The sequence below is a fragment of the Antechinus flavipes genome, chromosome 1 (genome assembly GCF_016432865.1).
Source record: "Antechinus flavipes isolate AdamAnt ecotype Samford, QLD, Australia chromosome 1, AdamAnt_v2, whole genome shotgun sequence".
NCBI lineage: Eukaryota > Metazoa > Chordata > Mammalia > Dasyuromorphia > Dasyuridae > Antechinus > Antechinus flavipes.
The window spans coordinates 91,595,245-91,667,333 of record NC_067398.1 but is presented as its reverse complement, the minus strand read 5'-3'; the positions used below and the strand labels follow the sequence as shown (position 1 = coordinate 91,667,333).

The following is a 72,089-nucleotide window of genomic DNA, read 5'->3' as shown; positions in this document are numbered from 1 at the left end:
TCACTTTCATTTTTTAAAATTTACAGTTCAATTACTGCTCATTGTACTTGGAAAAATTCAAATATTACATGAGTGCATTGTTCACTAAACTATATCAACAAAAACTTCAAGAGTACCTTCTTTTTTAGATACATTAGGACACAACTCTTCAGTGCTTACAATGCAAATGACATACTAAAAACTGCAATAGAGTCCAAAGCACTTGATCTATTATCTTTCTATTTAGGTAAATGATTGTCACATTAGCACATGATGAAATCCAACAGTTGGTTTTTAATGTATTGATGATTCTTCAACTGAAGAATTTTCCTCTTAAAATAAAGAAAAAAGCTTGAAAATCCAATTCAGTTTATTTATTGTGATCCCTTCCCCCACCAGAGGATAACAAATCTCACAGATCTCTTTAGACAATGTCAGAGCATCTGGTAGATGATAGAATTCCTGCTTCTTTGAGTGGCAGCTGGAGAGTAGAAGGTAAAACATTTACACAAGGTTGTGTGTTTGCACATCAACAATGCAGTAGATGACTGCCGTTTTAATATATTATTTTGAAATAAAAAGAAATGGGACATCCAACTGAAATAAGCATAATATATAAGAATAGCCAGGACAAGTGCTGCACTGTATCTTCTTTATTCCAGGATGAAGCTCCTTATCCTACAACGAGGAGAACATAGACTCTTGAGTGATTGGTCCTGCAGTGGGAATGGATTATATTGAACTGACCACACTTTCTAGCTTTGGATCCCTTTCTGCACAAATGGGTTTCTTTGCAAGGAATGATCAAGGTGAGGAACATAGTCTGTGATAGAAGAGCATGGTGTCTGCACTTAGGAATGACAGAATCATGAACAAGTATTGTTTTATATTGGTTGTAAAAATGAAAGTAATCTTAGGCTTGAGCCATGATGACACCAGAGCACATATTTCTCCTCCTATTTATCATTCTTCATAGGGCTTTCTTGGCCAGAATCAACATTTCCTTTCCCCAGAAGAGGGTGGGATGTTGGTGTGCATCATGGTAGTTTCTGGCCTCAAGCCTCAAGCTGGGGTTTGATGGCATGTCTGCATCTGCACATCAGGAGGTCATGGAGAGAGGAGAGAATCTGGGAGGAGAAATGGAAAATTCTGGACAAATCTATGCTAATATCCAGAGATCGTCTTTTGATTGAAACCTTCTGGAAAACAGAATTTTCACTGACTAGGTTATCCACAGAGTAGGAATTTATGGTTTGAAAACGAATACAGGTGTGCCTTGCTTCAAACTGACTTGAAAAATAAAAATGGATATTTACAAAATAGATTTGTTTTTTGAATAGGGAGTGATAATTCATATTATATATGTGTGTGTATGTGTATGTCTCTCTCTGTATATATATATATATATATATAATATATATATATATATTATATATATATATATATATATTATATATATATATATATACACACACACACACATACATATTCACTTTGCCAAAATGATTCTCCAAGGGATTCTTTGAAACAATAATTTTTCAATATAATTTTAAAATATTTGATTTACACATTATTGTGGTTAGTTACACTTCCATTGTTAGTTACTTTCAATACATTGAAATTGGGGTTTACATCTACTAAAATATTCTAGACATTTTGATTTCCTGGGAAGAAGATTTGGGATTAAGGAACAAGGTGACAGAAAAGTCTGTCATGTAAATAGAACGCTGGTCTTGAAGTCAGGAAAACCTGGATTCAAATCTCACCTCAAACATTTACCAGCTGAGTGATCCTGGTCAAGTAACTTAATTTTTCTAAGCCCAAGTTTGCTCGTCTGTCGAATAGCACTTACCTCAAAGAATTGTTGGAGAATCAAATGAAATAATGTATTTAACACACTTTGCAATCTTAAAGAGTATATTTTTTTTGGGACGATTTATGGAAGAGAATTTTTATGGGTCACTTTAATAGAGATTCTTACATGGATATCTCCCATTCTAAATACAAAACAAAATGAAAACCAAACAAAGATACCAAAAAAAAAAAAAAAAAAACAAAAACCCAACAAAAAAACACCAAAAAACCCCAAAACAAACAAAAAAAAAAACCCCTTTTACTAGATCTGACCATTTCCATTAACAAAGTTAATTTTTTCCTCCCCTTTTCAACCAAACTTCTCAAAAAATAAAAGTTATGTACCCTCTATGCTTGTCCACTTTTCTGTCTTTGAAAACCTCTTGAAATTTGACTTTTGATCTCATCACCTAGCTAAAACAGTTCTCTCCAAAGCTATCAGTGATTTAAAAATTGCTATTATTTCACTTCTCTTCCTGACTGATCTATGTTTTCGACTCTATTTCTTATTTGCTATGCCTTTTTCTTTTCAGACACTGATCTATGGGTGCCTAACTTTGTTTTGCCAAAAACACTTGATTCTCGGGTCATTTCCTCCTCTTTACCAGATGCCCCTCCCCCTTTCCTTTTCCCTTTTCTTTTGTCTTTCCTTTTCCTTTCTTCTGATAAACTTTTCCTTTTCTCCTTTGCCTCATTCTGATGTTCTCCTTGTCTCTGTCTTCCTGTCTCTACCTTCTTGTCTCTGTCTCTCTCTGTCTTTTTCTTCTCTTTACTCTTTCCTATCTCAACCCCTCAACCCTTCTCCCCAGGCTGGAGCTATGAATTATAATCAAACCAATTCTGTCATTCATTATTCCTACATGGGAAATGTCAATCTAATAAGATTTACCAACTTTGTGATTGTTCTTGAAGGTGGATGTGGCAATCTAATCAACTTTCTTCCCACTTTATCTTTTGGGTATCTTGTGATCTACTTGTGATCAAAGTATTCTTTCCAGGTCACTAATACTTTTTATCTCTTGTCTCCACCATTAATATGTAAGTTCTTTGAAGGTAGGGACTTTTCCTCCCCCTCCTCCCCCCCTCCCCCCTTTGTGTTTGTATTCTTGAAGCTTAATAGCAGGGTTGGAATATATAAAAATTTAGATTTTCAGTTTATTCATTTGTTATTTCATCCATTCAGATATTGATCTTTGGTTGTATGATCCAAACCTGGAAATTTGATACTGACTCTCTATTGCTGTGTTAATTTGATTTCTGGGTTTAGTGTTCCCTTTGATTATCCCATGATAATGAGAAAAGAGAAAGTCCCACGGTCTTTTTCTCTGCCAATTTTCCTCTTTCCTTTTCCCAACTTCATATAACACATAAAATATTTTGGGGAGTATCTGAGTCGATACCAAAACATAATTGGTTGTATAATGTATGAAGTATTCAAAAGAAGGAAATATGTGAGCTCTTATTCCTCAGCATGCATCATTATGTTCTTGGCATTTCCCTGCATTCCTTTTTAGTTCTAATATTCTATGAATTTTCTATCATAATCTTTTCCCTTAGAATCAATGCCCTTCATAAATGTTAATTCAATAATCTTAATACTATCTATGAGCTGATTCAGAACCTTAGTGTTCTTGTTCTACATTTGGAGGCTGAGGGGAAAAGTGTCACAACTTGTCCAATACCTCCCCAAGAGTTGGTATCAGACCACAAGCAATCTGATTTAGGACATCTCCTCTCCTCCCCATTCTCCATACATACTTAGACCTGCCCTGCTAAATCTCTGAGCCGTGGACCATTTTTTTTTTTTTCAGGGGCAGTATTTCTATTCTATTTTAAAAGGACTTGAAAACATTTCTGTACCAGGTACAAATCTTCAAAATTAGCCATAACAATCAGGGCAAAGAAGCAAATGCCCCTTTAGAGTCTCCTGGATGAATACTGAAAATGAATTCAAAGAGCAGACATGATTGGTGGTAGTAAACATTCATTCAGCAAACAACCTTAGTTGATTTACCAACTATATGTAAGATTCTCCTTTAACAATAAAAAACCGAGGCCCTCTCCCCTCCCCAAACCTCTGAACAACCCCAAATCTGAGATACTTGGAGAAACATCTGGAGGTATAGGGTGGAGGGGGTATTGGGGGCTGTCTTTATTAGAGACACTTTCATCTTCCTGACTCTCTGACATTCCTGTACTTTGATAACCAGATAATTCAAAGACTTTCCCTTGGCCTCTTTTCTTTTCTTTTCTTTTCTTTTTTTATGGCATATTGTGTGCAGTGTATCATTAGGGGCCGCTTTGTTCTGATACTAACATGAAAGCTCATAAAAACCTTGAGTTGAAGGTATAGGTGCCTTGTATGTTCTCCAACAAGCTATAACAGCTTACCCCAGAGTCTGATGTGGCAGATGGTTAGTAGTATATATGAATAAATTGCATGTGATTGTGTAAATATTTAATTCAAAACAAAATTTGCAAATTCCAATATGATTTTTTCAAAAGATTTTTATTAATCTTTATTTTCAGTTTCAAATTTTCTCTGTTCTCTTACCCTCACATTAAGAAGGCAAGAAATATAATGCCCATTATACACATGAAATCATGGAAAACATATTTCCACATTAACCATATTGCCAAAAAAAAAAAAAAAAAAGAAAGAAAGAAAGAAAAGAAAAAAAACAAAGAATGCTTCAATCTGTACTTAGAGTCTATCAGTTTTTTTCTCCAAAGGTGGATAGCATTTTCCATCTTGAGTCCTTTGGAAGTATCATAAAGCTTTGTTAAGTATTCCATAGTTGATTACTGTTACAATTTTGCTGTTACTATGTGCAACATTTTCCAACTTCTGCTCACTTCATGTTGTATTAGTTTATGTAAATCTTTTCAGGATTTTTTTTCTTTCCCCAAACCATCCCTTTTACCATTTTTTTTTAAGAGTACAATGATATTCTATCACAATCATATACCACAGCTTGTTCAGCCATTCCTTAATTGATGAACATCTCCTTGGTTCCTAATTCTTTGCCATCACAAAAAGAATAGCTATAAATTTTTTACACATATGGGTCTTTTTCCCTTCACCCTTTATCATCTTGGGGATATAGACCTAATAGTAACATTGCTGGGTCAAAAGATATGGATAGTTTTGTTGCCCTTTGTGCATGTTCCAAATTGTTCCCTAGAATGGTTGGATTGGTAGGGATATGGAGAAAGGCAAAAGAATCCCTGCCCTCAATCAGTTCAGGTTCTAATTGGGGAAAACAAACAAATAATGTTGTGTCAAAAATTATAGCCAAGATAAATAGAAAAAAAAAATCAATAGAAGGAAAGCACTAGAATTAAGAAAGATTGGGAAAGGTTTCCTGTGGAATTTTTTCTGGGATTTGAGGAAGCCAATAAATCCAGATTGAGATGAAGAGGGATAACATTCCAGGCATGGAGAAAGAATCAGAGAAAATGCAGAGTGGAGTATTAGGGAGATGGAGTGTCTTATATGGGGAAACAGCCAGGAAGTCAGTATCATAGGATTGAAGAATATGCAGCATATATAATAAGTGTAAGAGGTCTAGAAAGATCAGGGCAGAGTGGTTAAGGCATTACCCAATTCATTTCAATTCAAATAACATTTACACCACTGAATCCTATAAAGTGTTATGCTAAACTGTAGGGATACAAAGTTGGAAACAATATAATTTTTACTGTCATGTTTCTTATAAATTAATAGAGAGCTAAACCAGAATACAATAATTATATATATATAAATTATTAAAATTATAACCTCAATTTGAATATATAATTGCAAATCTGAACAATAATTTTATACTCATCATTCAAATAAATATGTGAATTAATTAATTGATTGATTTGTTTCCTCCAACAATGAAGATGATAATTCATTCATGCATGCTCTCTCATATGTCTTCCCAAAGTTCACTAGAGAGGGTTCACTTAATATACCAGAGGTCTTCCTTGATTTTCTTTGAACATTAAAAGTATATCAGTGGAACACTTTGACTATCCTATTCTTGCAGGTAGATAATCCATCTTTACTTTCTTTTATATTTATTTTTGATAATGCCCTTTACTCTTATTCTTTGGATTTCCTCTTTGATTATGTCCTGTGTAGCCTATTGTACCTATAAGCCTTTTCCATTGCTCTCCGTGTGATGTCGTTACTCATCTTTGATATTCTGGAGGCAGTTAATGTTCCTGGTTTTGTTGTTGTAAAAGCAATACTATTAAAATGTTGAGAGATAGAGTTTTGCTTTCTTGGGAAGCTTGGGTTAATAAAAGAACTTTGCCATTTCCTAAAAGCAGCCCAACTTGCTCTCATTATATTTTTCAATTTTGGGCCAAACTCATTATTCATTTGTATGTGTGATCCTAAAACACATACTATTAGATGGGCTTTTTAAGGTACTTTTTATGTTTATTGAAGGGTGAATTTTCAAATACATGTTGAAGTATGGGCAATAGACATTCTTCACCTACTTGGCCTTTCCTGTGTGGATTGATACATAACTTTAAATGATTATAGATCTCTTCCAACATGTTCTGCAATATCCTAGGACTTGATATAATCAGCACTATGTCATTCATAAATGAAAGCATCTGGAAAACCTCAGGATCTATGAGGATTCTTCCTTTAATCTGGAATCTGTATTAAATCTCCTCCTTCATCTTGATCAAAAGTCAACATATTAAGACCTGTGGGCTAAATCCAGCTTGTTGTCTTTTTTTGAAAGGGTGAGCTCAGAATCGTTTTTACATTTTAAAATAAAATTTTATATTTAAATCTGCAAAAAACATTCTTAGCTTATTCACCACGGAAACAGACAGTGGGCTAGATTTGGCTCTCTAAATGTAGAGTGCAAACTCCTGAGTTCTTGATGATGCCTTTTACATATATTTCCTTGTGTTGTGCTTTGCCTAATATTTACCATCAGAGGATCACTGAAGAGCATTTTTTACTTTCTATTTTTCTTTTATATCTTCTAAGGAATCCTGAATGATTTGATGTATAGATAGGAGATACCTTTATATAAAAAAAACTCTCTGCTTTTTCACAATCATCAAATAATAAGTACAATAGGATATTATATTTTCTTTATTTTTTAGTTAATTGCATGGCTAATTTATTGAGTTTTGGCACATAGTTCCAAATTGCTTTCTCGAATGGCTAAACTAATACTTCACAGCTCCAATATTGTATTAGTGTCCCTGTTTTCCCATAACTTTATTAACACTTGGTATTTTCCTTTTTTCATCTTTACAAGTTTGGTGGTTATGAGGTAAAAACCTTAGAGATGGCTTAATTTGTATGTCTCCAGTTATCAATTATTTGGAATATCTTTTCATAAGTTTTTAATAGCTTGGAATTAATTCTTACTTCGAAAACTGTGAGTTTGTATCTGTTGACTATTTAACTCCTAAGGAAATGTTTCATGTTCTTATAAATTTGAATTGGTTCCTTATATATGTTGGATATAATAAGTTTCTTAGAGAAATTTATTGTAAATATTGTCACCTCCACCTCAGTTGTTTTCTTTCTGATTTTAACTGCTTTGTTTTTGTTTTTGCAAAACTTCTTAAACTTTTTATAATAAAAATTGTTTCTTTTATTGTTTTTTAATCCTTTTTATCCCTTGTTTAGTCATGGATTCTTCCCCTATCTGGAGATCTGAAGTACTGTGCCTTCTTTGTTCCTCTAATTTGTCTATCATATGATATAGTTTTTAATAGTTAAATCATCAATCTAAATGGTGAGAGAAGTTGATCTGTACTGATTTAAGCTTTCCCAGCTTTTTTTGTTGATTCCTTCTCTCAGTAACTGGATTTGGATTATTAAATACTAGGTTACTATGTTCATGAGATATGAATGCCTGGATACCAGGACAACTAGATAGTTGGTTAGAGTACTAGGCTGACCTGAACTCAAATCTGAATTCAGATAATGTATGACTATGTGACTTCAGGCAAATCACTAAATCCTGTTTACCTCAGTTTCCTCATCTGTAACATAAGCTAAAGAAAGAATTGGCAAACCACTCCAGTATTCTTGCCAAGAAAATCACAAATGGGCCATAAAAAGTTAGATATGACTCATTGATAAAAATAACTATGCCCATTTGCTTCCTTGTATATTTAATATATCCTCTGATTGACCTATTTTTAGCTAGTACAAAATAGTTTTGAGAATTCAACTGTCATTCTCTCCAAACCCTCACATTTTTTCCAAAACTATTATTGTTGAAGGTTCTACCATTCTTCATATCCTTCACAATTTCAGTGTCAATCTTGATTCCTCTCACTCATCCCATATGTCCAATAAGTTGCCAGATCTTATGATTTCCTTTTTTTTCTGTCTCTCCAATGTGACCTTTTAACTGTGGCCAATTACCACCCTAGTTTGGGTCTTTATCACCTCTTACCTAGACTATTGCAGTAACCTCCTAGTTCAGTTCCCCACCTCAAATCTCTTAATAACCTTGCCCCTTTTTGTAGTTCCAGTAGTTCCACATTACTTCCCTCTATATTCTACAATATAATTATTCTGATCTAGTTGACCTTTCTTTAATATGATGATCCATCTTCCACCTTCTTGTCTTTGTCCTGACTATTCCTTACATCTCTTTCTCAAACTTCATCTCTGGCTTTCTTTTAATATTCAGCTTAAGGATTCCATATATATATATATATATATATATATATATATATATATATATATATATATATATATATATATAGCTTTTTATTTACAAGATATATGCATGGATAATTTTTCAGCATTGACAATTGCAAAACCTTTTGTTCCAATTTTTCCTCTCCTTCCTCCCACCCCCTCCCCAAGATGGCAGGTTGACCAATACATGTTAAATATGTTAAAGTATATCTTAAATACAATATATGTATACATGTCCATACAGTTATAAGCATTTCTTTTTTCAGGAAATCTTGGTCCTTTCTTTCAACTGCTAATGCCATGCCCTCTAAGATTATTTTCCATCTATTCTTCATTTGTACTTTGTATTGCTGATTTACATATTTTTATACATAGTATATTGTAAGTAGTAGAATGTAAATTCCTGGAGGACTGGAACTGTTTTTGCCTTTTCTTTGTATTCTTAGTGGCACAGTGACTGACTAAGTCATTAATAAATGCTTGTTTAATGGTTGATGGTACTGTTTTATTTCTTGGGGGTGGAGATGGGGAAGGGATATGGTATTTTTGCAGTAAGGAAGATGGCAAGCCATCCATGAGGGACAGGTTCTATTTTCCTGGTGGATGGCTAGGCTGAATATGAGTCACAATCTGCAATGAACTCTTTTTCTAGAGTGAGGTTTAATTTTCACTCATTTATCTACCAATCAGGATAGCTCAGACATGAATCCTATGGTGCAAAGTGGAATGGATTAACTTGGTCAGTTAGTCAGAAAGCATTTCTGAAATGCTTAAGATATGCCCATTCTGGGGCTACAATGAGTAGCAAAAGATAATGTCTGTCCTCAAGGAGCTCACAGTTTAATGGGAGAATCAATATGTAAACAACTGTATAAACAAGCTATATATAAGATAAATAGGAAATAATCAACAGAGGGAAGGCACTAGAATTAAGAGGGATTGGGAAAGACTTTTTGTAGGTCTCCCTCTGTAGTCCTTACCTAACCATGAATTTTTACATCACAAATTACAGAGTTTCTTTAAAAAAAATCATGATTTAATGATGTGGATTGTAGTCTCATGCCAAATAGGAAGATCAAGACCTCTTCATGTCTCAGAAAAATGTCTTTCTGAATTGTTACAGCCAAAAGAATTCATCTTCAGGTGGGCTGCCCTCTGGAGATAAGCATTTCCCATTCTTGCTAGGTTGATCATTACACAATCGATCCTCAAACTGATACCAGGAGTATTTAGCTTTAAATAACCTATTAACATATATTTCATTGATATAGGTTCACAGAACTTCAGAATCACCACAAGCATGTTCACAAACATGAAAAGAGGGCTTCAGGAGAGTAATTCAATTTATACCAACAACATCAATTCACAAATATTTATTAGAAGCTATTATATATAAAGCTCTGTGCTAGGCCATATATGCACAAAGATGAAAAATCTTATTCTCTGCCTTCAGAAAGTTGAAATCTACCAGGATGGGGATAAGGCAAGGGCAGACATAAGAAGAATACAGCATAGAATGTGACAGAGGCGAAATTTGAGGATTATTTTTGACTGGGGAAATTAGGGAAAGCTTTGTGAAGATGGCAATGTGGATGAAGAAATGAAATTTCAGCAGGTACTAGCTGGGAAAACTTTTGGGAATATACAGACACAAGAAAGCACGAGGCTCAACTGGTAGTTAAGTTTGACTTAATGTACAGTGTAGGAAGAATCAATGAGAATTGAGGTTGAAAAACAAGGCTTGAGACAGTTTGTAAAGAAACTCAAATGCCAAGATAAGGAATTTGTATTTATCCTAGAGGCAATGGGATCACAGGATCATATATCTGTGGTGTAGAAGGGCCTTTAAAGGTCATTTGGTTCAGGGCTTCTTAAATTTTTCTCACTTGAGATCCCTTTTAACCTGAGAAAATTTTATGTAACCCCAGGAATATAAAATAGGTATAAAAATCAAACATTTGATGATAACAAATCATAATTTCATGGCTCCCACATTTAGTTATAAAACCCCATATAGTGAACCATAGTTTAAGATCTAACTTAAGATCTAACCCCTTTATACAGATGAGAAACTGAGACATAGAATTTTTACATAGGTTACACATGACAGAATCAAGACCAATTCTCTATATTATGTCAAATATTATTGTCATACTTGTGCATTAAGGTCATTTGAGCAGTTTTGATTTTTTTTTTAATCATTTAAACATGTAAAAACCATTCTAAGCTTGAGAGCCATACAAAAACATATAGCCAGTTAGTTTTGACCCACTGGTCAGATTCGACCCACTGGCCCAGATAATTCTGATAATTTAGCTTTTTGATAATCTGACACCTCCTTTTTTTAATATAAGGAAACTGAATCCTATCAAGGTCAGGTGACCTGCTCAAGATTACATAAGAAGTATCAGAGTCAAGATTTCAAATCACACTCAGACTCTTAAGGGAACTCTTCATAACATCACATTTCATGGTGTTTATATATAAGCAAAAGGCCCATCAACTCAAAATTTCTCTGCTTTTTTCTTGAAATGACCAAAAGCAGGGTCCTCTCTTGTGATCCCAAGTAAAAGAAGAGCCATGTTATATACAAACATTAAAATCATTCCATTTTAACTGAAAAAGAATAAAGTCAAGAAGCTTCCAAATATAGAGGCTAGAATAATGGTGTATGCATCAGAAATAAGGATTCATGGTGAGGTTTTTTATTAATTGGGCAGTTAAGCTTGGACAAAGGCTCTCTCAGTTCTTGCCTTCAGTTTGTTTCTCTGTAAAATGAGTGGCTTGGGCCAGATGAACTCAAGATATTCCAGAAACTAACATTCTGTGAGTCAAAGCTTCTATTAAAACAACTGCCAGATTGTTGTTTTGATTATTGTTTATTTGAATGTGTATGTGTGTGTATGTGTGTGTGTGTGTGTGTGTGTGTGTGTGTTAAATACATAGAATATTTGAATGAAGATGGTGGGAATCTTCAAACAAACCAAGAATTTTAAAAAGTGCATATGTTGATTCTCTGTTGTCATTAATAGATAAGCTACTGGTCATCCTGTTTTATATTCCTTTTTTTCTCTTTCAATTAGGTCACTTTCAATTCAGCAGTCACTGAAACGATCAGCTCCAGATAACAGATTCTATACTATTATAAAGTCGCCTGATATTTATGTTTGACTACTCCTTGGCATTTAATATTTTTGTGTGTTTCTGTGGTTTGCCCAAGTTTGTAAATCAAATAATCTGGTCATATCTTAAAAAAAATTTTTTTGGGGGAGATGCTTTTTTCATTGATACTTATGATCAAGTTTGCAGGGTTATAATCTTGAACTCTTTTGCTTTTCAGCATATATTAAAACATTTTCTTTCTTGGTTTCTATAGATACAGAATAATCTTGTGTTAATTAAATTTTTTAAAACTTATATTTGGAGGTCTTTTTCTGAGTTATTTGAAGAATTTGTCACTGGAATTGCTAAATGCAACATTGTATGTCTTGAAATTTGCAGAAACACACACACACACATACACATACATACACATACACACACACACTTCCACTGAAGGTGATATGTGGTTTCTTTTGATTGGTAGTTTTTTGATTGTTAAGAGACCTGTGATTGTTAAGTTTTCTTAAGTTAAGAAACTAACTTGTGTAGCTTGTTTTCAAGATCAATAGATGTGGTTTGTATAGAGATAATGTATTCTTTCAATATAATTGATTGTTGCTTCTCTTTTTCCAGATTATTCTTCAGGTCTATATGCTTGTATTTGCAATCAGGTTTTTTTTTTTTTTTTTTTTTTTTGCTTCTTTTCAGGGAGTCACTACTATGGATTCAAGTTTTTCTATTCTGCCAATTATTTTTGATATTAGGTCATAAATTCTACTTTCATCAATCTTATTTCTCATCTAAACTATTTAGGAATATCCTGCTGTACTTTCATATTCTTTTGGAACTCAGGAGCCTCTGTCTCATCAGAAATTGGTTCAATTTCCTTTCTCTTGCAATATTTATTTAGAGATTTTTAGATTCATTTAGCTATTTTGTGGTCATCTTCCATTTAAATATTTCCCTTGTTGGGTTATTTGCTTGTGTTGAGGATTTTTGTTTGGGCTTTCTTCTTCCTGAAATCATTGTAAATTTCAGCCTTTCTTCCCTTATATTACACTTACACAGAAAATGTTTAACTTTCTGAATTTTCTTGCTTTGATGGCAGATTCCTGAGTACTAGACCTAAATGCTGCTCCCACGCTGGAAAATGCACTGTTTAACAGGCCTTTCAGTCTCTATTCCAAGTGACTTCGGTGGGAACATAACTGGCCCCAGCTAGATGCTGGTCCCCTTTCCTTCCAGCCTGATGCAGTCCCCCTACACCCATTTCCTTTGTTCTTCAGTTTTTTTTTTTTTTTTTTTTAAATGGAGCTGCAGCATCCTGCTTTCCTGGACAGAACAAATTTTCCCTCTCACACTTCCCCCCACCTTCCTTCTCCCCTTTCTCTACAAGAGGAGGACAAAATTGTGGTTTATTTCTTGGTGCTACAAATAACATGAATAGCTGTAAACAAGCTTGGAGTTCTATGTGCATGGGCTGAGGGCAGGACCAGGCTGTGCTAGTTGAGACTAGAGCAGTAGGAAGGCAATTGTTGGGTAGATCCCAGAGCACTAGCCCAGGAATCCCATTGTGCTGTCCTACCATAGTAAGCATGGAGGTTTGTTGGAAAGGGAATGCCGAGTGAATACACTATAAAGACCAGGATTTCCCCTTATGTATCTGATTGTTCCTGTTTTAATCTTCAGGGTGTCTTAACCTGAGGATTCATCGGCAATTGTTGATTTTCTTTTTAATTTGTTGATTTGTTCTTATTTGATGATATTTTGAGAGTTTATGAAAAGAGGTAGAAATATCTAGGTCTCCATCTTTTTGGTTACATGACTTATACTAATAGTTTAAATTAAATTTCTTGAATTTTCTATTTTAATAATTTAAATTTTGTGTAAAAAATATAAAGTTATAGTGAGTGCTTACTTTTTTGGATAGGATTTGGACAGACCAAATGAAAGTGCTTGAGATATTCTACTCCTCATTGCTGCTTCATGACTTCTTGAAGGAAAACCTAACTTCTGAAGCCCCCTCTTTCCTCTCACCAGCGTTTCTTCTCACTAGCCTTTCTTCTGAGATTATCTTCTATTTGCATTGTAAATGCATCCTGTGCTTAGAGTTGTTTACATATTATCTACTCCATCACAATGTGAAGTCTGAGAACAAGGACTGTGATTTTTGCCTTTTTTTTAGTATCCCCAAGGTTTATCACAAGGCCGGGCTGATAGTAGTACTTAATAAATGCTTATTGATCAATTGGCCAATTCCAGTACAAGATTATCCTCAAATAATTATAGATAAGGCTAGGAAATGATGAGACTTAATAAATTTGTGTCCCAGGGGAGAGAGAGTTTAATTCTGAAGTCTAGAGTCATAGGAATGCAGAATCATGGAGCATGGTATGCGAGGGGAAGTTGAAGTTGAGCTTTAGGCTGCATTGATAGGAGCAGAATGACCAGCAAGAAATTGTTCCTACCATTTTCTGTTCTCATCATACCATATTGGGAAGAAGATTCCAGTTTGGGGTACCATATTTTAAGGAAAATGACTAGCTGGAATATGTCCAAAGGATTAGTTTAAGGAATTGGAAATGCGTAATCTAAAATTCTCCTCAGGTATTTGAAATACTGTCTGGAAGAGAGATTAGAAATGAATCTGAAGGCAGAACTTATAAAGGATAAAGGGAAGGAAAAAAAATTACAATGAGTACTGGTCAAAAAACCTGGCTGTCTACAAAGGCAATTTATAGGGAGGCATTTATATCTGCTTGCTATATACCAGGTATTGTGCTACTTGTTTTACAAATATCTTATTACATTCTCAGAACTATGTGAAATAGGTGCTATTACTATTATTTTCTTTTTACTGTTGAAGAAACTGAGACAAACAGAAGGTGCTCAGACTCTCATAGCTAGTAAATAATTGAGACTGAATTGAACTCGGGTCTTTCTGATTCCTGGCTCTATCTACTAAACCACCTAGCCCCCTCTAGGTAGAGAATTTCCCTTCACTGAATGACTACTTTCTTTCTAATGGAGATTCCTATTAAGATAGTCTCTGAGGTCCTTCACAACTTATAGATTTTGGCATTCTCCCAGTTCTCAAATTCTGTGATGTTAAATGCAATGTAATAGTTATATTTGGAAGAAAAAAAAAATAGATGTTCTTCCTTTGCCCTAGTTTGTTCTTTAGTTCCTATATCTTCTGTAGGGAAGTTAGAAAGACTCCTTCAAATGTTTGCACACCCATGAATATATGGGTCCTAGGGGAGCCGTCAGTAGAAGTGATCAGCTTTTAAGCTATATTAGGTACAGTGAGTTTCTGCTGTGGGTTTTCAAGTTATATTTTGTAGGAAATTTGTAATATAGAGTTCTGTCTAAATTATTTTTCTATTAATAAAAAGCTTACTTAATCAGAAAAAGCCACGCTTCTAGATCTCCTATTCTTACCCACTCTGTATATTTTAAATAATTTTTGAGTTGTATATTGCAAAGAACACTTTTTCTGTTTCCTTATCTATAAAATGGAATAATAATACTTGAACTACTGTCTTCACAGAATCTTTAGGGACAAAGCACTTTGTAAATCATAAATACTATAGAACTATAATCTACTAAAATAAGATGTCCAATTTAATGACAGATATAAATAGAAGAATTGGGTTTTAAAGAAATCATAAAAGGGTGGGGGGAGACCTACATATATAAAAATGTAGCAGCCCTTTTTGTATGGCAGAGAATGGGAAATTGAAGGACTGTCCATCAATTGGGGAATGGCTGAACAAATTGTGATATATATAGTAATAGGGAATCCTATTGTTCTATAAGAAATGATGAGCAGGCAAATTTCAGAAAAACCTGGAAAAACTTAGATAAATTGATGTCGAGTGAAGTAAACAGAACCAGGAGAATATTGTACACAGTAACAGCAATATTATATGATGATCAGCTTTGATAGACTTAGCTCTTCTCAGCAACACAATGATCTAAGACAATTCCAAAAGACTCATTATGAAAAATGTTTTCCAGAGAAAGAACTATGGAGTCTGAGTGCAGATTAAAGCATAGTATTTTTACTTGTTTGTTTCTTTCTTTCTCATGGTTTTTGGTCTTTTGTTCTGATTCTTTATTCACATGAGGAAATATGTTTAATATGATTGTACATGTATAACCAGATTGTCATTTTGGGCAGAGGGGAGAGGAAAGAAGGAGGGAGAAAAAAATTGGAAATCAAATCTTATAAAAAGTAAACGTTGAAAATGAAAAAATTAATTGTTAAAAAGACAGGTAAATTCTTGTTTTGTCACTTTCTGCATGACCTGAGGTTCTTTTAAGCTTCACTTTCCTTATTTTCAGAATAAAGTGGTTTATTTAATCCTTTTTTAAAGGTCCTTTCCAGTTAAGCTACTAAAAAATTCTATGCTTCTGAGTTATTTTCTGGACTGGTTGGTTTTGGTTAAGAAAACTTCATTTGGGTTCTTTACTTATTGAAATGAAGATGCTGTGCCTTTCAGCATCATTGAATTTTGGAAATGAGAGATACTTCAGTAACTATCTAGTTCAAATCCTACCTAAGAATGTGCACTGTAATGCTTGACAATTGGTCATCTAGTCTCTGCTCAAATATCTCCAACAAGAAAAAAATACCTCAAGCCTGTGTCTCCTCTCCATCTAAGCATCCTATGTCACTTTTGCTAGCTATATTTAGAAAGTTTTTGTTTTTTCTTGATATTAAACCTATATTTGCCTCTTTCCAACTTCTAACGCATTGCTTCTGGTTCTGTCCTCTGAGAGTACACAGAGTATGTCTATATCTCCTAAATATTCTATTCTTTAGACCAAGCAAGACCATTTTCTTCAATTTATCTTCATGTGACATAAAATCATGGCTTTTTAATATCTTGGTTATGCTCCTCAAAACACTATAGTTTATCAATGATCTTAAAATGAGGCACCTAGAACTAAACACAATGCTCTTAAGTCTAACAAGGACAGAGAATATAGACTACCATTTCCTATTTATTCCTAGATATTCTGCATTTTTTTTTTTTAATAGAGGCACCTAAGCAACTAGTAGATAGAACACTGGCTCTGGGGTAAGGAAGACCTTATTCATTTAGAAGCAGTGTGACCCTGGCCAAGTCACTTAATTTCTCTTTATCTCAGTAAATGGAGAAAATAGCAGCATGTACTTTACAGGGTTGTTGGAAGGATTAAATGATATTTTTAAAGGGCTGAGCCTAATATCTGGTACATATTAGGTGCTATATACATGCTTTCACCTTTTCATTTATAAAATGGGAGGAAAATAGCACCTATTTATGAAGAACTTTAAATTGGTTGTAAGACATAAAAGGCACTGGCACAGGACTGCCCAGCATAGTGTGCCCTCATCAGAGAAGGTGCTATGCTCCATGAGCAAAGCAGAATTGAATTAGCCCAAAAGAAATGCAAAATGAGTAAAGTTAGAGAAGACACCCCAAATGGTCATAGGGACTATTTGTGTCCAACCTGCGGCAGAGCATTCCGAGCTCTGGTCAGCCACAGTTGGACACACTGTAACTTGACTCTAACATAATGATGTCAATAAAGGACAAGAACCAACCACCTCCCAGAGTGGTTTTGAGTATCAAATGAGATAATATTTGCAAAACATTTTGCAAACCTAGAAGTTCCTAATTTAGCTATCTAAATGCTAGCTACTTTTCTACTTTATTTTTTATTTTAATGTGGCTCAAGAATGATTGAGATTTTTTGGCTGCCACAAAATATTGCTGACTCATCTTCAGCTTGCAATCCATTAAAATCCTTTTATCTTTCTCCAAACAAATTATTGTTCACATCCCCCATTTTGAATTTGTAAACTTGATTTTTTAAAATTAACTCAAATGTAACATTTTATATTAATGAAGACAAATAACATTGACCCTAATCTTGACAATAGAACCAGTATCCCAGGCATATTCTTATGAAATTACAAACCTGGTTAGGAGGCAAACTGTTTTCTAATGCAAAATATACATATCTCAGTTGAGAATATAAACACAGAAACTGCAAAATGTTACAACATCCTTGACATTTTTCTTCTATTGCTTAAACTATCCCTCCTTTAAACTCATAAAAATGTAAAGCTAGGCTATATAGAATTGAAACAGTGTTAGAGCAATCTGACTTCATTTCCCCTTGTGTAAACAAGTAAAGTATCTTTGGGCTTATGTGACTGAACTCAGTCCCTGGTTTTTGATACTTCAGAAAGCCATCTTTCAGACCAGTGTTTAAGTCTGTTAAGATTTTTTTGGATTCAAACTGTTAATCAATGTGTTGTTAGCTCCCCTTTGGAGATTTTATGTAATCTGTAGATTTGATAAATATTTCTCTGGTGCCCTTCTCCAAATCTTTGATTTTAAAAAAAAAAAAGTTAAACAGTACAGAACCAGACACAGTCTCTGGGATACCACACTAAAGATCTCCTATCAAACTGATGAGAAACTATTAATAACTCTTCTTCAAGTCCAGCTATTCACTTAGCTCCAGTACTATCTAGTTCTCATCTCTAACTTTTTTGGAGAACATCTAGAGACAGAACTGCAGACTTTCCTTTGGGCTGTGATTCTTGTCCTTATTTCCCTGCAGCCTTCAGGAAGGTCTAGAAGTTGGAATTGAGACCTCTCTCCATTCCTGGAATCCAAGCTACACTGCTGCTTCTTGCTTCTGAATTTGCCTCCTTAGGTAAAGCCCACAAGTTACAACTGCTCCATGTATCACTTTTCCCCCACTCCTTCATATTCTACCCTGGGTAGAGATCTTCTTAAGTTATACCACCTGTAATTTAACATAATATTCTTAATGAGATTTAAGGAGGATGAAGAATAGCTGGACTACCACTTTATTATACCTAGAAGCTATGCCTCTTTTTTTTTTTTTTTTTTTTTTTTTAAAGAAGGAGATTTGTAGTTTAGTGGATAGAGCATTGGGTAAGAGTAAGGAAGATTTGAGTACATTTCTGGCCTCAGATATTTCACTAGCTGTATGATAATGTCTCCAAAGATATTATCAAATGAAATTATCAAATTTTAGCTAAAACCCCAATAAACCACTTCTATAGCATTCCCTATATTTATAGATTAATTTGCAGATTGCAGATCTGTAACCTTGCAAAAAAAAAAAAAAAGAAAAAGAAAAAGAAAAAAAATGGGTAAAAAATAACAAAGATGGCGGAGTAGCAGTACATACAGTGAAATTTCCCAGCTTCTATCCAGTAGCTCCAAACAGATTTAGAGAAGGCACCAGAACAAATTCTCATATGGAAATCCAAGAAAAGTCATAATGACTCTTAGTTACAAATTCCTTTCTTTCTCTCTCATTCCCCCTCCTTGAGAAGACAAGTACTTTGAAATAAATTACCTATGTGCAAAAAAAAGCATATGTTAAAAAAAAAAAGTTCCACCCCCCCAAAACCCAAACCCAAAACAGCCCCAAGAAAGATAAGTTAAAAAAAAAGATGCTTTGACTTTGATCTGCTTTTAGACTCTGTCAGTTCTTTCCCTGGAGATGGCTAGAATTTTTTCATTATAAGTCCTTTGGAATTGTCTTGGATCATTGTATTGATCAGAATAATAAGTCATTCACACAATCCATCATTGTACAATATTACTATCATTGTGTACAATGTTCTGGTTCTGCTCATTTCATTCTGTATTAGTTCATGTAAGTCTTTCCAGATTTTTTATCTTTAATGCCATCTTGCTTGCAGTTTCTTATAGTACAATAAGTATTCCATTATAGTAATAATACTACAACTTGTTCAACAAGTGTTTATTAATCACTTGTTAGGTACCAAGCATTGTACTAAGAATTGTGAATACAAATAAAAGGAAAAATTATAAATAGCTCCTGCTCTCTAGGACATTCTAAGAGAGGCATGGAGAAGCCCAGAGGAGTAAAACTGAGTGAGCTTATCACAGTGCCTGGCCCATAATAGGCACTTGTCTTGATATGTCTGTCTTTGTTTTTAAATATTCCTGGGCCTTACATCATAATTCCAAGCACTTACTAGGTGCTTAATAAATGCTGATAAGAATGCCTTTCTTGTTATCTTGCAAATTTAATCAAAATGACATTAGACTAAAAAACAGTGAGGAGGGAGAAAAACTTGCCAATGTGTATGTATATAACTAGTTGGATAAGTAAATGTGAAAAAGAGAAGTTTGCATTTTATCCCAGAGGTGATAAGAAGATTTGGAAATTTATTGAGAAGGGCAGTTTCAGGGTCATACTGAAACTTTAGGAAAATAAAAAATAGCTAACATTTATATAAGCTCATACTATGTGCCACTTAGGCAACCAGATAGTTCACTAGATAAGAATGTTGGACTTGGAATAAAGAAAACCTGAGTTCAAATGAGACTGTCTTAATTGTGGTCTGAACTAAGTTACACGAATTAAAGGGAGCATATATAAGAGGTATTGTTTAAGTAAAAATACCAATATTTGGCAATTCATTGGATTGATAAGGTTACCTAGAGTGAAGTCTCAAGAATAACATGGAAGTGGGAAAATTGGATGACTAGTAAGATAGAAGTGACTTTTATAGAAGGAGGAAAAGTCAGAAGAGGAGTAGGGTTTTTTGTGGGGAGGAAAGAGGAAGCTTTGTTTTAGACATGCTAAATCTGAGATACTTATCCTGTTCAAAATATCCAGTAAATAATAAAGATTGATTGATTGATTGGATAACAACAAGGTAATCAAAATCTGTTTAGAGTCTTGTTTCTTACTTTATAGTAAGAGACTTGATAATCTCTGGAAATATTTTACATGTAATATAATTGTTTTGTGAATGTCCCTTTTCTCATATTGGTATGTTCCTCCTAGAAACTCTTATTTTGAAAAAAAGTCATAAATCAGCTATTCTTGCTTGATTCTCTGTCCACATACCCTTATGGGGATATCTTCCTTTAATTCCCCTAGTTTTTCAGCTTTTTAGCTTTCTGTTATGTGTGGTCTGTTCTCTTTAGAATGTAAGCTTCTTGAGATAGGGACTGTTTTTAGTTTTGCTTGTATTTATATCCTTAGAGTTTGGCAGTTTGACTTGTAGTAATTACTTAATACATATTGACTTGGCTTCAAATCCTTTCCCATTCCATATTTTAATTTGTTTCTTGCATTTACTATTTATTTTTGGTATATGTGCAAGGCATATGTCACAGGCATGTGTGCAATTATTAGGACCTGGTCACAGAAAGATCTGTGTTAAAAATCCTGATCCTGACACTTATAAGTTGTATGACTATTGACAACTTTCTCAACTTTCTGAAATTCAGACAACTCTAAGATTATCTATCAAAGAGAGGTCATGTAATTTAAATAATAGGTAAAGTGTTGGACTTGAGTCAGGAAAATCTGGATTCTAATCCTGTTTTACATGCTTGTTAAGTGATGAGAATGGCTTATATTGCTACAAAATGACTGAATTTTTCTGAGACTCAATTTTTTCATCTGTAAAAAGAGGAAAATAACATCTACCTCAAAAGGTTGTGAGGTTGAAATAAGATAGACATGTAAAGTATTTTGCCAACACCAAAATGACGTATAAGGGCAATGGGAACCATTTTGTGAAGCATTTCTTGGAGTGGGTTTGTATTCTTGTCCCTGACAATGAACCACATGTTTTTTAGACTGTTGCTGGAAAGCATGAAGGACTATTCCCTCTTGACTGGTCCCTTGGTTCCATTATGGGTGGAGGAAGAAGCTTTGTCAAAGATGTTTGGCCACTGAAGCAGGGAGAACTGCCCACTGGGTGGGCTGAAGGAATAACTGAAGAAAAACTTCTCTCTTTTTTTAAAAGTTACACGTGTACATTCATTTTTTTATATATTTCCATATGAGTCATGTTGGGAGAGAAAAATCAGAACAAAAGGGAAAAAGCACGAAAAGAAAAAAACAGAAAAAAAAAAAGGTGAAAACAGTATGCCTTAATCTGCAGTCTCCATAGTTTTCTCTTTGGATGTGGATGGCATTTTCTATTGACAGTCTATTGGAATTGTCTTAGTTCATTCAATAGTTGAGAAGATCCAAGTCTATCATAGTTGATTATGACACAATCTTGTTGCTGTGTAAAATGTTTTCTGAGCATCGGTTCATGTGAATCTTCCCAGGCTTTTCTAAAATCAGCCTGTTCATTATTAAAAAAAAGTAAACAGCAATATTTCCATTATATTCATATACTATAACTTATTTAGTCATTTCTCAACTGATGAGCATACATTCATTTTTCAATTCTTTGCCACCACAGAGAGAGCTGCTACAAATATTTTTGCACATGTGGATCCATTTCCTTTTTTTATGAACTACGGATATTGCTGGATCAATATTGCACAATTTTATAGCCCTTTGGGCATAATTCCAAATTGCTTTCCAGAATGGTTGGGTCAGTTCACAGCTCTACTAACAATGACTTAGGGTCCCAGTTTTCTCATATTCCCTCCAATGTTTATCATTATCTTTTCCTGTCATTTTAGCCAACCTGATAGATGTGAGGTGGTCCCTCAGAGTTGTTTTAATTTGTATTTCTCTAATCAGTAGTGATTTAGAGAGACTTTTCTTTCTTTTGGTCTCTAAGCAGAAGGGAAAACACAAACAGCTCAGAGAGACAAAGATCTCCTATAGTAGATAGAGCTTGTTTGAGACTTGAGGGAAAGTAGGACTCTAAGACACAGAGTTGAAGAGGAGGAAGAGTTTTCTAGGCCTGGAGAAGGGGTGGTCGTGGAGAACAATCAGTGCAAAAAAAGAGAGGAGAGCTAGAACTTTGGGTAAGAGAAGCAGCAAACAGATCAATATGAATGGACCAGAGTACCTGGAGAGAGCAAAGTAGAAAATTGGAAAGTTGTTAGAAGAGGTTAGGTTGTGAATAGCATCAAATGTCAAACAAAGGCATTTGATCCCAGAAATAATAAAATAAGGGAGCCAGTAGAGTTAATTGAGTAGGGAGATGGATGACATGGTTGGATTTATACATTAGGAAAATTACTTGTAAATGGTACATTGAAGTAGGGAAAGAAATGAGGCAGGGACATTAATAAGAAGGCTATTGCAAAATAAAAATTGCTAAAAGAAAGTGATAAGAGCCTGAACTAGGAATTGTGGACAGAGCTATGATGGTAAATATTTAATAATCAGTTCTCTGTTTAAAAAAATGTGCACTTAATACATTTATAAATTTAAATTACATAATTAACATGTTCTCCATCAGTATTCAAAAATCCAGACAATTAAAGAAAAAAAATAAATCAAGCTCTGATTTGTAGGGCATACAAATTTCTGGGATGTAAATGCTTACACTGAAAATTTTACAACAAGCTCTTGTGAGCTTGTTTGAGAGGCTCCAACACAGATGTGGTTTTTACTATGTAAGCAGATAGGAGTAGATATATGTGAGAGATGTGAAATGAGAAATGGCAAATTTTGGCAACTAATTGGAATATGGAATGTGGAATAAATGAGAGCAAAGAATTGAAGATTTTGAATTTGAGTGATTAGAAGGTGTTCTCCAAAATTTTAAGGAATTAGGAAGAGTAGGAAATTTTGGGAAAAACATCATAAACTCTATATTGGACTCAATGGGTTTGAATTGTCTGTGGGACATCTAGTTTATGTGCACCCTCATATACCCCCACTATATGCACATATATGTATACATACACACTTAACACACACATATATATATATGTGTACACATATATACATATACATACACTATTATTATTATTAAGTCATAAATTGAGATCTGCATTGATGGAAGGGTTTTTCATAGTTCCTGGCTGACACACCATGTAACTGCCACACAGTACTTCACCCTCTGAAATATTTACAATTTTATAGGAATAAGCTAGTGTCTTTTAAATCAGGCTTGATATTGAATTAAAAAGAACTTAATCATACAAGTCCATGAATCCCTCTAAACAAGAAACCAAGAGTGTATCATCACAAGGATAATTCCTTGATGGCTTGTTGTTGATTAGTGTCATAGATCTCCCCCTTTCTGGGTTAGAGAGTGTTATAAATGACAACATGTCCTGTGCTTTGTGGACAGGAAAATTTGTTCAGCTCAGTAGCTGTAAATGCTACTCTTGTGCAGTCATCTTGCAAAAGCATTTTCTTTCCTTAACACAGATTCTGTGCTTATTTGGACAGTTCATAGTCTGCCTTTCTTATGCTGTAAAAAACATTTTACCAACAATTTAGTTTGACAAACTTTTATTTAGCACTTACTATGTACAAGGTCTGTGCTCAACCTTAGGTTACAAAAATGAAAAAAATGACAGTCCCCTACTTCAAGGAGTTTGCCATCCATGGGGGAAGAAGAAGGAGATGTGTCTAAATTTATCTCAGATGTGATTTCAGTCAAACTGGGACCTGTTGAAGACCTTAGCTTATAAGGTCTTCCATTGAATCCAGGGCCATCTCAGTCATCCTGATCTATATCTGGCCACTGGACCCAGATGGCTCCGGAGGGGAAAGTGAGGCAGGTGACTTTGCCCAGACTCCCCTCACTTAAATTCAATTCACTTGCATGTCATGGCATCTCCTCTCAGATGTTATATGTTTCTTCAAGAATGAAGGACAAACAACAACAATAATGATCCTTCCAACTAATATAAATTCTTAAGATTAGGGCCTACACCTTACCTTTCCCCCCCTTTTTCCTACAATGACCCATTGTAGATATTCAAAAAATATTTGCTGTAGGTTGAATGAATATTGTTGGTCATTCATTCATCCAACTAATCAACCATTAGTAATTCCATTGCTCTCATTTATTCCACATTATTATTAATATTATTAAATTAATTTTATTATTATTATTGTAATTTTATTAATATTGGTATTTAGTATCAAATACCAGCTGCTTTTTGGATCTTTTGAACTAAATATACTATATGCAACAATAATTAAAACCACCTCAATCAAAAACCACCTCTTAATTTCCTTATTTCTGCAGATAGATTGTTAACACATAGATTTGAAGATAGAAGGGACCTTGGAAACAATTTAATTCAACCCCATCATCATCCTATAGATGAGGAAACTGAGATCAAGGGCATCTAAATGATTTCCCTAAATTCACACAGGTCATAAGCAGGACAGGTAACGTGAACTCAGGTACTCTAATTAATTTAATATCTTAATAAATGTTTTTTTGAATTAGAAAAAACATTGGACAGGGAACTTTTTTTCCTCTTGTCCATGGAAGTTTAATCATATTCCTTGCTAACTTAGAGCATCAATTAGTGAAGTTCTCATCATAGGTTTTACCATCTCAAGTTCCAAGTATCAGTTGCTTTGCTCTTTCCCTCTGAGATTTGGAAGTTTCCGGGATCCAGCTTCTGCATATTTGCTTTTATTCCCACATTCTCTCTTGTGCCCAGTTCTCAGGAAGATACTATTGATCCTATAGGACTTTACATGGTACTATCACTTATTATACTTCCATAGTTCCTAGCGTGGGCTTGAAATTTCTTTCACTGAGCCTCACGTATTATCCCTGGCTATTTTCCATTCCTGGAATATTCTCTCCTAGATCTGATCACTGATCTTCCTGGCTTCCTTTAATTCCCAACTAAAATGCCAACTCTCTCAACTCTTCTTTCTTCTAGTGCTTTCCCTCTTTCATTGATTACTTTGTTAATATTTTCCTATTTAGCCTTTAAAATGCTGTCTTCCCATATATTTATTTGATTATTGTCTCCCTCAAAAGTTTGTAAGCTCCTTGAAGGCAGGAACTGTCATTTGCCTCTTTTTGTTTCTTCCTTCTATTCTAAGAGGGACTATTCTAAGTCCTCTGCACATGGTAAGAACTTAATAAATGCTTATTGATTGATAATTCTTCAGGCTGTATGGTTGTTTTGCCCAGCTGACTTTAATCCTTTAAACACTCTACCCACAAGCATGTTCTTGTGGTACATATGATCCTAGACTTCCCTCTGGAAGGAACTTCAGAGGTGATCTATGCTTTTATTCTTACAGCTATTTTACAGACTGACAAACTGAGGAGATGGAATTTCTTTTTTTTTTTCTTTATTCTTTTCTGTTTTTTTAAGGGGGAAGAAGAATTAGTTTCCCATGTAGAAAAGAATTCTTATGTAGCTAAAAACAGATGAAATGATGAACCCGAAAAAAAACTTCTGACCTCCCCCCAAAAATGATAAAAAATAAATACTAAAACTGGGAAACACAATATCCACATATGCCCAGCCCTTGAAAATCCAGGGCTGACAATTGGATTAGGGGTTGGGGGGGATGTTAAATCTTTTTTTCTGGCCCAGAACAAAAAGCCTAAGTAAGGTTTGACATTTTAAAAAACATCAGGCCTAAGATTTAGATTATGACATATTTGACAGTTTTCCTAATCAAAAAGCAAGCTACTTTCACAACATGTAAGTGTTTTTCTCTCTCTGTCTCTGTCTCTTGGTTTCACTTTTTGGCTCTAGGCCTTCAGAACCTTTATTGCCTTCTTATTAGAAAAATAAGTGACTTTCATGGAGACTATTTTCTAGACAGTTTAGATTTTTTTTTTTTAATTCAGAGGTATACTGAGGCCAGCTCAAACTGGCTGATGAGAACAGATTATTCAATTTTCAGTGAAATACTTATACCTTTGATGAAAGTGTGAATTCTATTATCAATTGACATTGTCAATTGTTATTGGCAGTTGATACACACTACAAATCAGGGTGTGATTTATTGTTTTGTTGATTTTCAGACTTAAGAAAGTAACAGAGGAAATATTAATAATGCATTGTAAACTTAAAAGTGAAAGCACCCTATGCACAATTCTCACCTCCTCACCGCTCACCCCTGAGAGTCAATTATTGAAATGGCACATTGCTGCTTTAACCCATATATTCTGTTTGTGTGTTGGGTGGCAAGTGTCTTAAGTAGAATGAGGGGTGGGTGGAAATATTAATGAGAAAGACAATCTACATAAATACACTTATTCCAGATCCAGGGAGGGGAAGGGGAGAAGCTCTTTAATATGCTGAATTATATTTATTTTGTAAAAATGTTAACATGTACATTCTGTATTTGTTGCTGTGACCATTTTGCTTTCCCTTAGTACAACGCAAGCTCTCTGAGACCAAAAACTGCTTCCTTTTCATCTTTGTATTTTACTGCTTCTCTGAGAGCCTGAAGACAGTCCACTGGTGTAGTTGCATTGACTTGGGAGTTTTTTTCAACGATATAGGGTATAACTCACCCATATCTGACCATCCTGGGTAACTTCTACTCACTTTCCCCACAAAGTTGACACCCAGGGATCCACTACCCTGTGTACAAGCTTTACATATCAACGTGTGCTAGTAGAACACTGTGGCTGTCAATCTGTCATTTCTTATCCCAATGACTAACTCATCTTCTCTTCTCACAGTTAATTAGTTCCTTGATGACTTACTTCCCTCTTATTCTTCTTGGAGTTTTATAGCTCACACATTCATCTCATTCATATCCCAGACTCTCCATAGTCCTCCTTGAGATACTTATTTTTAGTTCTTTGGAAGCAAGGTGTGGTATTCTATGTCCACTGTTGTGGTTCAATGTTTTCTTTATGACTTCATTTAGGGTTTTTTTCTTGAAGATACTGGAGTGGTTTGCCATTTCCTTGTCAAGCTTATTTTATAGATTAGGAAACTAAGACAAACAGGGTTCAGGGACTTGATGGGGGTCACACAGCTGGTAAATGTCTGAGGCTGGATTTTAACTCAGGTCTTCCTGACTCTATTCACTGAGTGACCTACCAAGGTGAGCATGCTATCCACTATCCAGTAGAACACTCATAAAATATTATCATCCAAAAGTTGGGCTTTTGTGGTGCTTCAGATATATTCTGATAGCAGCACTATCACTTCCTATTTTTTGACATTTTCCCTTGATTAATGCAATCTAAGAGAAAATTATCTTTTTTTTCTTGCTACTATGTCATATAGCTTAGTCCATTAAAATTTGCAAAGCTTTACTTTTTTCCCTACACAAACTGCAATCTAGGCATATCTCTACTTTCATTCATTTGTATTCTTGATTTTTGAAATCCTAGTGCAGATTTTACATTTATCCTTATTGAATTTCATTATAGATATAGCTCATCATTTGTGTGCTACTCTCTTAAAATGATAATCCTTTCATCTATCACATAAAGTAGTCATCATTCTACTCAATTCAATTCAACTAACATTTTAAAACATTATAAAAAAAATGTTAGGTTAACTCTGGGGATACAAAGTTAGAAAAAATATATAGTGTTTGCCCTCGAGTCATATTAAATAGTAGGAAATAAGATATAAACACCATAATTATTATGGCAACTATATATAATAAAACTTAGAATGACCATTCATGCTCAAATCAAATTTGTAACTTCATCAATTTAGGATCTATTCTGTCTTCCTTTGTAACTTTTATCTATAAACTCCAAGTTAACCCCAAAAGGTTCACTCAGTGTTCATTTTTGGCTCTCCACTTAAACTATACTCAGCTCTCTGGAGATGCTTGTACCCCTTTTCTGTCTCCTTGGATGAATTCCTTAAAAGCTGTTATTCTTGGTTTTGAATTTTGGAACATCAACCCATCCCCTCCTAAACCTCCCCCCCCCCCCAACCCACCATGGAAACAGCCTGCTGGTATGTCTGGCTGCTTCTATATCTCCCTACCTCAATACATTTTCCATTCAGTAACCAAAGTGATTATCCTGATGTGTAGGTGAAACTCTTACCTGCCTCAATAAAATTCAGTGGCTCCCTATTACTGCTAGGAGCAAATATAAAATCTTCTATGAGTTGTCCAAAGCCATTCAGAACCTAGCTCCCTCCTACCATTCCAGTCTTCTTCTACCTTAATTCCCTATCGTGTATTCTTAGATCCAGAGACACTGGTCTTGACATTCCAGGAACAACATGTTCCATCTCTATGCTCCAGGTATTTTCTCAGGCTGACCCCCAAGTTTAGAATGCTTTCTCTCCTCATCTTGGTCTCCTGGATTCCCAGACTTCCTTAAAGTCCCAGCTAAAATCCCACCTTCTACAGGAAGTCTTTCATAACCTCTTTTAATTCTGGTGGCTTCCTGGTAAATCACTATTTCCTATTTATTCTTCGTAGTTTGTTTGTACATATTTGTTTCTGGTCTCCTCCCTTAGCTTGGGAATTTCTTTAGGTCAGACTGTCTTTTTCTTCTGCCCCAGCTTAGTACAAAGCCTTGAAAATGCTAAATAAATGATTATTGACTGAGTCTAGGCACAGAGCACTATTCCTAGGAATGCCTAAGTCATCTACACTCACTTCACCCCAATTCTGACTCAATTGTTTTATATTCACCTTAGCCACCTTGCCCCTGCCACAGTGCCCTTCTCTCCCCTACTTCCAGCTCCTTCTTACTTGTTGTTTTTCTCCCATTAAAATGTAAGCTCCTTAAGGGAAGGGACGGTTTCTTTCATTTGTATTTGGACTCTCAACACCCTGCACTGTGCCTAGTGCAGCCTAGTAGCTACTGAATATTTTCTCTTCCTTCTTTCCTCTCCTTTTCTTTCCTGTCCTCTCCCTCTTTTTTTTTCCCTCTCTGTCTGTCTGAGAATAATTTTTCCTCAGATCTTCTTTAATTTCTCTTGACATTTTAAGGGTATTAGTTGATCATTCTGGCCACCACTTGCCAGTCCTCATTCTTGCCATATGATCCGCTCTTTTTCCCTTCCCTGTCATATAATTTCTTGATAACATCTTTTTTTTTTTTTTTTTTGCCTGTTCTCCAGAGTCCCTTTTTATATGTTGTAGCCTATTCGCATCCACTAAGTTCCTTTTCATTGCTATATCATTCTTATTTTGATTTTCTGGAGGCAATAGTGTTCCAAGTTTCATTGGTAAATGTTACTATTGAAAAGGTTGGCTGTGGCTTTTATGGGAAACTTGGGGTCAGCAAATGAGCTCTTCAAAGCAAAACAGCCTCACCCATACTGAGTATAACACACGCACACAAACACACACACACATCTATCTAATATAAAGTTTATTGAGCTAAATACAAAAAAATAGTGTCTATATATATAAATTAATGATTTAAACTGATGGCTTAAACTGAACCAATAATGAAGTAGTAAAAACATCTGGTTTGATTGACAAATAAAATTTTAGAGCTGGAAATATGTTGACAAGCATCTAATCTAACCCCCCAACTTTTCATAGGGGGAAATTGAAGCTTGGAGTGGGATTCGATATGAGTTAGTTTCTTGCATATTGTTACTTTGTGAATAGAAGGAAATTTCCTGGCTTTGCATTATATGAAGCTGTCTCCTACTCTTGGATGAAATATAATTTAAAATATAAATAAATATAAAAAGAAAAGATAACTGTAATAATCACAGTTATTGGTGCTACAGATATTGGAAACCGCATCAATAAGTGAGATTGTAAATAGATTCTTTCTCTCTAATGAATGATTTCTTCTGTGATGACACGATGGATTATTATCTGAAAACTATACTTTTCATTTCAGTCAGAATGTCAGCAATCCTAAAATGATAGGTAGGTTGTATTTAAACATCCCTGCCATTGATAAGGCTGACATAAGGGGGCAAGACCATGTTTGTTGGAGGTTCTAATAAGAAATAAGGCAAAGTTTCTTCTTTTTAAGCTTTTTCTGGTTGGTGGCAGCAGAGGTAGTAGTGGTCAAGATAGGGAGAGCTGTCCTGTCTTACTGTTCTGTGGTTCTGGGAGAGCTTGTAACCTCTCAGGCTGTCAACAAACTGCTTACAGACACTTAGAGGTCAACATAGACTTTAATAAAAAGGAACAAGGTAATAAATTTTGTTCTCATTTGATTGCCACAGTGTAAACTCTTCAGTACTGGACTTTAGCTATAAACTGGGAGTACACCTTCCTGTGACTCAGGAGAAGGTGACTCCTCCAACAGTCTCTCATTCTCTTTAATATCTATGAAGCAGTCAGTCAATCAGCCAACTAGTATTTATTAAGCACCTATGTGCCAAGCATTGTGCTAAGTATAGCAGATACAAAGAAAAATGAATAAATGAATAAATAATAATCCCTGCTTTCAAGGAGTCCACAATCTAATGTAGGAAACTACATGTAAATAACTAAGACCCATGAAGGACAAATGGGGGCTATCTCAAAAAGAGGGTAGCAAGATTAAAGAGTACCCAGAAGGGCTTGTGTAGATAGTGGGAGTTTAGCTGAGGCTTAAAAGAAGCTAAGAGACTAAGAGATGGAGATGAAGAGGGAGAAAGCATTGCAAGCTCGGTGAACAGTCAGTGGAGTGGAGAAGTGCTATGTCCCATAGGTCAATATCACTGAATCAAGAATACAAGAAGGCAATGTGGTGGCAATGAGGACACATTATAGAGAACTTTGAATGCCAAACTTTGATTTTACATTTGATCCTGAGAATAATAGGGAACTACTGGAGTTTGTTAAATAGAATAGTGATAAGATTAGATTTTAAATTTCAGGAAAATTTACTCAGCTGAGTAGAAGATGAACTGGAGTGGAGAGAGACTTGAGTCTGGGAAACTAGCAAGATATATGTAGCAATACTACAGGTGGGAGGTGATGAGGGCTTATACCAGGGTATAAGTGTCGGAGGAGAGAAAGGGACCTATGTAAGAGATATTGTGAAAGTAGAAATGTTAGTATTTGATCACGGTTACTGGGCAATGCTGAAGGAGAGAAGATAAGGAGTCAAAGATAGCATCTAGGTTGTAAGTCTGGGTGACAGGAAGGATGGTGATATCCCTGATAGTAATAAGAAAATTAGGAAGGGGAGAGGGTTTTTTGGGTAAAGATAATGAGTTGGTTTTGAACATGTTGAGTTCAAGACATCTATAGGACATCTAATTTAATGTGTCTAAAAAGGAGTTGGATATGTGAGAGAAGATGGTGATCTATAGAGTGTCAAAGCTGCAGAGAAGATGAGGATTGAGATTGTATTTTCCAAAGTTACCTATGACCTCTCAGTTTTCAAATCTTACAAATTTTATTTATTTTATTTTGAACTTAAAAAATAAGACAAGCATTTCCATAACACAAAACTAATTATCTTTCCCCTTGATCTTCCTATAACTTCCCCATTTCTTTCTTAAATTTCCCAATCTTCCAGGGTCCCAGATTCTTAATTTCAATATTATCCTAAATCCTTCACTCTGCTTCACCTAATATATCTAATAAGTTGCCAAAGATGCTTTCCTTACCTTAACTATATCTCTGACATATGATTCACACAGCTGTCATCTTAAATTAATACAATGTCCAAGAATTCTGATGCTTCTCATTATTTCAGATCTCTCATCCCCACAAAGCAATTTTCCTGATGCAGAAATATGATCATGTGACTCTTCTATTCAACTATCTCCTGTATCTTCCTGTTGTCTCTAGAATAAACTACAAGTTCCTTTGTTAGTTTTTACAATCCTAAATAACCTGGCACCAACCTAACTTTTCAGACTAATTGAACATCGCTCCCCCTTTTGTACTCTGTGTTCCAGTCAAATTAGCCTTCTCTCCTTTCCTTACTGATGGCATTCCATCTCCCATACCTCTAATTTCCCACTGGTTGTCTCCCATGCCTGGAATACACTCTCCTCTTGCCTCTACTTTATAGAGTTCCTTTCTTTTTTTGAAAAGCAACTCAAGTACAATTTTGTGCATAAAAACTTTCCTGATCCTCACACTTTCTACTGCCCTCCCTCCCAGACTCCACTGAATTTAATATAAACATGTATTTATTAAACTTATATTTGTATCATATATTTTATTTGATATGTATTTGTCTCTCCCTTTAGAATATAAATCCATTGAGAGGACAGCTTGTTTCCAGAACTTAGTACAATTCTTGGCATAGAAACATCTCATAATTACTTGCTGATTGACTGAACACATCAACCACGTCTGATAGTACATGCTGTGTTTCTAAGAATGCAAATTTTTTTTAGGGCTGGAATTGTTGTTGTTGTTGTTTTTTTTGTTGTTGTTTTTTTGGTATCCCCAGTGATTTGCATGGTGTCTGGCCTATCATACATTCTTAATTCAGGCTTGTTGATTGATTTATTGTTCCACATTTATAATTCTTAACTTCTACAAAGAAAGGAGGGAAGTTCATTCTCATATCTCTTCATTTAGGCCAAACTTGGTCATTAGAGTTATAAAGTGTTCATTTAAAAAAATTTATTATTGTTTTTTTCCATTTTCATTGTAGTCATTTTGCAAATTGTTTTTCTGGTGCTATATCGGTTCATAAAAATATTCTTGATATTTCTTTTGATAACATTCCATTATAAACATGTCCCACAATTTGAGTTATTTCCCAATCAATAGTTAGCAATTTGTTTTTAGTTCTTTAGTACCACAAAAATACCCCAGATGGTTAATCAATCAGCTAACAAGCATTTTTTTATGTGCCAGGCACTAACATGCTATTCATATTTGGAAGAATTTACATATGACCCTTCTATCTTTGAATTCTTTGGGGTGAGATCGCTAGATCAAAGGATATGGATATTTTAATCATATTCTTGGATGACAAATTATATCTTTTAAAGGTGTTAAGGAGGTAAGCAAGTGGGAACCTCCCCTCATCACTGATACATTTCAGGGAGAAAAAATTAACAACTATTGAGAGGAACTGGGTGATTGCAGCCAAATTATATACTGGGTTCGCCTAACCCAGTAAACCTTCTAATCTGAAGGGAAGTAAGTCACTGCCTTTGCTAAGTAAGGCCAGTGTTCCATTTACCTACACAAATAAACAATAAAATCAAATGAGCTTCAGAAAAAAAAAAGGTTTTCCTAGTTCACTTGGCTCAAGAGGAAAGCATGAGCTTGAGTTACGGTAAAGCTAAAAATAAAACCTTGAAAGAGCCTGTAATGCTTTTACCTTAAATGCACAAAAGTTTTTTTCTTCTACCTGACTTGTTAACAATATAATGTACCAGAAAAATATTGCTAGGCCCACTAATGGTCATAATCCCAAGAATATACCCAGGGGAAAAAAGAGTTCCTGAGATTGTAGTCAATTATTTGAAACTGAAGCTTAAAGAAACTATTTTTATTCTCAGTGACTTTTTGTTTCTTAAATTGCCTTGTCGACATTTGTCCTCAGCCATTTAAAGTGGATTTTTGTCTTCTCTGTAAGGCTCTGGAAGTTGGCTGAACCTTAACTGAAACATGAAGTCAAGAGATAACAGATTCAGCAATATCTTTTCTAGTTAGATACATTTGATTTAGGGAGAGGAGTATAGAATTAGCATCTTCAAATACTAGATTAAAGTAGAGATTTCTATGAGTTTTATTTGAGAATTATTATTTGGACCTGAAAACACCAGATTGTTGAAGTTATTTAATAACAGCAACAATAATAATAGCTTGAATTTATAAAGCATTTTATGGTTTGCAAAGTGCTTTTTAAATATCATTTTATTTGATCCTCACATCAGTCCTGGAATGTAGGTATTATTATCTTCATTTTACAGGTGAGGAAACTGAGGCAAAGGTTAAATGATTTATTAAGCTAGTAACTGTCAGAGACTAGATTTAAATTCATGTCTTCCTGATCGCATTTCCAGTTCTTTATCCATTGCACCATCTTGCTGCCCATACATGAACAGGAATTCCCTCTACGCCATATGAAAAATGGTCGTTCAGCATCTTCTTCATGGTTTGCATTGATGGATAAGCTCACTTACTTAGTGAGTCATCTTTTAGGGGTCTTAGGAGTCATCTCATTCTCTTTTAGGCACTTCAATCATTAGGAAGACTTGGATTCTATGACTGTTTTCCTGAAATTTCCTCATACAGGTCTTGCTTCTGTCTTCTGGGACCAAATAGTATGAACTTTCTCTGTCTTCCCAAAGACAGTAATTCAGATATTTGAAGAGAGGAATTAGGTTGACTCTATCTTCTCTCTAGGCTCAAAATTTTTAGTTCTTTGCATAGATTCTTATGTGACTTGGATGGTTATTGGAAGATATACCTTAAAAGAAGAGCAGGAGCACTGAGTTTTGATTGTTTTATTAAATCATGTTTTAGACATCAGTGTTCTTGGTTAACTATGGAAGAATGAAAAAATTGCTAATCCCTTTGAAGCCATTTAGTCTATGAGTCTCTGTTTTGTAACACCTGAGTGTTCAGTACTACTTGTCCAATTTGTGGATTAGCTAGTTCCCCTGTTTTCTATCTTTTACTAGTTTAATAGTTATATAGATGCTTGTTCTATACCACCTGAGTACAGAGGAGAAATAGAAATAATGGACTTGAAATAATTAACTTGACTTTTTGTGGTTTTGGTAAAAGATTATACAGACAAGAGGCTGAAACCATTGCAAACAATAAGTTTGGAAATTTCATTTCTTATTGCCTCTCTTTGTTCTTTTGGATAACTAAAAATGGATAGTTTGTGGGATCTCTTTCTTAGATGACTAATAGAATTTTGTGAGAACAAAAAATTTCTAATGAAACACTTTGTATGACTTAGAGAAGCAAGTCAGAAAATAAATTGAAGGGGACTTTAGAGCTCATCTAGCCAACTCCATTACTTATAGATGAGGAAATGGAGACCCACAGATAGAAGTCACTTATTCTAAGTCACTCAGCTCAGTGACAGAGCCAGGACTAAACCTTGGTCTCCTATCTCCCAGTCCATTTCTCTACAGTGTCTCCTGAATAATTCTCATTGTTATTATTGCTACAGTTATGATTGTTTTTATCCTATTATTATGGTTGCTGTTAAATACTCTAAAACATAGGCAGGAAGGAGTTGCTTTTCCTGCAGGCTGTGTCTCATCATTGGTGTGCAAGCCCCATACAGGATGGCAAAGAGGATTTACATGTAAGTTGCTTGAAGGGTGATTTTATATATATATATATATATATATATATATATATATATATACAAATGATCTCAAAGAAAAGCCTCTAACTTTTTGGGTATCCTGAGAAAAGTCTATTCTGTTACACAGTAGTCTCTTGATACTTGCTCTGCATTAAGGAGTGGGGCAGTTATCCCTAGAATCAGGCTTTAAGATTACAGTCAGGAGATTTAAGGCCATAAGGGACTGGAATGAAAGTGAAGTAAATTAAGTAATAGTTTTTTTAGGGAGGGGGTGCTTTTTAGGGAGGATCTTTTCAATTAGTCCTTATTTGGTAAAAGGAAGGGGCGGTGAAGCAAGTACTCAGGGTTTAGGAATATAAACTTGCTGTGAGAGTGTCTTAGTAAAGGATAAAGATCAGGAATGTTTATAACCAACAAAAAGATCAAAAAGGATTCTTTGCAGGAAAAATGTTTAGGAATACCTGGAATAAAGCAAATATATTTTCATGCTGCTTTCTTTACAACACCATAAGACAATGCAAATATCATTTGCATTTTGTAGTGGAAAAATTGAGGTCTAGAAAGCTTAGGTGACTTGTCCACATTTATATAGCTGGGAAATATCAAGAGCTGGGATTTAAAGTCTACCTTCCTAACTGTTTCACTATACCATGCAGTTTCACCTCTAAAAAGAATGAAAAGTCAGTGGTTAGCATAGTGCCTGGAACATAGGAGGTACTTAATAAATGTTTATTTATTGATTGAGAAAACATAGCTATTATTATTCACTTTACATGTCAGTGTTCATGAATTCATCTGAGATACCAGCTTTTCACTCAGAGGTAGTGGGAGTCAATAAAACTTTCTAATATTCAAAATTATCGAAAAATGAAATGTCTTTATTGGACTTTATTGGAACCAGTTTGAATCAAGCTCTCCAGTCTTGGCCAATTTTTAATGTGAACATTTACACCTCAGAAATTAGCAAGATATATATCCAGGATTGTGTGTTCTTTTTTTATTTCTGAAACTTGAGAAAAGTAATGAAGAAATTGTCAACATGCAGATAAAACTTAAAAAATGTGTCCTTCACTGGTCATTGATCATTTATCAGTTTTTCCCAAGACACTTTTCCGAAAGGCTTAAGTCAGAAAGCTTTAGATTCGTAGATTTAGAACTAAGAGATCATCTGATCTTTTTTATTTTAACCTTATTTTAGATGAAAAAAAGCCTAAGGGGAGCACATGATTTGCTCAAATTCATACAACTAGTAAAAGTGAGAGCTAAATCCAAATCTTCAGATTAAAAAAAATCCAGCTTCTTTTCCATCATGCCCATTACCTCCTAGCCCATATAAGCAATGATGCTGTGACTTTGTACTTATTATTGATGCCATGCTGCAAAATCTGGAGCTAATTGGCTGGCTGACTATTTATCTGATCCTGTTGTAGGTCTATCTAGGAATGACAGTGATGTGAAAAAAGAAAGGGCATCATCCCACCATCTCCTTTAAAATATATATGTTCATCACATACAATTAACAAGATTTTCTTTTCTCTCCTTCCCATCTCATTCTCTTGTGCTCCTCCTACCCTCTGAAAAAGAGAAACCAGGAGCCTGAAGACTCTTCTGAATGGCATCTTACCCCGCAGCAGGATAAGGTGTCAGATACTTATTGCTTCAACTTAAGATGTTAAGTAACTTGTTTAGGGTCATGCAGCAAAGTCATCAGAGATAGAACATGAATCTAGTTCTTCTTAGTTCCCAAAGTGGTCTCTCTACTTTGTTACTTTCTCAGTGCTCCTTATTCCCTATCCCATCTCATCCCATCCCATCCTATCCTTCCCTCTCCATCATTATATTTGTTCTATGGTATAAATAATGTATTGACAACTATAACATACCAAGAACCAGGTAAAGGGAAAAGATGGAGAAACAAGAACAATAATCATGCAGCTAAAAAGTCAGAAAGGGGATGAAAGTCTGGCTGTGTGGAGGGAATGTTCATATTAAGGAAATAATGAATTTTTCTAAACCTTGAAGCAAGTCATTGCTCTGGCACCTAATAGAAATCTATTTTGATTTCATTGGAATTGTCTGTAAAAATACAAGTTATTAATTTGGCAGGCTCTCCTCTGTGCAAAACTTCTTTGGCCCCCACACTTAAACCAAGAGGAAACAGCTATATTTCTCAAGAACTTGAACTTGAAGCCACACAGTGGTGACTAGAAGTTCTTAGAATCCCTTCTCCCTTCCCCCCACACTGGGAATCCAGAGCTAACCCAATTTATAACTCCTCCCACCCACCCTTGCTCATCTTCTCATTTGAGAATATCATCTGAAGCAGAGCCAAGGTGGGGAAGCCTTGTTTAGTGCCAAAGAATGTGTGCATGCACTTAGCATGCACATGCACACAGCTGGAGCACATGTATGTATATGCACAGGAACCCAGGCAAGTTTAGGGAGAGTAATTCATAAACATTCATTTGGCCTTTTTCTTCCCCTCCTGGAATCAGGGGAAGTGAGAACAGCTGAACTGGGTGGTGATTTTATTGCTACCATTTCCTATACTTGCCAACAGTCAGGAGACAAAGTTTGAACACACTGGGCAAGGTGGCTGTATGTGAATGGTGAAAGGTCCAGAATAGTGGCTTATATAGGATAACACGAATTAGGGATTGTGGACCGAACAAATAAATGATTGTATTATATGTATTGTAATGAATGTTTCAGAAGGTCCTTGCATTCACTCTATGTCATCTTCATTTTGCTTTATCTTCTAAAGGATTTTTAGGAGGATTTTTTTGGGGGCATGATTGAATCCCTTATTCCCTTGAATCCAGGAATTGTGTCCAGAATCAGGCCCAATATTGAAGTAAATCACTTCTCTTTTCCCAGACTCCCTCTCCTCAAGAAGGATTAGAATCATCCCCCTAATATGAGCTAGAATTCATATGTCACTATAAGGTTTGCAAGACATGTTAAAAATATCTCATTTGATACTCACAGCAACTCTGAGAAGTAATGCTACTATTATCATCCCCATTTTATAGATGAGCAGACCAAGGCTAAAAAAAATTGAGAGATTTATCCAGAGCAATCATTTAGTTAATATTAACATAGTTAATATGGACAAACCCTTCCCCCAGCTCTTTTGTGTCTTTCCAACCTGTATGAATGTTATGCTTGTTTCTCCATGTACTTGTTAGGATTATAAGTGTTTCATTTGAGTTGTTTATACTATGATTGTGCCAGCGTTACACAGTAAGTGATTGAGTTTAGATTGGAATCCAGGTCTTCCTGATTCCAGGTCAAATACTCTAAACACCATGCCATCTAGTTGTTCACTAGAATCAGTGGTTGGAAGTTAAAGGAAAGTAGGTTACAGCTCAGACCAATTTTCTAACAGTTAGCCAATATTGAGATGAGCTGTGTTGTGATTTCTCTGTCTCTTTCTCTCTGTGTCTGTCATTCTGTCTTTTTCTCTCTCCTCTGAATCTCTCCTTCCCTCTGTTTCTCTGTCTCTGTCTCTCCCTTTCTCTGCTTTCCTCTTTCTATCCATCTTTCTCCCTCCCTCTCTCTGTCTCTTTCTGTCTCTGTCTCTCCTTTTCTCTGCTTTCCCTTTCCCTTCCCCTTCTCCCCAAGTTTGAGCACCTCTTAGGGATGTTATAGGGAGAATTTCTGTGCGGCATGAGAAGCTGGGCTAGATATCTTCTAAGATTCCTTCTAGCTCCATGATTCCATAACTCTTAAGTTTTATGGAATGCTCATCTTTTAAGTTGTTATGGTGGGTTGATACTAACATATTCTAATTTATACCTCACAACGAGGTGATTACATGTAGAAATAACTTTAGTGCCTAGCAGATAGTAAGTGCTAAATAAATGTTTATTGATTGAACTCATTTTTGTTGCATGAAATTAGACTGCTCTTATCTACATTGACTCAAGCACAGATTGGCATTCTATAAGCATATAGAAGATATGCCTTGTAAGTGGATATAGTGGAAAGGTAATTCAATCTGGAGTTAGAAAATCTGGGTTGGTATCCTAGTTCCATCATTTACTGCCCGAATGACCACAAGCAAATAGTTTGCTAAATAAGTTAAATAGTTTAACCTTCAAGGGTCTTGTTTTGGTCAGCAATGAGAGGTTGAGGTTGGGCTTGATGATCTATAAATGTCCTTTCTAGCTCAGAACTTGTGATTATGATTTCCTGCTTGTCCCTGTGCTTTATAAGAGTTATCATACCATATTGGTTGCAATGATGGGAGGCTACAGGTATGGTCCAGGTAGAAAGAATGTGTCTAACACAGGATGCAATAATCTAAGAAAAGTTGGGGCCAGAGCTCTAAGAAGTGGATAGAGGCCAGGAGTCAGGAAGACTTCTTTTCCTGAGTTCAAATATGGCTTCAGGTACTAACTAGCTATGTGACCTGGGCAAGTCACATAATCCTGTTTGCCTCAGTTTCCTCATCTGTAAAATAAGCTAGAAAAGGAATGGCAAATCATTCTAGTATGTTCATCAAGAAAATTCCAAATGAGGTTATAAAGAGTCAGACAGGACTCAAACAACTGAATAACAACAAACTATAAGATAAGATGAAACAGGGGGCTGAGGGCTGGGTGGACTAGTAGCTACATGTTTTTGGAGTCTTCCTTTCAAAAGATGCATAATTACTATGAGCAGCACTTTATTCCATCTACCAACATTTGTGGATTACCCAGAGATCTTGGCAGAAACTCAGGGGGTAGTTTGATTATTCACCTTTCCAGGAACTGAGCAGCTGTGATACCAATCGCTGAGGATCAGCTCAAAGAGGAATTGAGATAAAGATCAGAAATATTCCCTTTGGCCTTTTATCCACCAAAGGACAGAAAAGTAACCCCCTTCCAATCCTTCTTTAATTGACTAGCTAGCTGCCTATTGGACTAAGACAGGTAGAAATTTATCTCATAGCCCCAGAACCTTTTATTCATTATATCATTTAAGGCAAAAGTCATATAGCACCGAGTAGTATATGACATCCTGGACTAGGAGTTGGCAATACCTAAACTAGAAACTTGCTTTAGACATTTACTAATTTCATTACCATGGACGAGTCATTTTTCCCCGGAGTACTCTTTATTCACCTGCAAAATGGGGATCTTCCTATCTGTAGGACTTAGCTCCCAGGTTAGCTGTGATTATAAAATGAGATGATGCATGCAAAACAATTTGCAAACATTAAAATATCATATAAAGATAGTTGGCAAGGGAGGAAAACCAAAAAAATTTTGGCTGTGCTAATAATCATACAGTAAGGGAATTTTAAACTTGGGGTCTGTGAATTTTTACACACTTTCTCCCCCCCTCCCCTCTCCCCCTCCTAAGGCAATTGGGGTTAAGCAACTTGCCCAGGGTCACACAGCCAGCAAGTGTTAAGTGTCTGAACTCAGGTCCTCCTGATTTCAGGACTGGTGTGCTCTATCCATTGTACTAACCCAACACTCTACTGTTTAATTAAATTGATTTCTTTTGTAACTCTAAGCATTTTATTTAATGCAATGCATTTAATAACACGATTCTGAGAAGGGATTCAGTCTTTGCCAGACAGATTACTAAGAGCAAAAGACCATGTTTTCCCCAGAGGCTTTTTTTTTTTTTTTTTTTGGAATGACATATCTACAGAACTGAATGCTTTTTGGATTGATCAGCTGCTCCAGCTGTGTAGGGAACAAGGTGTGATCCAAGGTGGGAGTCATATCTTTTCCCTGTGTATGTGCAGCTGGCTAAAAGTCCCCAAACCTCCTGGGAGCCAAGGGCTAGTTCTATTGGCTCCCTTCCACCGCAGGAGTAGGGGCTAATCAGCGGCATTCACCTGTAGGCTTGTTATTGTTCATGATTGTAGTCCTGAGGGTTTCTAGTACTTAGCAGACCAAGGCTGCCAGTGGGCTGGGATTGTTCCCATTTGGCTGGTGGGATCAAGCATGTCTTGGCTTTCACTCCTTTGTTAATTACTGGTAGAGGTGAATACTGTAAATACCATTAATGACAGTGAGTTAATTTCTCTCTCCTGTCTCATTTAATGTTGTATCCAAGTGCTGTGGAATGTTTACTAAAGCAGGATAGTTAGGGATGTAAATAAATAAATGAATTTAGCTTCTTAAAGAGCTCTGATCTTGGAATTAAGGCAAGAGGAACTCATCATGCTTGGGGTAATTAAATTACCTGCTCCCTTCAATATAGTTATGCTAGAGGAGTCCTGACATTATTCTGCCTTTGGCTCACTGTACTGAACTTAGAACCTTTACTCTCGATCTTCCTTTCTTGAATGCCCCAGGTTCAACTTTTGAATTGATATACTTAGACAATTCAGCACTTAGAATAAATAGCATATGATACAGTAGCTAGAGCTCTGGACTTAGAATAAGGAGAAATCCCTTCTCTGACACTCAATAACAAATTGACCAGGACAGCTAGATGGCTCAGTGAGTACAATGCTAGGCTTAGGGTCAGGAAGACCAGAGTTAAAAGCTTCAGACACTTACTAGCTGTGTGTCCCTGACCAAGTTATTTAACCCTATTTGCCTCAGTTTCCTCATCTGCAAGTTTAGAAGGAAATGGCAAACTACTTCTGTATCTTTACCAAGAAAACTCCATATAAAAAAGAGTAGGGCACAACTGAAATCCACATGACAAATGGACCATGAGCAAGTCACTTGCCTCAATTTCCTTATGTGTAAAATGGGATAAGAATATAGTACCTGCCCCAGAGAATTTCTCTATGGCACAAAAAAAGTAAACTTAAAATGCTATATGTGCCGATTGTTTTCATTACTAATTATTATATTATTATGGTTAATATTATTCCTGAAAGTAAATCCAGAAATAGCCTTCTCTCTGCTACTTGCCAAGCCTCCTTATCCCTTTCTTTCGAATTAATGCATGTAGCTACCACAGGCTTTTCTTTCTGTTCCTGAAAGACATACTTTGACCTGAAATGTGTTAAAACTGAATTATATTTTCTTAGTAAGCTCTTATTTCCCATCCATATGCTGCTTCAACTCTCATATGTGTTGGACTGGCCTCACCCCTTCCTTGACACTCCATGTTTTCCATTTTAAGATTTCCTGTTAAATCTAAAGGGCAAAGATCTCGAAAATATCAGTCTTGAGCTGGGATTCCGTGCATAGAAAGCTGAGGCTCCATCCCTGCTTCTCTGTTTATGTACTACCCTTATCAAGGGAACTCAAGTCCCAAGTTCAGTGTCTTTAGCTCCCTACTGATTTGCCTGGCTAAAGTCCTGCCTTTTCATGCTTAGAGTTGGCCAATGCTTGAGCCAGCAGGGTCATTTTACGTCTGAATGTATGGCAATTTTATTATATCATGGCAATTTGCAGTAAGCAGGCAGACTTCTGTCTTCAGGGTGTTTCCTCTCCTTACCTCCTACCCACTTTCTCCACCCCCTCTGCTCTCTGAGTACTTATCTCATTTTCCACCTGGCATGTGCAGTCCAGTATGCCTGCGTGGGTGGATGTTGGCAAAGGAGAGGGGAGCATAGAGATGAAGGGGAAGCAGCAATGCCAATGGTAGAGCCAGCCTCCCTGAAAAGACTGAAATCTTAAGTCCGAGCTGAGCTGCCTATTCATAAACGTGTGCAGGTCCCCTAGACTATAGATTTGGAGCTGAAATTTGTCTAGTTGAGCCTCCTTGTTTTATACATGAAAAAAGATCCAGAGACATTCAATGATTTGTCTGAAGTCACACAGCTAATAAGCCATAGGTTCATAGGATAACAGATAGAGAGTTTGGAAGGGACCTAGTTCAATCCTTCTATTTCCCTATTGAGGAACTAAGACCCAGAGAGGTGGATGACGTGCCCCAAATCATAGAGCTATTAAATAGTAGAGGGAGAATTTGAAGGCTGGACTTTCAACTTCCAATCAAGGCTTCTCCTGGCTATATTAGTCAGAACCAGAGTTTGAACCCAGGGCCACTGTCTCTAGAACCATGGCTGCTGCCCAGATAGATGTTCTATAGGTGTGAGTTGTCCTAATACTGATCGAACAATCTAAGTAAAATGTTAGATCTAATATTGAATAACCTTCCCTCCCCCCCCCCCCACTCCCCCAGGGACAGAGAGACTAATTTAAGGAATGTGAGAATATTATTCTATGTTAGAACATTTTTCTGTTATTCCAGCACAGTGTCTGGTACATAGTAAGTGATTCATAAGTTTGCGTTCCCCTTCTTCCTCTAACATTCTGTAACAGTCCGTTTGCACCTGCCAAAAGCTACCAGGAAAGGGAGAGAAAACCAGGAAGGCCTGAGTTCACATTCTGCCTCTGGCATATACTTACTGTCTATGTGACTCTGAGCAAACTATTTAACCTCTAAGAGCAACAGGTAAGCTCTAAGATTCTAGCATGCAGAGAAGATGAATTTTCAAAATTCAAGAATTTCAAAAATGGAGTTTCTTCACATAGGAATCCCCTAACGTTAATCAATCAAACAACATTTATTAAGCAAATAAATACCTAACAGGCACTGGACTAGCAGCTAAGGATATAAAGAGACAAAAGACTATCCTTAAGGAGCTTACCAATGAAATCATAAGTCCAATAGATATTATATGGTTTATGTGTATAAACACACACGGATCCTTTCATTTCATATATATTCATCATATGCATACATGTTCACACACCTGTAATTCTGGAACTTATGATTTAGATTCATTTTCAAGGTTTGGGCTGATGAAGAAAAGATGGTGGCTGGTCAAATCCCAACTTCTTAGGGCCTTAGTGTAGTCATCTGTAAATGAGAGTGGGGTCCTGGGATCCTTTCAGCTTCGATTCCTATGATTTTACAGTCATAATCCTATTACCTATGATTGATTAAATTTCTTGAAATTTGAACTTTAGTCTCTAGGACCTAGGTATCTTAGAAGAAGCCTCCTCCCCCCACAAAAAAAATTTTTTTTGAGTAGTCTAATTAAAATCTGCTGTAACTTTAGATGTAGGTGACTCAGTAGATAGAATAACAGACCTCAAGTCAAGAAGACTCATCTTCTTGAGTTCAAATGTGCTCTCAGATACTTACTAGCTGTGGGATATTGAGCAAATCACTTCTTTCTTTTTTTTTCTCCCTCTCTCTCTTTGTTTTGTTTCTTTTTTTTTCTTCTTCCCCACTCTCCTCCCTATCTTTCTTTCCTTCCTTCCCTCCCTCCTTTCTTCTCTTCTTCTCTCCCTCCCTCTTTCCTTCTTTCCTCCTCCATTCCTACTCTCTTTTCTCCTTGTCCTCTTCTTCCTCCTTGGTTTTCAAATCCTTGTCCTTGATCTTGACCTTTTCATACCTTCATCCTCCTTTTTTTCTTTCTCTTTCTTTTTCTTCTTCTCTTTTTTCTCTTCTTCTTCCTCCTCCTCCTCTTCCTCTTCTTTCTCCTCTTCCTTCATCTCCTCCTCCATCTTCTTCTTCCTTCCTTCTTCTCTCTCTCTGTCTCTCTTTCTTATCTGTATGAAAGAAAAAAAAAGGTGAAAGAGAAAAGGTCAGGCTAAGAGGAACCAGGCTAAGCAGATTACCTTCACTTCCACTTCTTTTCTTTCCCAAGGAGCTAGGGAAAGGACATTGTTAGTTAGTGTGGCAAAGACATTTAGTATCTTTGTTGAAGTACTGTGGAACACTGGGAAAAGTTCTGGCTCTGGAGTCAAGAGGGGCTCAGGACTTGAATTTTGCCTCTGATCCTACTACATATGATGACAGGCCAACCACTTAATTTTGATGAGCCTCAGTTTCCTTATCTATAATATGGGAACCATAATGCCTGGCATACCTATTTTGTAGTAGTATATAGAATACATACAATATATATATATGCATATATATATATATATATACACACAATATCTATAGAATAGATATTGTATACTCTAAATTGCTACTTAAATGTCAACAATTTTTTTCTTCTTTACTCTAATGTCTTGCTACAACCCTGGAAATTGTACAGTTGACAAGTAATAACCTGTGTTTGACATACAGAATGCAGTTATTCTTTTAGGCAGAAAGAACAGGACAGAGATGATATTTACTGGCCTTACAGGTCTAGGAAAAGAAGAAGGAAAAAAAAAAACCCTGGCAGGAGATAGGGCAAGAAGGTTGGAGCCATGCTTTTTTAGAAATGAAAGTCTATCAACTCAGGTTTATGATAAGGTAATCATGTTTCTGAGTCATTGGCATGAATCTACATCCATAAACCTCCCTCATTAAGTGGTAAGGGTTCTTGTTTTATCTTAATTCATTTTTTATATGTTTGTGAATTCCTGTGTTTATCACTATTTCCCTGGGTCCATATGTTAGATGGCAAAGTATGGCAAATGATTGATAACTTGTTGCCTCCAGACTGTTTCACTGTTTTCTTTGTTGTGTATGTATGTGTGTATGTGTGTGTGTGAGCACATGTATGTGTGGTTAGTGCTACTTCTGGTCTGTCATACAAGGTCTACTCTAACACTGCCTTTCCCAATAATGATAGTTTTTAAAAAATTAATAATTCTGAAGTGCTTTAAGCTAATTTCTTCCCCCTGCCCCAGTTTCCTTACAACAATCCTATGACATATAATACAAGTATTACTGTACCCATTTTACAGATGAAAAAACCAGGCTCAAAGACTTGCCCAAAGTTAAATGATAAACAAGAAGCAGAACCTTCATTGTCATTCTTCTACATTCCTCCTTTCCTCTTTTCTATATTGGTCACACACAGGGTTTGAACCTGCATTTACTTTCATCTCTACTACTCCTTGGCTCATCAAGCTAGAGTCCAGGTCTTCTGATTCTCATGCTGGGGTTTTATGTATTGTTATAAATTATTTCTTCTAAGGGCAAGGTGTAGGTCTGGAGAATTTACATTTTTCCTTTACTTATAGAAGCGATCTTTACCGGTCATCCTGCCATCTGGGGGAGGGGATGGGGGGAAGGAGGGGAAAAATTGGAACAAAATGTTTGGCAATTGTCAATGCTGTAAAATTACCCATGCATATAACCTGTTAAATAAAAAGCTATATATATTTAAAAAAATGTAAAACAAACCAAAAAAAAAATACTTAAAAAAACAACAACAATGTACTTGTATGGGATCTTTCCATTGCCCTTTGTATCTTGTGTAATTTTGATTCTCTTCTGGTCATTCCTCCCTATGCTTGACATACAATCATTCCTCTGCCTCTCAGAATCCCTTGTTTCTTTCAAACTTAGTTCAAGCACCATTTTCAAAAATACAAACTTTTTCCTGATTCTTCTAGGTCTGTCTGCAAATTACCTTGTATTCGTTTTATATGTACATAATAATAATAATAATATGTGTGTGTTCTGCATATACATAGCAACAAAAATATACTTAAATAAATATTGGCTTCCCTTTGGAATATAAGCTCCATGAAAGCAGGAACTTCCCTCTCTCTCTTTTATCACCAGTACCAAACATAATGCCAACATATAAAGTCTCTAATAAATGCCTACTTCCTTGAATACATGTTCTATAAATTATGCTATATAATGTTTTTATAAGTTAAATAATAGAGAAAAATGATGTTAAAAGTGAGCATTTGTGATAGAGTATCTTGAGGTGATGGGAAGCTTTGTAGTTTCACAAATTCACTTCTAATTTGTTTTTTTTTTTTTTCCTTTGCTGATGGCTTGTATTACAAAATGGCATCTTGTGCCCAAAAAGTACAACAAAAAACCTTACCTTACCTTGGTGTATGAGGGAGAAGAAAACCAGTTATGTAGAAAGAGAGATACAACATGTGGCCAGCCTACTAATCATACTGGTATACACAAAATATTAAAAGAACCAGACCATTGGGGTATATTGCCTCTCATCTTTTTGTAAAATATTTTTTTTTTCTTAGAGAATTCATCATGTTTCATGGATTCAAATATTTCCATTCAAATTATTCTCAGATCTATTTATCTAGGTCTAATCTCTTCTGATATCCATTTTCTCATTTCCAACTGCCTATTATATAAACTTTATGTCTAAAAAGACATCTTAAACAGAATATATATATTATCTTTCCTTTAGAACTCCCTGCTCTTTCCAACTTTCTTGTTCCTATCAAAGATACATACCATTGTCTCAGTCATTAAAGTTTATAACTTAGGGATCTTCCTTAACTCCTCAGTCTCTTTATTCTTCCCTTTCAGTCTCTTGCCAATTCCTATCTATTTTACCTCTACAAGATCTCTTGCATATGCCTCCCTCTCTCTTGACACTGATACCACTCTAATTCATGTGCTTATCAATCTCATACATGACCTTCTGGTTAGCAGTCCTTACCTCAAGTCTTTTCCACTTAAGTCCATCCAACTACTTGGTTGGTCAAGTGATCTTCCTAAAATGCAGGTTTTACCACATCATCCCCCTATTTAATAAACTGCAGGGGTTCTCTATCCCTTCAAGATCAAAGATATTTCTGATTTTAAAAGCCCCTCATAATCTGGATTCTTACTACCTTTCAAACATTTTTCTACTTTCCTTCCCTCTATGATCCACTAATTGGCCTCCTTGCTATTCCTTGCACAACATACCCCATTTCCTAATGCTATATATTTTCACTTGTTGTCCCCCACACCTAGAATTCTCTCCCTCCTCAGTTCTCCCTTCTAACTTCCTTAATATGTCAGCTAAAATCCTACCTTCTGCAAGAGACTTTTCACAATTCTCCTTAATGTTAATGTCTTTCTTCTGAGAATACATACACATATGCATATAGATGTGTATCTATATAAGATATATATATATCTACATAATATATATATATGTGTGTGTGTGTGTGTGTACATAAGACATATATTACATATATTTTGTTTGTACATAGCTCTTTGCAAGTATTTCGCCCATTAGTTTTTGTTTTTGTTTGTGACTTGTCCAGGTCACATAGCTAGTAAGTATCAAGTGTCTGAAAGCGAACTGGAATTCTAGCACTAGTGTTCTATTTCCTGTACCACCTAACTCTGTTATCCTACCCCAATTAGATTTTGAATTTGGGAATATGGGATTGTTTTTCTCTCTATTCCTAGTCTGGCACATAGGTACTTAATGAATACTTTTTGACGTAATCTCTCTCAGGGTTTCAATTTCCTTATTTGTATAATGAAGAGGTTGAACTAGATGAAATCTAAGTTCTCTTTTATCTTAAATCTGTGACTTTATTCAATTCTCACGACAATTTGTTAAGATAGGGCAGAAATTATTAGCCCTCATTTACAAAAAGGATAAGTTAAACATAAGAAGTCGGTGAGAGATGGAACTGAGCTTTTCTTGTTAACATCTAGATAATTATTCTTTCTACTAGACCATGCATGCACATCAGATTTTAGGATAGTCTATTTTTTTGTGTTAAGGATTATTTAAAAAAAATTCTTGGTAACATTCTTCAAATATTTAAAATATATACTTAATATTCATGAAAGTCATTGGACTACCAGATGTGCAGGACAGAGTTTATTTACCCACTAATTTAGGACTAATGTGAGCAACACTGAAAGCAGCATTACTCTTCTTGTACTTTGGCCAGACTTGGAATACACTGAACTGTTTGCCTCTCTCAGGATTACTCAGAATTCTTATTTATCAATACATCAGTTAATCAATTAATTGACAAACATTTATTGAGTGTCTACTATGTGAAGGGTACTCAGCCTCTGGGAATACAAAAGGGCATGAGACATATTTTTCTTTCCTTCAAGAAATTTACAGTATTTTAGGGGATACAGAACATAGGTCTCTATGTACCCATGATGACTAAAGATGCTGTTATATAAATGAGAGAAGAACAATTAGAAATTCATTAGTTTGGGTCTGGATCACATTCCAGTTGGTGAGATCAATTATTTTTTTAAGGAAGTTTTTTTTGGTGGGAGGGACTATATTTGTCATTAGTAACTAGGAGTAAATGAAACTATTTATAGGTTTTTACAGTTCCCTACCCTTTATTGAACTTTCTATTTTGATGCTTGTGATCAAGGCACAGTATCTCATTTAAATAATAATAATAGTTAACATTTGTATAGTGTTTATTATGTACCAAGCTGTGCTAAGCACTTCACAAATATTTTCTCATTCGATCTTCACAACTTGGTGAGATTGGTGTTATTATTGTTTCCATTTTACAATTGAGGAAAATGAGGCAAACAGGGATAAGTAAATTGGCCAGGTCACACAGCTAGTTAAGTGCCTGGGATTGCATTTGAACTTAGGTCTTCCTGACTCTAGGCTCAGGCTTTATCCATGGAGCCATCTAACTGTCCTTTAAACATTTATCCTCCACAGCAGAAATAAAGGGCAATTCTTGTTTCCTTAATTTGCTAATTGTCCTTTCCAATTGTGGCCACTGGCTTTTGTTTCCTTTTTAGCCACAACATACAAAAGAACATGCAAATACATGTATAAATGTTTAATTTAGATGCTCAATGTGATCCACTGATATTTAAAAGTGCTACCTTCATTCACAATGAAGCCTGTCCTACTGTCATCTCATCAATATATTGATGAATTATTAGAGTTAGTTCTGGTGCCATATTTTAGGAAGGAAAATGACAGTGCATTCAGTGGAGGGAAAAATATATTAAGAGAACTGGACTCTATAGTTTAGAGGGTTAATTGAAACAACTGGAGATGTTTAAATTAAAGAACAGAATGCTCAGCTGGGTCATGGGAGCTGTCTTCAACTATAGAAAGGCTGTCAGATGGTAGAAGGATTCAATTTGCTCTGCTTGTGGTCCAGATGGTGAGCTTAGGAACAATGTGTGGAAATTGCAGAGAAGTGGATATTAGATCGATGCAAAGAAAAACCTTTTTAATAATTAGTTTTCAAGTTGCGTTAGTTATGTTAAGTTACTTTAGTTAACTTAGTTAAGTTATATTACCTGAATTTCTTATCCAAGGATAAGACAAGGAAACTTGTCTCTTTCCCAGGAAGTTTTTCTGGGGTCCATGGCCATAGAGCAAATGGAACCAAAATCCAGGAGCATCTCCTTATGGAACCTGGTATTGTGCAAAAACATCAGCATTCTTGATTTCATCCCTTCCCTTTTTCCTCTCAATAGAGAAGCAGCCATCTCTCTTGTGGATTCTTCTTAGAATTCTATCTACCTCAACTCATTTTAAAATTTCTTATTCATGTTAAAGTGTAGATAACTAATAACATTCTATTACCATAACATTATAGGTGGATATTATAATATTAGTATGTAAAGTTTTCTCAGGCCATGTCAACCAGCTTGGTCAAAGTCCTTCAGTAGCAAAGGACTGCTGGGGGCTGCAATCCTGTAGCACCAGTGCTATAAAGCTCTGAACACTAGTGCCAGGGAAAAGGGTGCTACAAAATCTTTAACTGCCTGTTCTACTTAACTGAAGAATAAAATAGTACGCATGTGGGACCTGTGTTAAACTCCACAAAATCTCAGGAAAAGAACACAAGATCCAGTTGGGACTGGCAACACAAAAGTCACTTTCAAAAAGGGGATAAACAAGGAAACTATATAATGGTGAAAGGAACTATGGACAACAAAACAATGCCCAAAACAAACATATATTATAGACTCCTTAACATGCAAATTCATAAAGGAAACATCATCAAGAAACATAAAGGAAACACCTTTCAAGGAGAAAGAGACAGTAAAAATAATAATAATAATAAAAGGCTTCAGTATTCTTGTATTAGTTTTGGATAGATAACAGAAAGATAAACAAAAAGAAAAATATAGAACTGAACAAAGTTAAAAGACTTATGACATCTTTTAAGTAGAACAGCAAAGGAATATACACATTCTATACCAAATGAAACTTTCATAGAAACTGACCATTAACAAGGGCACAACAATAATGCAAATAAATGTAAAAAGGCAGAAATCATCAATACATCCTTTAGGAACCATAACCTAATAAAAACAGAAATTAGTAGAGGAACTCAAATTGAGACTTAATGATGATAAATAATAAGTGGATCAAAAAATAAATGATAGAAACAATGAATAACTATGCAAAAGAAAATGATAATGATGAAACAATATACCAAAGTTTTTAGGATGCAGCTATAAGAGTCCTTAGGGGAAAATTGTATTGCTGCAAATACACATTAACAAAAAAGAAAAAAAATTAACATGCATTTTCTTGAAAACTAGAAAATCAACAAACTAAAATAAACACAAAAGAGGAGATATTGAAAATTAGAAGAGAAACAGATGAATTAGAAACAAAAAACTTCATAGAAATAAAATTTGGTTCTTTGAAAAGACTAATAATTTTTTTTCAAAGGTGACATCATGGCAAACTCAGAGGAAACAATAAGAATAATTATTATGCACATACCATATTTTGCACAATTAAATGTGAACAAAACCAAGGACATAACAAAAAATTAAAAAAAAAACCCTTCAAACATAAAATACTCAAAATTTCAGAAGGCCAAAGAGAAATTTTAAAAAAATATAATTTCAGAAAAAAAAAAAAAAATCAACATTGAAGTAATTAACAAAGAAAAAATTTTTGGTCCTGATGGATTCAAGGCGGAATTCTATCAAACTTTTAAAGAACAACTAGTAACCACACTTCATATATTATTCTCAAAAATTAAGAAAGTATTTTACCAAAATCCTTTTATGAGACAAATATAGTATCTAAAACAGGGAAAGATAAAGCATAGAAAGAAAATAATATGCCAATATAATTTTTGAACATTGCAAATTTTTTAATCAAAATCCTATCAAACAAAATATATAGTAATTTATTCAAGAAATCATTCTATTTGATAAAGCAGAATTTATACTAGGGATGCAAGGATAGTTCAACATCAGGAAAACAACACAATTAATCATATTAAAAACCTAAATATACAAACCAATGATGATCTCAATAGAGAAAGAAAAAGTTCATGACAAAGTATACCACTCTTGTATGCTAAAAACCCTATAAGTTTAGACATAGACCTTTTAAAAATTTTTCATAAAAAGCATCTATCTAAACCCCAAAGCAAGCATCATATGCAGACAGGATATACTAGAACCTTTTCTAATAAATATGAGAGTAAAGCAAAGATGTCTACTCTTCTCACTATTATTTGGTATAATTATAGGCAATTAGGCTCAGTGGATAGAGCACTGGGCATGGAGTTCCTGAGTTAACCTCTGTTTGCCTTAATTCACTAAAGAAGGAAATGGCAAACTACTTCAGTATCTTTGTCAATAAAAATTCTATAAACAGTATGGCCCGTGGGGTCACAAAGAGTTGTATACTTCTAAATAAACACCACCAACAACAAAAATGGCAGCAATAGCAATTAGACAAAAAAAGAAAGGAATACAGATAGGTCAAGAGGAGATAATGCTATGGTTCATAAATGTATAGAATGTTAGTATACTATAAGAAATGATGTGTATGTGATGAATACAAAGGAGCATGAAAAAAATCTATATAAACTGATGCAGAGTGATGTAAACAAAACCAAGAAAAGAATATAAGCAGTAATATAACAATATAAATGAGAAGAAGGATACAGCAAAAAAAACAAAACAAAACAAAAAAAACCCAAAGTAATGTAACAAAATTATAAATCTCAAGTGGGACTCAAATGAAAAAATATAACAAGACACCCCCAACCTGCCACTTGTGAACATGGCAGGTCCATGGGTGTTACACATTCAAATATTTTCAATGTGTTGATAAGATGAGCTGAGTGTTTTTTTTCCTCTAAAAATGTTGTCATATGGAATGGCTCTTGGAGAGGGTTAAAGAACAGGTTATATGGAATAACTGTGGGTGATATAAGAAACAGAAAATATCAATAAAAACATATTTAAAGAAACAAATTGTCTTGTTACGATATTGTGACTCTCTGGTTCTTCCCATTTCACTATGCATATAAATCTCTCCAGGTTTATTTTCGAAACTATCTCTTGATTACAGCACAATAATAGTTCATTGCATTAATATTCGATAATTTCTTCGGCCATTTTCCAACTGGATTTCCTCTTAGTTTCCAGTTTCTTGCTATTACAAAAAGAGCTACCATAAATATTTTTGCATGCATAGGACCTTTTCCTTTTTAAAATTTTTTTCTTTTATCTTCTTAGGGGTATAGACCTAGTTATGTTATTGCTGGGTCACAGGTCTCAGGGAAAATGAACAATTTAGTAACTTTTGAGGTATTGTTCCATCTTGTTTTCCAGAATGGCATACCTATCCATAGTTTCATCAACAGTGCATTACTGGACCTATTTTTCCATTGTCCTTATAACTTTTCTCATTTTCCATGTTTGCCCACTTTGTGGACAATTTGATGTGTATGAAATAGAACCTCAAAGTTACTTTAATTTTGATTTCTCTAAGTATTAACGTTTTGGAATATTTTAAAATAAATTACTCTTAGCTACTAATTAGAGACAGACTCGTTTTTTTTTTTTTTTTTTCTTCTTTTCTTTTAAATCTCCCTATGTTTGTCTTACTGCTTTCTTCTATAGGGTACTTCTGCTAAGATCTCCAGGAATACAACTACAGGCCTTTTGTGGGTGAAACAGAATGAGCCCCAACACTTTGCAAAGCCAGCATAGATGTTGAAGAGTGACATCTGTGAATAGTTTCTCATTGCCTTGTAAGCATTTGAAATGCTTCTTATGTTGAAGTGGTTGTTGTTGACAGAACTTTCCAGTGACCTAAACTTTTGATGAAAAGAATGAACCAACAACCCACTCTAGCAATCACAAACATGATTATTCAAGTCAACACATTCAAACCTACAGCTCAGAGAATATATTCATGGTCCAGCTGCTCTTCTGTGGCTGAAATGGCAGGTTCCATCGAAATCATAAATCATCATTGCTTGGTGAATTGCTCAACGTTTCCCCATCTGGGACTGCTACGTAGGAAATGCCATTGGACAAGATGAAAGATTCAATGACAACAGGAATTAAAACTGCATTAAGCTGCTTAGTGGAGTACAATCCATTCTTTCAATTCCTTCTTCTCAAAGCCAGCACAGAAAACCTAATCTTGAAGCCTAGGGAAGTTGTAGAAACCTCTAGAATTCAGAGTTTAAATCACAAAATGACAGAAAGACATTTCAAGGGGATCCCACTGCATTTGGGGTGGGCAAAAGTGAAGGCTCATTTTAATGTGAAGAGAATCATTAATAGGGAGTGATAAGACAATAGTTCCAGAAGGATTCTATTGGGAAATAGCCTACATAAGCCACCATAGGTTAATTGTGGGGTTCTTATGGAGCAGTATATCAGTGGAGGGCACATTTGCCTGATTCATATATTTAGCTGAAGTATGAAATGCTTTTTCTATTGCTTGGATACTTTAAAAAAGTCTTTGTATTATGGAAGAGCACAAGAGTCTTTTGAAATATCCCCTCTTTTGCAGGAGATTATTTTGAGAAAAAGAGAAGAGGGGAGAGAGAGAGAGGAGGGCAAGGGAGGGAGAGGAGGGAAGGGAACAGGAAAGGAGAGGGAGAAAAGAGAGACGGACTGAGATAGAGAGACGAAGAGAGACAGAAGCAGAGAGACAGATAGAGGACAGAAATAGGCAGATGGAGAGAAAGGGAGAGAACACAGAGAGAGAGAGAGAGAGGGAGGAAGAAAGGAAAGGAAAAGGCAAGTGGAAGGAGGGAAGAAAGGAGGAGAGAGAGAAAGAGAAAGGAAGAAGAGAGAGAGAGAAAAAGAGAGGGAGGGAGGAAGAAAGAAGAGGGCATTAGGAGGGGAAAAGGGAAAGGGAGACTGATAGAAAGTTAGAGATATATACACATATATGCATAGAGAGAGAGAGAGACAGAGACTGAAAGTGAGAGGGAAAGAGAAGACAGAAACAGAGACAGATGGAGAGAAAGGGAGAGGAAAGAGAGAGGGAGGAAGGAAGGGAGAGGAAGAAGGAAGTGGAAGGAGAGAAGAAAGGAGAGGGAGAGAGAGGAAGAAAGGAGAGAGAAAGTGAGAGGGAGAGAGAGACACTGGCCAGTAAGCAAAAACAAAAACTTTATTTTATAGAATCAGAGAATATTAAAAGGGGGTACAATCCCCTCTTTTTACAGGTGAGGAATCTAAGTCAGAGAGGGTAAAAGATTTCCTCAGTCACACAAGTAACATAGCAGAGAGCCAGGATTCAAACTCAAGTCTTCTGTCCTCAAATCCATTTTTTCCCCTGTTTGAGTATATGTGACTTGATTGAAAAGGATAACTTGTATTCTCTGTTGTTCTTCCTCTCAACATGTACCTACATAGAGGAACAATATTAAGCTTTTCAGCATTTGGGGCATAGTCATGCCTTCCAAGGAGCTCTGTGGATACAAACAGCAACATGAGCTTACTTCCAGGCTATGTGGGACTGAGCCACTCATCTTTATAGAAGCAGGACAAAGATCAAAATGTATTGTCCCCAGACAAAAACAGACAAACTCATTTAATGATTAACATGTAATATTGTTATTGGAGTTCTGAGTCCTTTCCAGAGGATGTAAGGCAATAACAACCCTACAGGCTCTCATGGTTTTCTGGCCATGAAGCAAAACAGTTTTATATCAACTCAGTAGTTCATTGTGGAAACTCAGGTGCTTGCTATTAATGCTCTGTGATGGTGAGGAATGAGGACTGCATTGAAGTAGCCCTGTTATCTGGAATAATTCTTGTTGGAGCATGACTCACTCTATTTCCTCTTGCCCTTCCAAATCATCCAACAGTGGCTGAGTTAATTGAAACTGTCATTTGTTGTTGCTTTATTTCTCTACTGAGAGCTAGGATCAATGGGGAGGCCAATATGGACATTTATAAATGGAAGAATTTTCTAACAGGTAGAGCTGGTTGATGATAAAAGGGGTTGCTTGGGGAATGGAGCCTGAGAACACAAGTGTTCCAGCTGAAATTGGATACTATAGAGTTCAGGGATGCTATAAAAGATATATTGAAATGGGTAGGAGAATGGATTAGATGACCTTTGAATTAGCTTCCAATTCTAGGATTCTAAGTTTGCGAAATGAGGGACAAGGCATATAAATGACATACAGGCAGTACATCTTTGGAGAAAACTCTAGCTCTTGGTCAGGTCACCCAGCCCAATGGGTTTCCATATCTTTGGATGGGGTCATTCCATTGAAACAATATGTTCTTGAAGAACTGGTAGCTTTTGTTTTCTGACAGTCTTATTTATCCTCCCCAAATAATTCCATTTATTGTGAAATGGGAAGTTTTTATATCAAACTTGGAACATTTTCAGACTAGTTTTTGTAGTCAGTTCTGATATGATCTGCTTAAAAAAAAAATTGTTGCTGGTGATGATGTGATCTACCACAATTTTATAGGCAGACTTCTTAGATAATCAGCACTTGTCTCAGTATACCTTTGAATATATTTCACAACAGTTAACAGTTCACTAGAGTTTGGACAACAGAATCATCCTATAGGAATGTTCTTCCCCAGAATAGGAAGAAAAAAAATCAGAATGTGGTACTTGGAATCACAGAAATTTAGAAGTAAAGGAACTTAAAGACCATTTAATGTAAAACTTTTTTATCTAACAGTTGAAAAGACCAAGTTCCAGAGAGTTACACTGATTCTTCCAAAGTCACACAGTGAATTAATGGCAGAGTTGTGACATACATCAAGTCTCTTGATTGTCCACCCAATATTTCCATTATATTAAATTGGAGACTTCATGACAAATTTTCATTCGTCTTCTTATATGCAAGTTTTTTTTTCCTTTCATTCTTTTCCTGGCTTTGCTTTTGACTCTCCTGACTTTTCCAACCTACCTTCTTTCTACTTTTTGCTCACCTAATTTGCAACTTTTAGATGTTGTCTTCCTCCCTTAGAATAAAAGCTGCTTGAGGGGTGAGACCATCTTTCTTTTTTTCTTGTGTTTGTATTTCCAGCATTTAGCCCTAGCCTGGCAGATTAGTAAGTGCTTGCAATCCTTGTGGCTTTCATTATTTTAGCACAAAATTGCAGTTTAACATATATATGGCAAATAAAAATCTACCATTATCATGGTAGTTTTGCTGCTGGATTGGAGATTTTGTATAAATGTCCAGATAATCATATTGTCTTCACAGGTGTGGGGATGTTGGAACTTCCTTCTTCTTGTGACCTTACTGGTCAAACCTGCTCTTTCAGCTACAAAAGTTCAGGTGAACCATCAAAGTGCTGTAAGCTGTAGGTTTGGATTTGTCCAATTGAATAACTATACTGGGTCACTGCGAGGGTGGATTGTTGGTTCATTCTTGTCATCAAAAATTTAGGTCAGCGTAGAGATCTGTCAACAGCAACCCCTTCAAATCAAGAGACATTTCAAATGAGAGCATTTGCCAAGATTTTTCTTCAAAGTCATCTCTCTTACTTTTGCAAGGTGTTGCTGCTCATTTTATCTTCATTCCCCTAAAATTTGCTTTTCCATCTGACTTTCAAATCAACAAATTGGGATACTTGACTGGTTCTGTGATTTCACTGGTGTAGGAAACTTCCAGATGAGGAAACTTCCTATACCAATGCAATTTGGCATCTTTTTTTTTTTTTTTCTGCAATTATGGTCTGCTATAACACCGAGAGATTAAAGGACTTATCTAAGTCACACAGCCAATATATGCCAGAATCAGGACCTGAATTCAAGTCTTCCTAGACCAAGGCAAACTTTCTACCATGTCATGCTACTGCTCAATAAATAAATGGAACCAATAAATTAAACAAGCAAATCAATAACTGCTAATGTGAATAGTATCTCTACTCTCCCAATTTCAGAGGCTGGATATAAAAAGAACTAAACTGCCCTCTCCTTTCCCCTCTATATCAAATTAGCTGGTTACTCTTGTCAATTATAACTCTGAAATTTGTCTCATATTAGTCAGTCAATAAACATTTATTAAATGCCTTTTGTGTACTTGGTACTGTGCTTAATGATAGGAATACAAAAATAAGCAAAAGACATCCCTGCCCTTAAGAAGTTCACAATCTAATAAGGACATCACTCCTTATCAAATAGAACAGATGAGAGGACAATCATCTTTTCCACTGCCATCATCTTAGTTTAAGCTCTTATTAATACAGTATATTTTACTTTCCTCCTAACAAGTCTCTTCCTCTGTTAATCTGGCAAACTTTTCCTTTCCCAATTAACTGTTCCCATCACATCATTTTCCCACTCAAAAACCTTTCGTGGCTTCCCATTGTCTTTTGAATAACATGTAAATTCCTTAGCTTGGTAGTCTCACCTTCCAATAATTTGCCTTTATTTCCATCCCAATTCCATACTTTTCTTCCTCAGACATTATATATTCCTGCTGAACTTGACTACTTAAAGTTCCCCAAATGCACACTATGCATTATTGGGTTATTTCTCACAGCACTGTAGGAGTAACTTACATGGCACTTCCTCCAACTAGCCTCCATCAGGCCCATGGCCAATAATGACCTCTTGATTCCTTATTCTCTTCTCATAACTGTCTTGGCATTTGGCTTCTTACATTTCTGGACTCCTGCACTCTGCTTTCTGTACATGTCCCATACCCTCCTATACCACACTAGAAGGTAAGCTCTTTGAGGGTTATCTTTTTCATCTTTTGATGAAATTTAATTTGTTTCAGTACATTGACTTTTCTCAGAGGCAAGTCAATTACTCTGTTAAGGATCTTTCAGGCAGCTGAAAATTAATGAATAATTTATTCTAATGTCTCACTAGGTATTGAGGTTAAGTAGGCAGGGTATAATTACCTCAATTATCTTTTCTTCCCTGCTAAGGAGCTGGGAATTTACTTTTTTCTAATCTTTAGGGACCTCTGTTATCCATGAGTTACTTCCCCCTCAATAAAAAGATGATCACTTTACAGTTGAAAGAATATTAAAGTTGTTAAGGAGCTGGGAATTTACTTTTTTCTAATCTTTAGGGACCTCTGTTATCCATGAGTTACTTCCCCCTCAATAAAAAGATGATCACTTTACAGTTGAAAGAATATAAAGTTGTAAAGTCCTTTCACAGACTATGAGCTCCTTGAGAGGAGGGACACTTACCCTCCTTTTTGTTGGGTCCCTGGTTCATAGCACAGTTTCTGACACAAAGTAGGTGCTTTATAGTTGACTGACAGATCTAGAGTATTGCTCAAAATCATGTAAGTGGTAAATAGTGGGTCTCATTATGCTGATGATTGATTCCTTGATTCTTTCACCACTTTAGGCTATGTCACTGACCATTTACCTTTTCTTTTTATTTCTAGTCTCCCATCAGAGGTAACATTCACCAGCTACCTTATTTTCAGATAAAGAACTTTTTTTAAAAAATAAAAAGCTTTTACTTTTAGTGGTTCTTTCTCTACCCCCCCCTTCCTTTTTCCTCTTCTCTCCTCTTCCATTCATCTCTTTCTCTCTCTCTTTCTCTCTCTCTCTCTCTCTCTCTCTCTCGCTCTCTGTCACCCCTGTTTTCCCTCTCTCTTTTTCTGTCTCTCTCTTTCTCTTCTTCCCCTTCTATCTTTTATCTCTCCCTTTTCTCTCCCTTCTCTCTCTTCTGTTTCTGTCTGTTTCTTTCCCTTCCTTCCCTTCTTCTCTCCCTTCCTTCCTTCTTCCCTCACTCCATCCCTCTTCCTCTTTCTGTCTGTCTCTGTGTCTGGCTCTCTCCCACCCTCTCTTTCCTCTCTGAGTTTTCTTTCTCCTACTATCAATGGACAGGTTTTTCCAAAGAAACCTGGAGACAAACAACATGGAATCTGGAAGCAGATGTCCTGAATTTATAGCCCAGCATTGCTATTCCTTGTATGACCTCAGAAAAGTCTCATATTCTAGACAGTTTCAATGATCTTGTGATAAAGAGAGCAATTCACACTCAGAGAGAGGACTTTGGGAACTAAGTGTAGATCATAACATAACATTCTCACTCTTTTTGTTGTTGTTTGTTTGCTTATTCATTTTCTTTCCTTTTTGATCTGATCTTTCTTGCGCAGCAAGATAATTGTACAAATATATTTACATATATTAGATTTAACATATTTTAACATGTATAACATATATTGGTTTATTTGCCATCTAGGGGAGGGAGTGGAAGGAAGGAGGGGAAAATTTGGAATACAAGGCTATGCAAGGATCAATATTGTAAAATTATCCAGCATGTGTTTTGAAAATAAAAAGCTTTAATTAAAAAAAAAAGTCTCACATTTTCCACAATAACAATAGGTCAGACAGTGATTTGACTCTGCTGCCCCTCCTTCTCCCAGCTCCAAATTCTACTGTCTCATTCTTAAATAGCATTGCAATTTCTTTAGAGCCTTTACTTAGCATGCTTATTTGTTTTTTTGGGTGACTTTCCCATTTGTTTTTCCTGTCTCTGGATGTTTGGGGTTTAGTTAACTTGGCGTATTTATGCGATACCCTTTCTGTTTACATGATACTTTTTTATCTCATCCAACATTTTCTTCTCTCTTTATATCCTTTGATTTTTTTTTTTAGAAGACACTGAACTGGCATAAAAGGAAAATAAACACCATAAGCATTGATGCCATAAATAGTAATGTAAATATAACAATAGCAATGCACCACAAAGCCTAGACAGGGCCCATGAGGAGGAAGAGTACACATGACTAGAGAAAGCAATACATCATAGGTTGCACTTAATGTCCCCCTCCCCTCCTCCTTCCCCCAGTCCCCTAATTCTTCCCCTCTTCTCCCCAGTCATGGGTGGCTTGGATTCCAGAGGGATACACCTGTGGAACTTGGCTCATTTGTGAGGTAGGATTGAATCCTGAAGCCAGGGCCCTAAAAAGCCATGCTGGGCATGCTGGAGAAATGGCTTGTTGAATCTGTGGCAGTCCAACCAGTTTCCCCAAAAGACAGTGATATAAATGTTTATTTGATGATTTGTGGCCTTGGTTTCGGGCATAAAAGGGAAGTACATACTTCCTACATTTGGCCCTTTGTTTGTGTGGTGGATACTCGAGGCAGCTCAACGGCTGAATCTTATTGACAATGAATGATTTATCAGGCTGTCACAAGCTATAGAGCTCAGGCTCTGGCTACCCAATTCACCCAGGATATTAGGGGTCAGGGTTTCTCTGCATCCCAAAGACAATATGTTAATTTGTCATTGTGGAATTGTAATCCTCGTTTGAGGGAGAAGACATGAATGCTTTGGAATTATATTTCGGGGTTTCCCACACTTGGTTCCATGGCACACAAGGTTGACATTAACTCCTCATATACCATCCTGCTGGCCAAAAATTATAAAGGACAAGAGGTATCCATCAATAACTGGGTAACACCAAGTTCCAATGAATGCAGGATGGGGATTTTGCTCAGGCTTATCTACAATCCCAGGACCTAACAGCCTTTCTTCCTGTACCTCTCATACTAGGTCTACCTGGTGCCGTTGCTCTGGGTCACCTCAGTTAAGGTTTTTCTTAGCTTCCTCGGCCATTGTTATTTAATTGATTATTTTCATTCCACTTCTTTATCAGGGACTTTAGAGCTTAGGGAAAATAGAAATGTTCTAGTCTAAATTTCTTATTTTACAAATGAGGAAATAGTATTTCCTCAAGGTTAGATGACTTATTCAAAGTCATCCAAGTACTTTGAAACATAGTTTTCTGATTACAGAACCGCAGTTCTTTCTGTCCTGCTAGATGGTCCCTCCCCCTTCTGTCATCTTATCTATTTTCTGCCTATCTTTTTCCTTTCCTTTATATCCTCTTCTCCTCTTTCCTGTGAAATTTTCTCCACTTCCTCCCTTCTTTTTCCCAGCTTCTCCAGTCTCCTTTGTGCTCAGGGTAGAGAACTCCATAGGGGTCAGAGAGCTTGGTGCCTCAGAAATATCTTCCCTACTACTCAGGAGCAAGGGGTTTGTATTACCTTACAACTCAATATATTCCCTCTTTGGATTTCTCTATAGCTGTTCTTTTTCTGTATGTGTACATGTATAGTATATGTGTGTGTGTATAGTGTGTATATACAGTGTATGGTTAAATCTATCTATATATAGAGTCAGAGAGAGAAAGACAGAGAGCAAGAGAGAAACTGGACAATATATTACAGCAGAAGATACTTGGATTTGGAGTCAGAAGATTTGTTTTAATACTGGCTCTGCTACTTGTGGCCTGTTTGACTTGGATTGTCACTTAACTTTGCCGGGTCTCAGCTTCTTCATCTATAAAAAATACTTCTATCTTCCCCAGAGGGTTATTGTGAGAAAGAGCTTTGTTGATTTTAAAGTATTATGTAAATGTGAGCTATTATTTAAATCTTTGATGTTTATAGTCTTAAAATAGTTTCATATCGTGTGTGTGTGTGTGTGTGTGTGGTGTGTGTGTGTGCAGTGCTTGAAACATCAATGTACTAGATTTCTTTGTCCTCAAATCAGTACTCCTGTCAGTATCTTCACCAGCTTGAAGGAAGGGGGTGGATGTTTAATGTATTCAATAATTCTAATCACTTTTTACATCCCAATGCAACCTCACTGGCTAAAACATATTCTTTTCTACAAATCAACATGGGATGGAGAACATTTCTTTCTTTTTTCCTTCAGCATACCATTTCTCCAGATTGCAGGAAAGTTCTCCTGAACCCAAGGCTTTGAGCTTAGAACAGCATTCTCTAGTGGAGAGCATGACCAGATCATAGATAGTATCAAGAGTTGGAAGAGACCAGAATGATAACATCCAATCCCACAAATGACTTGCTGACATAATTCTGTATGTCCTAAGGTCATTTTGATGGACAAGAATGGCTCTACACCAGCGGACGTGAGATTCCTTACATACCTATTTAGATTTTTGTTTTTACTCTAGGAGAGATGTGATGGCTGGTTTTCAGTTTTATTCCTCCATATCAACTTGATCTTCCCTCTTTTGAAGAATTAGGAACTTCGGTAGAGGAACAGAAGAAAGATAGAAGGCAATGGGAATGGCCTTGTTGAAGACAATTCACTTATTTTTACTTGACTAGATCAGGAAGGGTAGCTAGGTGGTTCAGCAGATAAAACTGTGGGACTGAAGTCTTTCTGACTCAAATCCTTCTTCAGACATTTACTAGCTTTGTGACTCTGGGCAAGTCACTTTACCACCTTGTTTGCCTTATTTCCTCATTGTAAAATGAACTGGAGAAGAAAATGGCAAACCAATCCAGTATCTTAGCCAAGAAAACCCCAAATAGGTTCATGAGGAGTTGGATATGACTGAAAAACAACAGACCAAAGAGCTTAGTGCTATCTGGTTCCATATTTTTTTTTTTTTGATTACTTAAAATAAAAGAAGGGGCAATTGGAGGCTTTTGTGTGTGTATATTATGTAGACTATGGATCCCATTTTAGTAAATTCAGAGTGGGTAGCACAGATCTTTGCAACATAAATTTTGTTTGTATCTAACCTTTCCCTCTGTTGAGCTAAGGCTTTGGACAAGGAGCAATTCATTCTGATAGTAGTATGGTTTATTAGCTAGTGCATTGCAGTTGGCAGCAGGATACTTGAGTTCCGAGCTTGCTTATTAGCTATGAGTTTATGCCCATATCACTTAACTGTTCTGAATCCTGGTTTCCTCTTTTGTGAAATGTAGAAATGACATCCAAATTCCTTACTTCGTAGTGTTGTCTTGAAGAAAATTTTTGCAAATTTCAAAGCATTATAAGAATGAAAAAAAGAAAGCATTTATTAAGCACTTACTATGTGCAAAGCACTGGGATACAAATAGAAAAGATAATTCCTGATCTCAAGGAGCTCAAACTTTAATGGGTGAAACAATATGTTTTGAAGATTTTAGTTACAAGTCAGATTAATAGGCCTTTGATTACAGTGGCCAAGTGAATTCTAAAGTTTCATTAATTCCATTTCTACTGATAACATATGTTTCTGATGCTATTAGGTGATTTCTTATTAGAAAGGTTGAAGGTCACAGCTTAGTTACTTATATTTCTAAATAATCATCTTTGAATGAATGGGTCTTTATAAAAATTGTTCTTTCCCGAGTTAAAAAAATGGTCTAGACATTAAGTCTAAATGCTTTGTTCATAGAACCTTCTGACACCAGATCACAGTGTTCCACTATCTTAATATATATCTTATATCTGCATAAGAGTGTGCAGTATGCTTTGCTAATGTTAAATAAAAATACAAAAATACAGTACCACCTCCTCACCTCCTCCTCCAAGAAGTTGAGAATCCACTTTTTCTTATTTCATCTCCCTTATTAAATGTTTGATCCCCCAGCCCTATGAAAAAACAGTGATTGCCAATTTGATCAGGATAGAGACAAAACATGATGTCTAATTGTAGGTTTTATTTCTTGCTGCTTATCCTAGAGATTTATCAGTAATGTGTTTTTAGTTAGCTAGCTAAGACCAACTTTAATCAAACTTCTTTAAAAATTAGAATTATGGGTAGCTGAACTTTTCTATTCTTCCATTATATTTTCAGGCCATTCTCTTTAAATTTGAATCATTTTCTATAAATTGTACAAGGTCATAGATAACAAAACTGAAACTTAGTTTGAACTCCCAAACTAACAAACTGGGAACTTTCAGTTGAATTCAAGACCTTATCAGTAAGAATCTCAAAGCCATTTGTTTCTGATATACTCCCTCCTGTCTTTTACCTTAATATAAAACCTTCTCCCACTTCCCAACTCAACTCAAATTTGGCCAAATTTCCAGTTGGCAGGAGTATACTCTCCTCAACCCAGGGATTTTAGGATTAGCACAAGTCCCCTAATCTTTCCTTTAGTCATGGAAAGGCTTTGGGTAAACAAAGTATTATTCTTATTCATGGAAAGATTGGTGATCACAGCTCTTAATTCTTCTTCTGAGGAAATAAGTTTGAATAAATAGTTCTTGAGCAGAAAATTTCCTCTGCTTTGTAAAACTGCAATATTAAAATCATTAAAATGAAAAATCGCTAGATCACCAACCAAGTCTGGACATAATTGACCTAATTCTCCTTATTTCAAACTAAGGAATAGATTATTGAGTAATTACAGAGCACATAGTACATCTTCCTCATTTAATACATATATTATGAAGAATAGCATATATTTCTCTTTAAAAAGAACAGTCTTTTAAAGAGCACCAGTCCTGGAGTCTGGAGGACCTGAGTTCAAATTTAGCCTCAGATACTTAGCACTTCCTAACTGTGTGACCCAGAGCAAATCACTTAACCCTAATTACCTCACACACAAAAAGTCTTTTTTCAAGGCTCATTTATACTAGATATTGTTGTTTAAGAATTCTGTAAAAGGCTAGATAGATTAGATAGTGCATTTTAAAAGCAATTACCACTGCCTAGCTCCGTGCTGAACTCTAGGGATATAAATGTTAGGAAACTTTAAGATAGGTCTTGCCCTCAAGGAACTGGAATTGTAAATGGGAGGGGAGACAAGGGATTGGATTATATAAAAGGAACTGGAAAAAAGTGGAGGAAATTTCTTCAAGAGCCAGGTTAGAAATGATCATGAGTGGCGTGAATGTTTCCTTCAACAGAAGTTCTGGGAAGGAATTTACCCGAGGAGGAGGGAAAAAGGATAGGATATCTTCAGTATGATAAAGTAGCTAAAGTAGAACAATAGTCTTTTTTTCTTCTGTCTCTGTCTCTCTATCTCTCTGATCTGTCTTTCTGTCTTTCATACATACTCACAAATGTACCCTCAACAAATATTTTTTGGGATTAAAAGATTATTCTGCTCATTACTTTTGATATTCTGAAACTTAAAGATTATGGAATGGAATCATTTTCCTTATCTGAAAAATTGGAATAATTCTGTTTACTCTCAAGATATTATTTAAGGAAAATGCTTTGTAGAACTTTAAGTGTTATGCAAATATTACCTATTGTTGCCCCTACCTTGGATTTGTTAATTCAGCAGTAGATTTGTCAGTTAACTAAATTCTTGTGGTAGGTCATAGAATCAAAGGATTGGAATGAAAAGGCCTTCCTTCTTTGGACAGTTGAATATTTAAATGTAACAAGCACAGCCACAACATGTGATAGGCGTAGTCCATTGGATACTGAAAACACTTTTCATTTATCTATTCAATACAGAGATGTTTTCCAAGGTGACACAGAGGAGGCTTGGGTTTGATGTTAATTTGTTACTCAGTCTTGTGGTCTTTCCACGATACCATACTGCTTCTCAGCTCACAAAATCAAAATGATGGAAGAAAGTGTTTTGTCTCATCTTATTGACTTCTATAATTTTCTTCTTTTGTAGAATTCCCTAGTGGCAAGTTGGTTCCAATTCTTCCTATATGGTTGTACAATCTTCTCTTGCTTCAATGGGCAATTGTCATTCTTCAGTGCTATAAACTGGAGGGCTCATATGCGGAAGGTCAGTGTGCTCAGAGATGTTTTATAGGCTGTAAATACACCAGCCATTTACAATAAGGCATCTTGGGGCCATGAATCATCTCACTGATAGCACTGGCTTCATATTTGCAGTGAAATGGGAGAGAAAAATGTACTTCATTATTTTTGTTGTTACATTTTGAGTTCTGAGTTGTCTTCCTTTTCTCCCCAATTTACATTAGAGAAGACCAACATTTGATGTAGTTATATATGTGGAACTTTACAAAATATTCTTCCATACATGAGTTCTTTCTTTGGAAGTGGAAAACATTTTTCTTCATAAGTCCCTTGTAGTTAATTTGAATGATCATAATTCTCAAAATAGCTTAGTCATTCATGGTTACTCTTCAAACAATATCCCTCTATACAATGTTCTCTTGGTTGTGCTTATTTCACGCAAGTCTTTCCATGTTTTTCTAAGACTAACCTGCTCATCATTTCTTGCAGCACAGTAGTATTCCAACACAATCATATATCGCACTTTATTTTGACTATTTATCAATTGGGGAATGATTCATATTCTTATAAATTTGACTCAGTTCTCTATATATTTGAAATAGGAGTCTTTTATATGAGAAAATGGCTATAAAATTCACCCCTCCCCCTAATTCACTCCTTTTCCATTCTTCTAATCTTGGCTACATTCATTTTATTTGTACAAAACCTTTTAAATTTGACATAATCAAAATTATCCATTTTATGTTCCATAATGCTCTGTATTTTTTGTTTATTCATAAATTCTTCTCTTAATCATGAATCTGAGAGGTGATATGTTCAACTCTCTTCTAATTAACTTAGGGTGTTTACATTGATATCTAGATCATGTATCCATTTTGATATTATCTTGGTATATGCTGTAAGATATGGTCTATACCTATTTTCTGTCAGATTGCTTTCTATATTTCTTAGCAATTTTAACCAAATAGTGAATTCCACCTCTACTCTTGCTGGTGAGAAAATACACCTTTCTCTTCACTCATGATCTCCACTTTAGAGAATGATTGAAAAGGCATGGAATGAGGAATGAGGAGGAAGAAAAGAACTCCTGCTGAAAATGTTTTCTTGGATGGACCTAAAGAGAACTTTTATGCTTATGGAAGATTTTGGTTTTGACCCTCAAAAATTCCTGAGCCATCAGAGAGAGGAGTAAATAAATCTTCCATTTTTCTTGGCACAAATACCTGAGATATGTATATATACATATACTTATATATGTGTGTGTATATTATGTATGTATGTATATGTATATAAAAAATCCAGAATTTTACCTAGTGCTCTGATTAGTTAATTTGAGAAAGGGGGTCTAGCCCCATCCCACACAGCAAAGGAGTAAGTCCTGGGTTTGAATCCAGGCTCTCTTTCACCCTAGCCATGTGATATTTGCCATGTAATATAACCACTTCCATATGTATTTTTCATTTCTAATACATACCTCTTGGAGTTTGGGTTGTGTTTGTTTTGTGCAAGTTCTCCAAGGAAATGTTTGTAAAGTACTATGTTTAACTTCAGGAAAGTTATGTAAATACAAGTTTTTCTTTTTTTTTTTTTAATTTTTTATTTAATAATTACTTTATATTGACACTCGTTTCTGTTCCGATTTTTTTTCCCCTCCCTCCCTCCACCCCCTCCCCTAGATGGCAAGCAGTCCTTTATATGTTGGATATGTTGCAGTATATCCTAGATACAATATATGTTTGCAGAACCGAACAGTTCTCTTGTTGCATAGGGAGAATTGGATTCAGAAGGTATAAATAACCCGGGAAGAAAAACAAAAATGCAGATAGTTCACATTCGTTTCCCAGTGTTCTTTCTTTGGGTGTAGCTGCTTTTGTCCGTCATTTATCAATTGAAACTCAGGTCTCTTTGTCAAAGAAATCCACTTCCATCAAAATATGTCCTCATACAATATCGTTGTCGAAGTGTATAATGATCTCCTGGTTCTGCTCATTTCACTTAGCATCAGTTCATGTAAGTCTCGCCAGTCCTCTCTGTATTCATCCTGCTGGTCATTTCTTACAGAACAATAATATTCCATATCTAAATATAAGTTTTTCAAAGATCTCATTGCTGATTCACAATGTTTGTCCTGTTTGTAATTTGCCATTTGTTTTGTTTATCATTTAGTCCAATTGATGGTGTCAAGAAAAAGTGTAGGGCTTAGAGACAAGTTAGCTTCACATTATAGTGATGTGGACCATCGTTTTGGTACCTGCTGACTACTAATTGCCAGCTTAATCCTTCAGCTGGGGTGCAGCTGGGGGGATCTGCCAGTTGACACAAGGAATATACAGAATGATGAAGAGACCGTAGTGCATTTAACTGGCTTAATGACTGTATAATTACAAGTCTCCCTAAGTGCTCTTCTACAATTAGAGCTCATCATATCCTCACAACATGACAGGCTTAAAAAAATATGTAATTACAGGCTACCTCATTATTTGGTTTGAATATGGTTGGGGGTGGGAGGAAGGGGAAGAATTATTTGGAACAAAATATGTCTACACCAGCATCGTTATCTTACTTAATGCTGCAGACAAACAGCTCCACAGAGTAGTATTTTCGTTAAAGGAGGCACTATATTGAGGTGAAAAGAGAATGAGATTTGGAGGTAAATATTGGTTTTGCCATTAATTATCTCATATCACACACACACACACACACACACACACACACACACACATATATATATATATATGTATGTATGTTTCTGGACTCTTATGCTTGTATTGCCTCATTCTCCTCACCTGTGAATTATGGGATTGAATAGAGTAGTCCATTAGACTATAAGCTCCTTGAAAGCAAAGACTTTGTCTTTTGTTATTGTTATTCCCAGTGCTTCATAATATATAGCACATACTAGTTGCTTAATAAATATTTATTGGTTGACTGACTGGACCAGATGGTTTTTATGGTCCTTTCTAGCTGCATATTGTGTGGGCTGCATATTGACTTAGAAAACTTCATGCTAACATTATTTATATTCTGAATTTAGGTTAATTTTGTTAAATATTTCCCAATTCTATTTCAATCTTTTTTGACTTCTAAGTGCTGCTAGATGCACCATAAGCCTGTTGGCTGCATATTGACTCCTCTGTTGTAAAAAAAATTTGCCTCAACTTGATGACGTTGATTTTAGGTCTTCTTTCTGAGCACAGTACTAATAAGACCTATCCAACTTTCATGTAGCTATTTTTAAAAACATTTATTATGAATTTGATAGGTATCAGTGAACTCAATCATTTTCATATTCAAAGAAGCACAGAAAAAATTACATATGAAATGGTGAACCTTTGTTATATACAGCTTGTTGGTTTTAAAAGTACATAATAAAATTGACATGCTTTTTTCCAATGTTGTCCTGTTTGCTTATTTCTTTCTGAACTTCCTTCTACTTTCTTATATGTATTTTAACATTTTTTCATTGACATTATTTCCTTCCATCTTCCTCTTCTTTCTTTTTTCCTCTTTTCCTTCCCTTCTTTCCCTTCTCTCCTCCTCTTTATTCTCCTTATTTTTATCTTCCTCATCTTCATCCTCCTCATCCTTGTCCTTCTCTTTCTCCTCTTCCATCCTTGTTTTCTTCTTCCTCTGCCTTCTCTTTGTCTTTCTCCTCTTCCTTTTTCATAAATTCTTGTTGATGATAACACTTCAAGGTATATGATTACTTTGGTTTGGGGACTCCTTCCATCCCCTTGACTTTAGTAGATGATTTCTGGAGTTGTGTGGTCAGAAAAATTCATCATCTGTTAGCTAACCTCTTGGTAGTGAATCCTTGGACAACTTAAACTGTCTAACCATTGGCTCATATTCAAAGGATTTCCAGCTTAGGATGTTCTGTTGAGATTTCAGAATGAACTTTATGACAGGATGGGAGACACTGGAGGAAGACATTGGTGGAGGTTTGCTTGAGTAATGAACAATTATCCAATCATATCTTAAGTATCTCCCCCCTCCCAAACTTCCCACCTTGGGCTGTTAGGCCTGGAGTGAATTATTTAAGGGGAACTTAAGGATCTTCAAAGATAAGATTTTATTGTTAACACACATATATATCTTTTAATTGCTAACATGTATATATGCATACATGTATATACAAGTTTATGCATAATTATATAGTACATATAAATATATAATAAAGTTTAAACTATTATATTTCTTTATTCTTCTTATCTAGACCTGGGAACTTTTCCTTACTAAACATTATCAGCTTTTGCTGCTATATTTAGAGGACACTGTAGAGCAGTTCTTAATTTTTTGCGTGTGTCACAGACCCGTTTGACATTTTGATGAAGTGTATAGAACCTTTCTCAGAATAATACTTTTAAGTGATTAAAATAAAAGATATACAATTATAATGGAAAGCAATCACATTGCAACAGTTATCAAAACCTTTTTTTTAAGTTCATGGATTCCAGGTAAATAATCTCTGTATTAGAGTCACTTTAAACTTAAGGATCAGCCAGTTCTCTTCTGAGGAATGCAAAATAAATATATAGAACTCCAATATAAATACCCCTTTAGTAGTATTGTTTTATCATTGTCTTGAACAGTGCAGAGGAAGCTAGACAGAGGGCTGCATCTGGAACCAAGAAGCCCTAAATTAAAATTCAGCCTCAGATACTCACTAGATGTGTGATCCTGGGAAAGTCACTTTGTTTACTGCAGTTCTTGTGTCTATAAAATGGATATAATAAAAGTATCTACAACTGAGGTTGTCTTGAGGATCAAATGAAATAATATTTGTAAAAGTACATAGCTCAATACCTGGCACATAGTAGACATTTTTGTTTATTATATTCATTTTCTCAGTCTTGTTTAGTTTCTATTTACTCTCTGGATAGATTTTGGATTTTTTTTTTTAATTTATTTTCCTAATTGAACTGGGCATATGCTTATGTGGTATCCAGATGAGCAACTGGTACGCAGGAAGTTAGCATGTGAACGTATTAGGTTAATTCGGTGTAAATAAGATGAAGCTTCATTTAATTTGTAGTGATAGAGAAAACCAATGAGCATAATCTGGTCTCAAACAAGAGATACAGACACTATTAAGGGAGTCTTTCATTTCAGCCTCAGGTTGATTATATAAGTCACCTTCAGATAAAAACAAATCCAACTAGGGAAATAACTGACAGAAAGGTAGATTCTGTGTCTCACTAAGGAAGTTGTATTTATTGCTTGTGTATAACTATCTAATTACGTAGAACAGAAATTTCCATGAAATAACAAGTATTTAAGAAAATAGCATTTAAAACCCAAATTCTGATCTTTGGTAAGATTTTAAATAGATCAACATAAT

The 72,089-nt window shown here is 35.5% G+C and overlaps 1 protein-coding gene across 4 annotated transcripts; it reads right to left on the bottom strand.

The window, feature by feature from the left end:
- Nucleotides 1–33,897: 33,897 nt before the first annotated feature.
- LOC127554894 (uncharacterized) lies at nt 33,898–47,669 on the bottom strand. Of its 4 annotated transcripts, XR_007952101.1 has the most exons (5): nt 47,580–47,663; nt 46,232–46,403; nt 44,806–44,962; nt 44,158–44,308; nt 33,898–34,631 (listed from the first exon to the last, which is right to left on the bottom strand). XR_007952101.1 is itself a non-coding variant. In XM_051986838.1 (4 exons), the coding sequence occupies exons 2-4, from the start codon at nt 46,256–46,258 to the stop codon at nt 44,173–44,175; spliced, it is 276 nt and encodes a 91-aa protein (XP_051842798.1). In that variant the 5' UTR covers nt 46,259–46,403; nt 47,580–47,663; the 3' UTR covers nt 44,113–44,172. The 4 variants fall into 4 exon arrangements, 1 of the variants encoding a protein (XP_051842798.1); XR_007952103.1 differs by lacking the exon at nt 46,232–46,403 and having other exon boundaries at nt 47,580–47,669; XR_007952102.1 differs by lacking the exons at nt 46,232–46,403; nt 47,580–47,663 and adding an exon at nt 45,487–45,709.
- Nucleotides 47,670–72,089: the final 24,420 nt, after the last annotated feature.

Excerpts from the sequence above, each read along its gene's own strand:
- LOC127554894 (XM_051986838.1), bottom strand. The coding sequence starts at position 46,258 with ATGAGCCAAGGAGTAGTAGAGATGAAA. Across the intron at positions 44,963-46,231 it reads AAGGAGTAGTAGAGATGAAA|ATAAGAAAGAGAGACAGAGA; the intron begins GTAAATGCAGGT and ends TCTTTCATACAG. Across the intron at positions 44,265-44,805 it reads AGAAAAAAAGGAGGATGAAG|ATGACTACACTAAGGCCCTA; the intron begins GTATGAAAAGGT and ends TCTCATTTACAG.